Here is a 72,089-nt window from a genome sequence, read left to right as displayed (position 1 = left end):
CACGTCGGGAACACCGCAGAAGCAGGAACTTTGCTCCCTGGACTTAACCTGGGACAGATTTGTGATATAGCTCCATCCGTTATCGTTCTGGAAATAGTTATAGAGAGACACAGCTAAATTTCAAATCTTATTTAAATAGACTTTTGATTAGTGTCTTCGTCAGAACAAAGGGAGATTTAATGATTGTTGCCATCTCAGCTCTGAACTTATTCTGCGCCACTGCGTAAATCACCGTGTTCGTGCACGAGCTCAAAGACTGAAGCATGAATCCGGTTTCACCTAGGATGGTTAAAGGGTCGGTGTAGTCTCCATGAAACAATGTCCCATCGGTTAAATTGAGCAAAATCTTATAGAGTAAATTTACTATCCATAGCACGATGAAACTGCCCGAGATGGTGAGCAACAAAACAATAGATTTCCGTCGGTTCTCCGCTTCTGGGTCACTCTGACATGCGCTCTTTCCGCTCGCCAGGAGCTGTCTCCTGACTCTCGTAGCCCGAGCGATGTGTCGAATGGTCAACACGTTGAGCAGCGAAATCAGCACAAATGGAATAAAAGGCATTATTATCCTCCGAATCCAATAGTAAGTCACCCAAACCGGCGATGAATAGAAGGTGGATTTTATAATACAGAACATTTGTATGTTATCAATTGTTTCTGCGAGTTGAAATATAAAATAAAACCCAGTATTCAGCATAAAGGAGAGCATAATCACAACAATTATAACCATCGCCGCTGTTTTCTCGGTACAATACTTAGCAGCCAGCTTCTGCAAACAAATTGCGATATATCGATCAACAGTGAAGGCGACAGTTAACCACACGGAACAGTCAATGACGTCAAGGATCAGGACGAACTTGAAGATGCAGATTGGAGTGTAGTCCAGGAATGAAACTGGGAAATACATATCCTTGATCCGATTGAAAACGATGTCCATAATCAGGACCGTGAGATCGGCGATAGCCATGGCAAGCAGGTAGCGGGAGATACACCTGGACAGACCGCACTTTCCTCGGGTCAGAGTCACGATTGTCAGCACATTAGCTGCAATGAAAAAATGAAAAATTGAAGAACGCATCTGGCAATGCGATGTTAGATCACGGGAGTAACACCCGGAAGGCAGCATATTAGATCCAGATAGACATGTTTAAATCAGACTTGGGCTGTGGGAGACTTCAAGGCGACCAATTAATTAACTTTTTTAAAAGATGGTATCAGCCTCGCTTCACTGTAGCTGTAAACAATATTGAAAATGTTGCGAGTCGTGCAACGGTTCTCCGTCACCTATTTACACGCCAACATTTGGCGCAGATCTCAGCCCAATGCGGGAAAACGATAATTAAAGAACCTATTGTTGTTAAGGGTGTAAGAAGATAGGTCATCGTAATTATCTTTGAAATTCGTTCGTTAAGGTTGAACTGAATGGCAAATTGATGCGAATAGTAGTGCATCTGCTAACAGGTCTGTCAGAACAAAGCAGATTGCGAATGAATAAGAGCGGAGAAAACTAACATTGCGAGTACCATTATCAATAGATTATTCTAACTCACCGGGAATCCCGAATGTAGCGAGCATGGGATAGTAAACCATTTTAGTACGGCCTAGGATTGTTGCATCCATCTCTCCGAGTAACTCTGTGCTGCTGCAGACTTAGGTTCAAATTCATAAGCAGATAAAGACATTACAATTCAATCTCATATTTATACCTGAAGGAAATCTCCAGTGAGGTGATTAGCTTGTTCAACGTTTACCATTAGTCATGGAACTTTAAACAAACAGATGAGGAAATAGTTGATTATTAAATGAGATGTCTCTGTCCGTAGGATGTAACTTCCCATCAGTGAGATTCTCCGATTAACTTACAAATCTTAGTTTTACAGACATGAGCTCAAACAGTGATGATAAATCAAGTTTACCACGAACACTTCCTCCACCATTATCAGACTGAAGACGTAGAGTAGAATGACATTGTTCTTCTCTACATTTCCAGAGAGTGGATCAAAATTACCAGTGACGTATAGTGCAATGAAATTCTCCCGACATATCCCACACTTCTACACCGCTCATCACTCTTCATTGCACAACATTTTCAGCTGCAGTCCAGTGAAAGAAAGTTTGATTGTTATCTTCCATGCAGAGTATTTCGAAACTACTTTGTGACTCCTTTCTTCTCCATACTCTTAATGAGAATCTATTTTGAACCGATATGTGTCCGAGACGTTTATTTTTGATAGACTCATGAGACAGAGTAGGAAAGGACCATTCAACCGCTATCCTTTTGTTCAACTTCTCCATACGGCCCAGGGTCCAGGTAACAGGTAACTATCAATGCAGCAAATTTTCCTGTTCTTACTGCCCAGGCACCGGGTGGCAGCGACATAGATTCCGAAACACCAGCATGTGTCATGAAATTTGTTAACTTAGCAGCAGCAGTTCATTGCAATATACAATATAGAAGAAAAGGAAATAATAATAATGATGATAATGATATGTAATAATAATAACAACAATGAATTAATCAATTACTGTATACACGCAGTGAATAGATTGGTAAGAATCGTGCAAAAACAGGAATAGTATACATTAAAAAAGTGAGGTAGTGTTCACAGGTTCAATATCCATTAGGAATCGTATGGCAGAGGGGAAGAAGCTGCTCCTGAATCGCTAAGCGTGTGCCTTCAGAATTCTGTACTTCCTACGTGATGGTAACAGTGCAGAAATGGAATGCCCTAGGTAGTGGATGTCCTTAATAATGGATGCTGCCTTTCTGAGATACCACTCCTTGAAAATGTCCTGGGTACTTTGTATGCTATTACACAAGATGGAGCCGAACAAATTTACAACCCTCTACAGCTTCTTTCGATCCTGTGCAGTAGCCCCTCTCCCCATAACTGGCACTGATGCAGCCTGTCAGAATGCCTTCCACAGTACATCTATAGAAGTTTTTGAGTATATTTGTTGACGTACCAAATCTCTTTGTAACCCTCTGGGTCGCCTCAGGCTCGCTCGGCTCGTTCTCGTCTAGCGGGAGCATTCTTCGGCCCCGCCAAACTGGGTAATCAGCTGGTGTGGATGCTGTGTGATGTCCCCGCCTCGCCCAAAACAGACAGTACACCATATGCGATTAAATGAGTACAATTTATAAAGATTATTATGACTAAGTGATTAATAGCGATACAGTATCTTCGTCTCCTCTCTTCGGGGTACCTCCTGGCCTCGGACCCCCGCTTGGGGTCCAGTCCTCGCCCAGTTTACAGCATCACGTCCTCTCTGTCTCTCACCCCCCTCTCGCCGAATCTCCCCAAAATGCCCGCCAACAATAGCTTACAGAAGAAAGAACAACATTAATCCCAATTGGTTTACAAAGGAATACAATTCTCGTTATCAGTAAATTTTAACCCAAACAAGCTTCCAGCACTCTCTCGCAACAAAGAAGCAACCCTACTTTTAACAAACAAAGAAGCCATTTACATTAACATACGCAGTAACAAAGAAAAAGAAGAAACCCCCTTTACATCTTCAAACTCCAAATGAAGTATAGTCACTGTCCTGCCTTCGTTATAACTGCATCGATATGTTAGGACCAGATTAGGCCTCAGAGATCTTGATTCAGGAATTTGACATTTTTCATTCTCTCCACTTCTGATCCCTTTATGAGGATTAGTATGCATTCCTTCGATTTACCCTTCCTGAAGTGCACAATCAGCTCTTTCGTCTTACTCACGTTGAGTGCCAGGTTGTTGCTGCGACACCACTCCACTAGTTGGCATATCTCGCTCCTGTACGCGTTCTCATCTCCATCTGAGATTCTATCGACAATGGGTGTATCATCAGCAAACGTCAGCAAACTGTGCCTCCGGTACAGAGTTCGGCCCTGTAGCTCAGAAAGGTAGGGAAAGGAAGAGGAAGTAATAGGGGACTCGATAGTTAGGTGGTCAGATAGGCGATTCTGTGGACGCAATCAGAAGACCCGGATGGTAGTTTGCTTCCCTGGTGCCAGGGTCCGGGACGTTTCTGATGGCGTCCAAGATATCCTGAAGTGGGAGGGTGAGGAGCCAGAAGTCGTGGTACTTATAGGTACCAATGACATGGGTAGAAAAAGGGAAGAGGTCCTGAAAGGAGAATATAGGGATTTGGGAAGGGAGTTGAGAAGAAGGACCGCAAAGGTAGTAATCTCAGGATTACTTCCTGTGCCACGTGATAGTGAGAGTAGGAATGGAATGAGGTGGAGAATAAATGCGTGGATGAGGGATTGGCGCAGGGGTCAGGGATTCAAGTTTCTGTATCATTGGGACATCTTTTGGGGCAGGTGTGACCTGTACAAAAAGGACCGGTTGTACTTGAATCCCAGGGGGAACAATATCCTGGCGGAGAGATTTGCTAAGGCTACTGGGGAAAATTTAAAGTAGAATGGCTGGGGGTGGGGGTGGAAATCAATTTGAAGAGACTAGGGGAGAGGAGGTTAGTTCACAAATAGAGAAAGCTTGTAGACAGTGTGTGAGGGAGGATAGGCAGGTGATAGAGAAGGGGAGCGCTCAGACCAAAAATGTAGGGGAGGAGAAAGAAAAAAATAATAAAGTTGTTTGCACCGTTAGGGATAAACAGATAGGAAGAGGTGGAGAGTTTCTTAAATGCTTCTATTTTAATGCTAGGAGCATTTTAATAAAGGTAGATGAGCTTAGAGCATGGATTGATACCTGGAAATATGATGTTGTAGCTATTAGTGAAACATTTTGCAGGAGATGTGTGATTGTCAACTAAGTATTCCTGGATTTCGTTGCTTCAGGTGTGATAGAATCGGAGGGGCAAGAGGGGGTGGTGTTGCATTTCTTGGCCGGGAAAATATTACAGCGGTCATTAGGCAGGATAGATTAGAGGTCTCGACTAATTAGGGAGACTAGTTGGGTGGAATTGAGGGATGAAAAGTGTGTTGTAACACTTATAGGGGTGTATTATAGACCACCTAATAGGGAGCGAGAATCGGAGGAGCAAATTTGTAAGGAAGTATTTGTAGTAAGCACAAGTTTGTGATTGTGGGAGATTTTAATTTTCTACGCATAGACTAGAAAACCCATTCTGTAAAAGGGCTGGATGGTTTGGAGTTTGTAAAATGTGTGCAGAATAGTTTTTTGCAGCAGTACATAGAGGTACCAGCTAGAGAAGGGGTAGTGTTGGATCTCCTGTTAGGGAATGAGATAGGTTAGGTGACGTAGGTATGTGTTCGGGAGCACTTGGGATCCAGTGATCACAATGCCATTAGTTTCAATATAATTATGGAGAAGGATAGGGCTGGACCCAGGGTTGGGATTTTTGATTGGAGAAAAGTTAACTTTGAGGAGATGTGAAAGGATTTAAAAGGAGCGGATTGAGACAATTTGTTTTATGGGAAGGATGTAACAGAGAAATGGAGGACATTTAAAGGTGAAATTTTGAGGGTACAGAATCTTTATGTTCCTGTTAGGTTGTAATGAAAGGTTAAAATTTTGAGAGTGCCATAGTTTTCAAGGGATATTGGAAACTTGGCTTGGAAAAAGAGAGAGATCTATAATAAATATAAGTAGCGTAGAGTAAATGAAGTGCTCGAGGAATATAAAGAATGTAAAAAGAATCTTAAGAAAGAAATTAGAAAAGCTAAAAGAAAATATGAGGTTGCTTTGGCAAGTAAAGTGAAAATAAATCCAAAGGGTTTTTAAAATTATATTAATATCAAAAGGATAGTGAGGGATACAATTGGTCCCTTAGAGAATCAGAGTGCACAGCTATGTGTGGAGCCAAAAGAGATGGGGGAGATTTTGAACAATTTCTTTTCATTGGTATTCACGAAGGGGAAGGATATTGAATTGCGTAAGTTAAGGGAAACAAGTAAGGTAGTTATGGAAACTATGATGATTAAAGAAGAGAAAGTACTAGAGCTTTTAAAGAAAATAAAAGTGGATAAGTCTCCGGGTCCTGACAGGATATTCCCTCGGACCTTGAGGGAAGTTAGTGTAAAAATAGCAGGGGCTCTGACAGAAATATTTCAAATGTCATTAGAAACAGGGATGGTGCCGGTGGATAGGCGTATTACTCATGTGGTTCCATTGTTTAAAAGGGTTTCTAAACCTAGCAATTATCAGCCTGTAAGTTTGACGTCAGTGGTGGGTAAATTAATGGAATGTATTCTTAGACATGGTATATATAATTCTCTGGATAGATAGGGTCTGCTTAGGAGCAGTCAACATTGATTTGTTCGTGGAAGGTCATGTTTGACAAAGCTTATTGAATTTTTTGAAGAGGTTACTAGGAATGTTGAAGAGGGTAAAGCAGTGGATGCTGTCTATATGGACTTCCAGTAAGGCCTTTGACAAGGTTCCACACAGAAAGTTAGTTAGGAAGGTTCAATCGTTAGGTATTAATATTGATGTAGTGAAATGGATTCAACAGTGGCTGGATGGGAGATGCCAGAGAGTAGTGGTGGATAACTATTTGTCAGGTTGGAGGCCGGTGACTAGTGGAGTGCCTCAGGGATCTGTACTGGGTCCAATGTTGTTTGTCATATAAATTAATGATCTGGATGATGGCGTGGTAAATTGGATTAGTAAGTGTGCAGATAATACTAAGATAGGTGCCGTTGTGGATAATGAAGTAGGTTTTCAAAGCTTGCAGAGAGATTTAGGCCAGTTAGAAGAGTGAGCTGAAAGAGGGCAGATGGAGATTAATATTGATAAGTGTAACGTGCTACATTTTGGTAGGAATAATCAAAATAGGTCATACATGGTAAATGGTAGGGCATTGAGGAATGCAGTAGAACAAAGCGATCTAGTAATAATGCTGCATAGTTCCCTGAAGGTGGAATCTCATGCAGATAGGGTGGTGAAGAAAGCGTTTGGTATGTTGGCCTTTATAAATCAGAGCATTGAGTATAGGAGTTGGGATGTAATGTTAAAATTGTACAAGGCATTGGTGAGGCTAAATTTGGAGTATTGTGTATAGTTCTGGTCACCGAATTACTGGAAAGATGTCAGCAAAATAGAGAGAGTACAGAGGAGATTTACGAGAATGTTGCCTGGGTTTCAGCACCTAAGTTACAGAGAAAGGATGAACAAGTTAGGTCTTTATTCTTTGGAGAGTAGAAGGTTGGTGGGGGGGGGGGGGGGTGTCTTGATAGAGGTATTTAAAATTATGAGGGGGATAGATAGAGTTGACATGCATAGGCTTTTTCCATTGAGAGTAGGGGAGATTCAAACAAGAGGACATGAGTTGAGAGTTAAGGGGCAAAAGTTTAGGGGTAACACGAGGGGGAACTTTACTCAGAGAGTGGTAGCTGTGTGGAACGAGCTTCCAGTAGAAGTGGTAGAGGCAGGTTAGATTTTGTCGTTTAAAAAAAATTGGATAGCTATATGGACAAGAAAAGAATGAAGGGCTATGGGCTGAGTTCGGGTAGGTGGGACTAGGTGAGAGTAAGCGTTCGGCTCGGACTAGAAGGGCCGTTAAGGACCTGTGACCGTGCAGTAATTTTTATATGGTTATATGACTATGTAGATGACATTTCAGTTGTGCCTAGCCACACAGCCATGGGTATAGAGAGAGTAGAGAGTTGGGCGAAGGGCACATCCCTGAAGTGTTGATCCTCAGGGAGAAGATATTATCACCAATCCGCACAGATCGTGGTCTTCCGATTTGGAAGTCGAGGATCCAATTGCTGAAGGAGGTATAGCGGCTCAGGTTCTGTAACTTCTCAATCAGGATTAAGGGAGTGATGGTGTTAAATGCTGAGCTATAGTCGATTAACAGCATCCTGACACAGGTGTTTGTACTGTCCAGGTGGTCTAAGGCCGTGCGGAGAGCCATTGAGACTGCATCTGCCGTTGACCTATTGTGGCGATAGGCAAATTGCAATGGGTCCAGGTCCTTGCTGAGGCAGGAGTTCAGTCTAGTCATGACCAACCTCTCAAAGCATTTCAACACTGCAGATGTGAGTGCTACCGGACGATAGTCATTAAAGCAACTCACATTATTCTTGTTAGGGACTGGTATAATTCTTGCCTTTTTAAAGTAAGTGGGGACTTCCGCCCGTAGAAGTGAAAGGTTGAAAATGTCCTTGACTGCTCCGTCCTGGTGGTTGGCACAAGTTTTCAGAGCTTACCAGGTACTCCATCGTGACCTTCCGCCTGGCGAGGGTTCACTCTCTTTAAAGAGGGTTTAACATCGGCCTCCGAGACGGAGATCACAGGGTCACCGTGTGCAGCAGGGACCTTCACAGCTGTATTTATACTCTCCCTTTCAAAGCGGGCATAGAAGGCGCTGAGTTCATCTGGTAGTGAAGCATCGATGCCAGTCATGCTATTGGGTTTTGTTTTGTAGGCAGTAATGCCTTGCAAGCGCTGCCAGAGTTGTTGTACATCAAATGTCGCCTTCAACATCGTTTGAAATTGTCTCTTCGCCCTTGAAATAGCCCTCTGCAAATCAGACCTGGTTTTCTGGTGCAGACTTGAGTCGCCAGAATTGAATGCAATACACCTAGCCTTCAGAGGCCGACGTACCTCCTGGTTCATCCACGGATTTTGGGTTGGCAATGTCCAGTAAGTCTTTATAGGCACACACTCATCCATACAGATTTTAATGAAGTCGGTAGCAACTGCAGCATACCCATCCTGAATCGAAAAAGATGAATCCTGACTACAGTCCACTCCACCGATTCAAAGCAGTCCTGTAAGCGCTCCTGTTTATCTCTTGTCCATACCTACCTCGTCCTCACTACTGCTCCTGAATTGTTCAGTCTCTATCTGTACTAAGGGAGTACAAGTACAGCTTATTGAACAGACTTCCCGAAGTGAGGACATGGAATAGCACGTTAGGCAGTCTTTATGGTGGTGTAACAGTGGTCCAGTGTGTTGCTTCCTCCAGTATTGCAAGTGATCTGTTGATGGTAATTGCTTAGTGGTTTTTGCAGATTGGCCTGGTTAAAATCATCAACTCGATGGTGACGACGTCAGGGTGCACTGTTTCGTGCCTGTTGATCCCATTGCTCAGATCATCTAAAGCCTGCTGGACATTGGCCTGAAGTGGAATGTATACCGCAACGAAAATGATCCCGAAAATCGCACGTGGCAATAAAAATGGACGGCACTTACCTGCTAGATATTCCAGGTCTGGTGAGCAGAATTGGAACAGCACTGATAGAATTGTGCACCAAGAAGAGTTGATCTTGAGGCACACTCCTCCACTTCTGCTTGTGAGAGACTGTATAGATCTGTCCGGGCGATGTATAATAAACCTGTTGATCTAAATCCTTGCATCCGGTACTGAAGGGGTTCACCAGGATTCCGTGAAATAAAGGACGCACGCGATCCTAATATCCCTGTGATTCGTCACCCCAACTCTGAGATCATCTATTTTATTCAGCAGAGACTGTATGTTTGCCAGGAAGATAATCGGTATTGGGAGTTTAAAATCCCGTTTCCTTAAACGCACTTGTATCCCTGACCTTCAGCCACGTTTCCTGCGTGAAAACAGAGGAGTTCGTCCAAAACTGGCATTGTTTCGTCAGTCGTAAGCATTGATAGTTAGTTTAAACGCATTAAGACGTCTTTGTTGACTGTACTGACATTGGAAGTAGTTGTGCGTTTCAGCTGTAGCAGGCTGAAACAAGAATATTTAATTATTGTCATTGAGAGTTCTTCTGCCACACGTGTCGCCTCGAGGCGCCCCGGCAGTGCCTGGGGAAGAGTTGATGTAAGCATATACCTGGGCGCGATATCAGTCTATTGCGGTGGATAATATACGTTTTTAGAAAAATAACCACTTCCCTAGCGGTGGTGTGGGATGAATATTGATGAGCGCATAAAGGGGAATTGTGGAGTGCAGAATCGAGTTCTCGACATTTTATTCACAAGCCCCTTTCTCATCTAATACTGGACCATTCCCTTTATTCTGTCTACAATCACTGTACTCTCTTCCGTTGGAACACTACTCCTTTCTTCCTTCCTTCATACCTAATCGGAATCTGTGCAAGATGAGGTTGCATCTGGGTGCGTTCTGTTTTTCACTCTCCGACATCTCTTACTCCTCAGACATGATTTCAGCTGCCAGATCGTCCTATTCTTACCCTCACCGGCACGTGGCACAGGCAATAACCCAGAGATTACTAGCCTGGAGGTCCTGTTTCGCAGCTTCCTATCTAACTCCCTAAAATCGCTCTTCAGAGCATCCTCAACTTGTCTACCTATGTCATTGCTGCCAATATGTATTAAGTCTACTGGCTGCTCACCCTTGCACGTAAGAATGCCATGGATCCGGCCCGACACATCCCTGATCCTGGCACCAGGGAGACAACATACCAGCAGGGTGACTCTATCGCGCCTACAGAACCTGATCTCTATTCCTCTGACTAAGGATTCTCCTGCCAATACTGGCAATTCTCCTGTCCGTCTCTCTGCTTCTCTGAGCCACAGAACGAGACTCAATGCCCGGTCACTGTGCCCCTGAGCCCCTCCCCCCCCACCCGATAGTTCGCACTCAATAGTAAGTTATATACATATTATTGAGGGGAACGGACACAGGTGTACTGTGCACTGTCTGTACATTTCGCCTCTTTTTTCTGGCAGTCCACAGTTCCCTGCCTCCTGCTACCTCCCTGTGGGTTCTGTCTGTCGCTTCCTCATTCTCCCGTGTGAGTCGAAGTTCATCGAGCTGCCGCTACTGTTCTTTATTACGTGTTTTCAAGAGCGGCAACTCGGTGTATTTGGTGCAGGGTGATTATCTGGGATACCGGAACTCTTCCAGACTTCTCACATCGCATACAGAGTACAGAACACTGCTACTGGAGCCATTGTCACTAATCTACTATGATCAAACAGATGAGTAATGAACAAATACACAAAGAAAACTGATCTCATCGAAGCCTGATTGCGCCGAAGTCTGATAAGCCAAAGCCACTCTAAAGACTGTCACACTCAAAAGGATGACCGCTCTGCTTGCACCTGCGTTACTACTACACACCCTTTCTAATCAATCCCTCTTGCTTATTGGTCGCTCTTCTACTCAGTGAAACTACCACGAATCTCTGCCCTTGAAATCGCGGTTGCCCTCCCCATTAAAAAGTAGCACTTTTTACGCAGCTCTGACGTGAATTGTCCAACTCTGAGAAAACTGGCGCGAAGCCCTACTTTTAAATCCTGAACGCGGACCTGCCCTCCTGGTGGACCTGCATAACTGCAGCGACTCGCGTTCAATGCAGACATCATATGTTCTCTTTGTTTCTTCGCATTTTGAAACTACAACCGGTTGGATATGTCCCTTAAGGTCTAGCTCTCTCACACGTCCGAAAAATGAGGCGATTATCATAATAATTGGTGATTGTATATTAGCCCGATTGTGTACGTGAGTTCTATGATCTCGACGGAGTTGAGAGGACGTGGAAAATATTATCATAGGATTTTTGTTTCGACAGAAGTCCTGCTTATGTGAAATGTGATTCCAAGACCCCTAACTATATCAAGTACCTGAAAATCAGATAGTAACGTGGAAACCAGACGTTCTCGCTGCGATATGAGACTAAACGAGACAGGGAAATTCGCTCTGTGCATATATGCGTGTATTTATATATTATCTATCCGTCTATGAATAGCTGAATGTAATTATCTATCTATATGTTTATTTATTTGTCTACTTATCTCTTTATGTGTTTGTTTGTTTGTTTGTTTGTTTGTGTGTGTATCTATGTAATGTATGTATGTATTTATTTCAAGATGCAATGCCATACAAGCCATTCCAGCCCTTGGCGCCGCAGAGCCCAGCCCGGATTTAACCCTAGCCACTGACGGGACAACTTACACTGAGTATTTAACCTACTAACCTTTACAACCCTGGACTGAGGAGGGAAACGGAAGCACGCGTAGAGGAGCCACCATTCTATCTTTAGATTAAATACTTCTTACAGATGACTCTGTGATAGAACTCCAAACTCTGATGCCAAGAGCCGGAATAACATCGCGCTAATGGCTACGCTACTATGGCCCATGGATCTGGAATGATGGTGAAAGGTCGGGATTCAGATGTGTTCTGTTGAAGATCAACCACGGCGGGCGAATTTGAAATGGAAACTTACCTTTCGCATTGCGTGTCAGCGAGGATTGGTGACAGTGCGACAACGGCGGGGTGGAATATCTCCATGAAATATCAGTCACATTCTGCAGATTAGGTAGAACACTCAAGAGACTCAGAACTCTCACCACCATGTTTAAGTACAGTTATTACCCATCGACCAACAGGCTCTTGAACGAAAGGGGATAACTACGCTCATTTACCCATTCACTGAGATGTTCCCACAACCAATGAATTCACTTAAGTGTTGTTTATCTTGTTATTTCATGTTCTCGTTGTTTGGTTCGGTTTGTTTATATTTGCATTTGCACAGATTCTTGTGTTCTGCTCTGCACTATGATTTTTGTTATAATTAGCATCCATAGATTTGCTGAGTATGTCCGCAGGAAAATGAATGTCAGGTTTGTATGCGGTGACAGACATGAACTTTGATAATAAATTTTACGTTGAAATTGTAAACTTTGAACTTCGAAAAAAAAAGGTCGCGGTGTGTGGTTATACAGGATGAGTATCCAAGGCTACAGCAGAATACTGGTTCAATTGGAAAGAGCGTTGTCAGATGGAATTTAATCTCGAAAAGTGGAATTCCATGCGTTCTGCAGATTGAAAGAGGTTTTGGACCAATACAACAAAAGCTATAGCTCTGAAGATTGTTAATCTGCAGAGGGAGTTAGAGTTCAAGTAATAACTTCGATACAGAGTATAGAAGGCTAAACCTTCATGTCACACCATGATAAATCACTGGTTATATCGTTCTTGCATCTTTGCCCGCAACTTCGTACTCCTAACAAGAGGAAGGCTGCCTTCGGGTGAGGAATAAAGAGGGATTTAGTAGCATGCTGCCTACCGTGGAGGACTTAAGTTAAGGGGGGATATTGGATCAGGTGCAGTGATTTCTACTGAGGTGAAAAAGTGTCCGAGATAATCTGACAGAGAATATGCAATCATAAGGGGAGTCAATGGCGCAATCGTGTTCCCATGGTAGCGGTGCTTTTGTAAATAGCTGTTATGGGAGACGTTAGTGTCAGATGTAATCACTATGATATAATTAAGTAGGCACTTAAATATGCGAAATACAGAATGACCCGAAATCCATCTGTTCCTCCACACCACCAAGAATCTTGGGGTTAACCTGAATTCTGCCTTCAAATTCGACCTCCAAAGTAAATCACTTTGTATTTGTTATCCAGATTAAACTCCAACTGCCACTTCTCAGCCCAAATCTCCATCCTATCAATGCCGCTTACAACTCTCAGAGAAAAAATATATACACGATCCATAGCACCTCCAACGTGGTTCGTGACATCTGCAGATTTACTAACCTACTTTTCTACTTGTCCATCTGAGTCATTTACAAATATCGCACAGAGCAGGGGTCCCAGAACAGATCCCTCCAGAATTCAGCGTTTCCAGACATCTACACCACTCGCTATCGTATATGGGCAAGCTGCTATTGAAACAACACTGCGTCGTTTCTGAACAAACGCCTTACGAAAATGGCATACACCACGCCACATCATTACCTTTACCCGTATCATTTGCCGCATCCACAAAGTTTTCAATCAGGCTCGTGGGCGTACACCATTCCCTGCTCAAAATCATGCTGATTATCCCAAATGAAACTATGATTTTCCAAATGCTCATAAATCCTGTCTCTAAGAATATTCTCCAATAATTTGCCCACCTCTGAAGTAAGGCACACTGGTCCATAATTCGCAGGGTTAGCCATAATCTAATCCTTGAACAAAGATGTAACGGTTCTGTTACGTCAATTATTACCGAAGAAAACCGCTGGAGTCTCTTTGCACTATGGTGCACAGATGATTATTAAGTGCATCAAAAAAGAAGCTTTCAGAACCTGTCGGAAAAAACCTAAAGAAAATAGTGACTATTTACAAAAATATATCTACCGTAAAACACAATAACAATTCCACCCTTCGACAGTGAACTCCGCGAAGCTCGGTAACTCTCTGCTTACTACTGAGAGAGACCCGCTCCATGACATAGTATATTTAGTGACCCACAAGGTTAACTTTAGACTACACATGAATCAGAATATAATACAGTAATTGCGGTCATATGACAAAATAAACTGAAGTGTCTGCCTTAAATATAGTATAAACATATTTGCACTGTACATATTCCCATTACTGAAGAAATGGAATATCACGCCGTGTATGGTGGGAAAGGTAACATAAACCTAACAAATTATAAGAATAAGCCGGAGAAAGACACTGAAGTACGCACTCTTAGCGTAACGATTGCAGACGGGGATCTCCGTCCGTAACGGTGTGGAATGCGGGTGGATGTAAACCTGCAGAATTATAAAGCAATGTTTGTGTGTGTGTGTGTCTGTCTGTCTGTCTTTTTAACCGGTCTACTTCACGATTTGCCACCCTCCAATAATCTGGTACAACTCCCATTACCAATGAGGGCGCAGAGATTATCGCCAAAGACATCTCAATCTCTCCCGTACAGCCCCGGGGGATTTACCTATCGTAACGTCTTTTTTTGTCAGATGTTCCAACACTTCCGCTTACTTAACGGCGACATGTTCTAGCATATTCGTTTGTGATCCGCTGACCCTCTCACTTACGAATACGAAGGGAAAGTATCTGCCTTACCTTCTCTGACTCCAAGCAAATGCTTCCTCCTCTATCCCGATCGCTGCTATGCTTACTCTAGTCACTCTCCTGTTCTTCATATTCGTGTAGAAGGCCATGGAGTTTTCCTCAATCCACTTAGGCATGTCAGTCTCATACATGCTCCAACTCCCTAAGCCAGTCCCTGAGCTCCTTCCGGCTACTTTGAAACTCTCCAGAGACATGTCTGATCCTTGCTTACTAAGTCTTCAGTTTTGCTGTAGTTACGCTGAGTCAGCGCACTTCAATGCCTTTCCCAGCTATATTCCTGTAATATGTTGGCGTTCTGGTGCCTTTGCCGCGGTACACGGCGGAATATTCCATTTCTTTTGTAATAGGATGACAAAGAGATAGACGGATATGAGGGAAAAGGAGTTAGATTGATCTAACAGTATGTGAAATAGTTGACACGTCATCGTGAGCCAAATGTGCTGTAATTTTCTACGTTCTACGATATGCGTTCTATGATACGGTCCTAGATCGGGCAAATGGAAAGAGGCTAATATCCAACGTGAACCTAGTGAACAGAGTCCCTGTTCCTGGGCTCCACACCTTCAACAATACGTGGGAAAAAACACAGAAATTGTCAGTTTGAACAACGAATTAATTGCTGGGACATACTGTATTATGAAATGAAAAGCCATAGAAGTAACTAATCTGTAACAAAGTGGGTCAAAATCTAATTATTTTTGCGAGGATCTAATTTCTAGCGGCACTCTGAGGTTCCAAACCGGATTGGTGTCTCTGACGGCGGTGTGGATGGACTGTCTTTAACAGTTACTACGAAATACTTCACCATTCTCATCAAAGTTACTATAGACTTATTCTGGTCTGGATTGCCAACCTTCTTTCTTGAGAAGATAAACTTGTTATTTGCAGCGAATATTGAGAACTATGGCAGTAGTTTCTTCAGTTAGGAAGAATGAGACACGTTCTGAGAATAAGCAAAAAAACAATAAAAATAAATAAAAATAAGCAATAAACAATAAAAATGCCATCACCTTTGTTGTAAATATTGCTCAACTGCAACTCCGCAAGAATGACAAACCGGTAACTACAGCAACCATTTGACAATGTTTATAATTTCTGGTCTTCCTAATCTGCTAAACTTCTCCTATGTACTGGCACAAAACGCATAGGATCTCAGAGAACCAGGCACTCATGAGGGCACTCTTTCCACCAACCCTCTAGCTAATTCAAGACTATTCATCGGTGGGCACACTCGATCAATACTGACTGCTTTTCAGGCTTTTACAAATTTTTCAAATGTAAAGTAGTCCCAGGGATTAGAGGATTAGCTCTATTGGGTAATGCACACTTTCAACATGTTCATACACCCTTGTTTCTCACCCCAAACTAGCATCGATCTCAATCTATGTACTACCCACATACAGGACACACCAGTATATCTATCTGAGCTGGTCCAATTGCTTACATTTCACCCATTGTCATCGGAACCTTTCCGTGCCAGGTACCTGTGCAAATATATGTTAAATAGTTGGACTGTACGCCCCGCTCCACACCTCCGACTTTCTCTGACAGTGCATTCCGTATAACCTGAATGTTCTGTGTCAAAGCGATGCCCGCAACCCTGAACTCTTATATTTTACTCCACTCAAGTTAAATATATGTCCTCTAGTTTTGGCGGACCTGTTAAAACCCATCCATTGTATCTACACCTTTCATTTTACAAACTGCTTCATCCCAGCATCCTACGCTCCAGGGTAAATCTTCCAATGTATCCATCCTCTACTAATACATCAAGCATAGCATTGCTGATAACGTTCTCGCAAAACCTTTTTGCACCGTTTCATATATTCCCAGCCGTGGTATAACTAACACAACATCTGAACTTGCCCCTGCAAAGCCCCAAAAGTTGTTTCTAGCAGTGAACATGTGGAATGCAAAATAGCAAACTACTGTATGTGCCATAAATATTTAAAAATACAAAAAGGAAATATTGATTTTATTTCCACCAAATTGTAGCAGCCTCTGTGAAATCCAAGTCCTCAATATTTCAGGCGAAGGACGTTTTAACGGGAACTGCAAAGGGTCGTGAATCGAGTTTTGGATCGGGAAGAAGGAAGGAACAGCGCGTGCAAGGGGAATGACAGATGACAAATGACAAGAAGGATGATAGAGCAAGACAACATTAATGCACTAAAGTACAAAGATGGGATAGAGGAGGAACAACAGATAGCGAGAGAATCTCAAAGGTGGTCAGAAAAAGATACGGTTATGTTTCAGGTTTATTTCTATAAATAAAATGTGGTCAGAATATTCATCAGAACAATAGGAGATTTAATTAGAATTAACATCTCAGCTCTGAACTTACTCTGTGCAACAGGGTAAATTGTCATAAGACCATAAGACACAGGAGCAGAATTAGACCATTCAGCCCATCGAGTCTGCTCCTCCACTCTATAATACTAATCTCGGATCTCACTCAACTCCAAAGATCTACCTTCTCACCATATCCTCTACTGCCATGACTGATCAGGAAACGATCAAATTCCGCCTTAAAAATACGCACGGACTTGGCCTCCACCGTAGTCTGGCAGAGCATTCCCCAGATTTTCTACTCTGCGGCTGAAAAATTCCTCCTTACCTCTGTTGCAAAGTTCGCCTCTCAATTTTGAGGGTAAGCTTTCTAGTTCTGTATAGCCGCACCACAGGAACTATCCATTCTATCTAGTCTTTTTGACATTCGGTAGGTTTCAAGGTGATTCCCCCTACATTATTCTAACTTTCTGTGAGTACCGGTCCAAAGCTGCCATACGCTTCTCATATGTTAACGCGTTCCTTTCCTGAATCAACCTCGTGAAACCACTCTGGACTGTCTGCTTTCTGAGATATGTTACCCAGAACTGTACGAAGACCCATAATTATCTCTGCACCTCTGGTGTTTTCCACATTTATATAATAATCCGCACTATTGTTCCTTTTACAAAAATGCATTATGAAACATTTCCCAACATTGTTTTCCATCTGTCACTTTTTTTCCTATTCTTCTAATTTGTCTAAGTCCTGCTGCAATCGCATTCCTTTCTCAGCACTATCTATCCGTCCACCTATCATCGTATCATCCACAAAAGCATCACTTCCATTCTCTAAATCGTTGACAAACAAGTCGACGTGTCGGGAAGAGACCCTACATCACCACTGATGTAGCGTTGAGGAGTGATACCGGTGCAGTCTTGAAACATAGACTGTTCCGTGTACCCGACAAAAAAGCAGTCATTGCTGGCGCTCATGCGAGCGCCCATGGATTAATCTTTTTTTTAAAGGAAGTGTGAGGAGTCAAAGTAAAAATCATTGAGAGTGAGGAGCAGTTCCTTCAGAAGGAGAAGAGTGGCAGTTGTGAGGAGCTGGTGATGTCAGGTGTCCAGAAAGAAGCGGAGTTTTTTGATGCCTTCCTGATGGGAGATGGAGGTGTGTAGGGACTGGACATCATATAACCATATAACAATCACAGCATGGAAACAGGCCATTCCGGCCCTCCTAGTCTGTGCCGAAAATGCCGAAAACATCCTTAGAGAAAATGCGACGAACATAGATAGGGCACTTGACGTCTTTGGGAAGAACAAGAGCGTGTGAGGTGTCACGGATGTAGGTAGGAAGCGAATGGTCCATGGAGATAAAAGATAGGGTATGTAGGTTTAAATTCGTTGGACAGGAACAAGTAGAAACAATGGGACTAATTGGAACAGATTTATGGATCTTGGGAAGGAGATAGAAACGGGAGGTACGAGGTAAGGGAACTAAGAGATTGGTGGTATTGGATGGGAGATTCCCAGTGTTAACAAGGTCTGTGATAGTGCAGATCACAATGGCCTGGTTCTCATCAGTGGGGTCCTGTTCAAGGGCTAAGTAAGAGAAGGAGTCTGCGAGCTGTAGCCTGGCTTCAGTAAAGTCGAGGTTAATCCGCCAGATTACTACAGAACCAGCAACCTCCAGTCTGCGCGTTTGATAGTGAGGTTCGGATCAGTGCAGAGAGAGTGGAGAGCAGTGCGTTCGAAAATAGTCACCGTAGAATACGAGAGAGGAGTAGTAAATTCAAGACGGTTGATGTTTCGTTGGCAGTTAGCAATGAAAAGACCTAGAACAGGTAGACGACTAGAGCGGGACGTCCAGGAAGAGGGCGAGGGTTAGAGGTGGGAGAAGTCATCGGTGCGCTGGAGAGTCCTTGACAAATAAGTAAACACGGAGACGGAGACGAATGAAGAGTTCAACGTCACGGCAGGAACGGAACTCCCTGAGGTGTGGGTGCAGGGAGAGAAAGGTGAAGCCCCTCCGGAAGACAGAACGTTCTGTTTCAGAGAGCGAAAGGTCAGATGGGATTCTGAAGACACCACACAGATGAGAGCTGGGATTAGCGGGGGAAAGAGCAATGGTGGTGTCTGGGGATAGGGGAGGGAAGATGCGGTGAGAGGAATATTTATTCTCCGAGGACCCAAGAGCAGGCGGCAGGACCTGAGAGAAACGGGATAACAGAGTGGTGGTGGGGGAAGGGAGACTGGGGTTCCAGCGGCCGCGCGTAAATTACCAGCCTATAGGTGCTGTTCGGCAAGGCCCAGGCTGGAGTCGGAGTGAGAGGTAGTACAATGGGCACTTTAAAGTTGTCCGGTGTTGTTTGCGCCAGCATTGATGGCTGTGGAGTCTGGGTTCGGAATCTGCTCAAGACTGTTGAATACGTTGAGGTCGGCAGCAGGGATCGCGATTTGGAGACGTCCTTGGCTGCCAGTGTTAGGGACAGCAGGTTCTGTGGTCTATGAAAACTGTTAAAGATCCATCCTCATTGCGGGACAGAGACGGGACAAGTGAAGACATTGGCTTCGCTTTTAACGCATCCCACGAGTATAAAGGACAATACGATTCAGCTGTTTAAATTACTTGATGATAAGAAAGTAAATGCATACATTTAATTATGTCAGAATTCTAAGATATCCATAGCAGCTCCTGAACACTCAGACCAGATGCTACATGATTTGTCTCATCGTTTAACCTACGGATTTTCCGGGCACTTCAAGGGAAAATGATATATTGAACAGACGGGCATCTAATCCGCCGACCGTTTCTTGGCAATCTGACGAATCCAGTGACAGGAGATGAGATTATGTTGTAAATAGCTGCGAAAATGGCATCTTCAGGTCAGATTCTGTTATGCCGTTCTCCTCTACACCTGGAAAGAAGGAAGATCACAACAATTTTCGAAGAACAATCGTTTGTCGCCAGGTGTTGTTGAAATTTTACCATTAAGTTTGGAATCTTTGTTGCCTCCTGCCATGTTTCTCTCTCTCTCTCTCTCTCTCTCTCTCTCTCTCTCTCTCTCTCTCTCTCTCTATCTCTCTCTCTCTATCTCTCTCTCTCTCTCTCTATCTCTCTCTCTCTCTCTCTATCTCTCTCTCTCTCTCTCTCTATCTCTCTCTCTCTCTCTCTCCAGTGTGCCGGTCAACATTTCCTATAACTGGATGTTTCTAGGCGCTTTAGTCAATCGAGGGGCAGATAGAGAGATAGTTTCAAGAATGGTGCAATAATAACAGGGGTTGTCTTAATGGGAGATTTTAATTTCCCCAATATTGATTGGCATCTCCATACAGCAAAGTGTTTCGACAGATTGGAGATTGTTAGGTGTGTTCAGGAAGGTTTCCTGACATAGGATGTAGATCAGTTTACAAGAGGAGAGGCTCTACTTAATCTAGTATTGGGAAATGAACCTGGTCAAGTGTCAGATCTCTCAGTGGGAGAGCATTTTGGAGATAATTATCACAATTCTATCTTCTTTACCATAGCATTGGAGAGGGATAGGAGCAGATGTGTCAGGAAAATGTTTAATTGGAGTAAGGGGAAATATGAAGCTATCAGGCAGGAACTTGGAAGCATAAATTGGGAACATATGTTCTCAGGGAAATGGACGGCAGAAATGTGGAAATTTTCAGGGATATTTTCATGGCAGTCTGCATAGGTACATTCCAAAGAGACAGGGAAAGGATGATAGGGTACAAGAACCATGGTGTGCAAAGGCTGTAGAAAATCTAGTCAAAAAGAAAACAAAAGCTTACGCAAGGTTCAGAAAACTAGGTAATAATAGAGATCTAGAAGATTATAAGGCTAACAGGAAGGAGCATAAGAATGAAATTAGGAGAATCAGAAGGGGCCATGAAAAGGTATTGTCGAGTAGAATTAGGGAAATCCCTAAAGGATTCTATAAGTATGTGAAGAACAAGAGGTTAAGATGTGAGAGAATAGGACCAATCAAGTGTGACAGTGAAAGTGTGTGGGACCGGAAGAGGTAGGCAAAGTAATACCTTGCTTCAGTATTCGCAACAGAAAAGAAACGTGGCAATTGTAAGGATGACTTACAGTGGACAGCGGATTGAAAAGCTTGAGCATATAGACATTAAGAAAGAGGATGTTATGGAGCTTTTGAAAGGTTGGATAAGTCACCTGGACAGGCCGAGATGTACCACCAGATACTGTGGCCCCGGCCCAGGTAGGAGATTGCTGAGCCTCTGGCAATGATCGTTGCATTATCAGTGAGGACTGGATAAGTTCTGGAGGATCAGTGGGTTGCAGATGTTGTTTCCTTATTCAAGAAAGGGAGTAGAGATACCCCAGGAAATTGTAGACCACTGAGTCTCACATCAGTGGTTGGTAATTTGATGGAGAAGATCCAGAGAGGAGGTCCTGCAAAGAGTTTAGAGAGTTAGGTACAACGTTGAAGGACAGGACCTCCAGGGTTGCAATCTCACAATTGCTACCCGTGCCACGTGCTAGTGAGACTAGAAATAGGAAGATAATGCAGCTAAATCCGTGGCTAAGGAGATGGTGCAGGAGGGAGGGCAATTGGGCTTTGTTCCAGGAAAGGTGGGACTTGTTCCGATGGGACGGTTTGCACCTGAACTGGAGGGGGACTGACATCCTGGCGAGTAGGTTTGCTAGTGCTGCTCTGGGGGGTTTAAACTGGATTTGCAAGGGGAGTGGAAAAAGAGTGTTAGAACAGACAGCGAGGTGGAAGAGGATAAAGGTCATGCGAGAACGGCATGTATAGACAGAAATCAAAGGTTTGTACGTGATAGAAATGTTCTCAGGTGCATCTATTTCAATGCAAGGAGTACTGCAGGTAAAGCAGATGAGTTTAGGGCGTGGATTGGCACGTGGGATTACGGCATTATTGCTATTAGTGAGACTTGTTTGCAAAGGAGCAGGACTAGCAGCTTAATGTTCCGGGGTTCCTTTGTTTCAGATGTGATAGAGGGGGGGAAGGATGAAATGGGGAGGAGTGGCATTACTAGTCAGGGAAAATATCACAGTTGTGCGTAGACAGGACAGCCCACAGGGCTTGTCTGCAGAGGCCATATGGGCCGAGCTGAGGAACGGGAAAGGTGTGCCCACACTAATAGGGTTGTATTATAGACTGCCCAATAGTCAGAGAGAATTGGAGGAGCACGTCTGTAGAGAGATAGCAGACCGATGTAAGAAACAGAAAGTTGTAATAGTAGGGGACTTTAACTTTCCACATATTGATTGGGCCTCCCACACTGTGATGGGGCTGGATAGCTTGGAGTTTGTCGAATGTGTCCAGTAAAGTTTTCTAAATCTATATATAGAGTTACCAACGAGAGAGGATGCAATATTTGATCTCCTATTAGTGAACCAGACAGGTCAGGTGACAGAAGTATGTGTAGGCGAACATTTTGGGTTCAGTGACCATAATGTCATACGTTTCAAGATAATTGTGGATAAAGCTGCTCCTCGAGTTGAGGTTCTAAATTGGAGAAAGGCCAATATTGTGGAAATGAGAAGGGATCTAGGAAGCGTGGATTGGGATAAGTTGTTTTCTAGCAAGGATGTGTTAAGTAAGTGGAAGGTCTTCCAAAGGGAGATTTTGAGAGTGCAGAGTTTGCATGTTCCTGCCACAATTAAAGGCAAAGTTAACAGGCATAGGGAACCTTGGTTTTTAAGGAATATTGGCAATCTGGTTAAGAAAAAGAGGGAGGTGTATAGCAGGTATAGACAACAAGGAACAAATGAGGTACTTGAAGAGTATATAAAATGTAAGAAAATACTAAAGAAGGAAATCAGGAAGGCAAAAAGAAGACATGCTTGCTTTGGCAGATAATGTGAAGGTAAACCCGAAGGGTTTCTACAAGTATATTAAGAGTAAAAGGATAGTAAGGGACACAAATTGGTCCCCTAGAAGATCAGAGTATTCGTCTATGTGTGGCGCCTCAGGAGATGGGGGAGATCTAAACAGTTTTTTTTGGCATCACTATTTACTCAGGAAACTGGCATAGTGTATGTGGAAGGAAGGGAAACAACCAGTAGTGTCCTGGAACATATAGAGATTAAAGAGGAGGAGGCACTTGCTGCCTTACTGTGAATAAAGTTAGGTAAATCCCCCCGGGCCTGACATGATACTTCGTCAGATCTTGAGAGAGACTAGTGTAGAAATTACAAGGGCCCTGGCTGAAATATTTAAAATGTCCTTAGCCACAGGTGTGGTGCTGGAGGATTGGAGGGTAGCTCATGTTGTTCTGTTGTTTAATAAAGTCTCCAAAAGTAAACCAGGTAATTACAGCCCTGTGAGCCCGACATCAGTGTTAGGTAAATTATTGGAAGGTGTTCTGAGAGATCGGATATATAAATATTTGGACAGCTGAGGGCTGATTAAGGATAGTTTCCATGGCTTTGTGTGTGGTAGATCGTGTAGGCTGTGGATGTTGTCTACATGGACTTCAGTAAGGCCTTTGGTAAGGTCCCATATGGAAGGTTAGTTCAGAAGGTTCAGACACTATGGAGAGTTAAACTGGATTTGAAATTGGCTGTGTGGGAGAAGACAGAGTGGTAGTGGATGATTGCTTCTCAGACTGGCACTAGTGGTATGCTTCAAGAATCAGTGCTGGGACCATTGTTTTGTTGTCTATATATATGATCTAGATGATAATGTGGTGAATTGGATCAGCAAGTTTTTTTATGACACAAAGGATGGAGGCATTGTGGACAGCGAGGAAGGCTTTCAAAGCTTACAGACTGATCTAGTCCGGCTGAAAAAATGGGCCAGAAAATAGCAGATGGAATTTAATGCAGACAAGTGTGAGGTTTTGGATTCTGGAAGGACAAATCAAGGTAGGACATACACAGTAAATGGTAGGGCACTGAGGAGTGTGGAGGAACAAAAGAATCTATAAGTTCAGATACATAATTCCCTGAAAGTGGCGTCACAGGTAGACAGGGTTACAAAGAAGGCTTTTGGCATCCTAGCATTCTTAAATCAAAGTACTGAGTGTAGGAGTTGGGATGTTATGGTGAGGTTGTATAAGACATTGGTGAGGCCAAATTTGGAGTATTGTGTGCAGTTCTGGTAATGTAACAATAGGAAGGATATCAGTAAGATTGAAAGAGTGCAGAGAAGATTTACTAGGATGTTGCTGGGTCTTCAGGAGTTGAGTTATAGGGTAAGATTGAACAGGTTAGGACTTTATTCCTTGGAGCATAGAAGAATGAGGGGAGACAATAGACAATAGGTGCAGAAGTAGACCATTCAGCCCTTCGAGCCTGCACCACCATTTTGAGATCATGGCTGATCATCTACTATCAATACCCGGTTCCTGCCTTGTCCCCATATCCCTTGCTTCCCCTATCCATAAGATACCTACCTAGCTCCTTCTTGAAAGCATCCAGAGAATTGGCCTCCACTGCCTTCCGAGGCAGTGCATTCCAGACCCCCACAACGCTCTGGGAGAAGAAGTTTTTCCTTAACTCTGTCCTAAATGACCTACCCCTTATTCTCAAACCATGCCCTCCGGTACTGGACTCTCCCAGCATCTGGAACATATATCCTGCCTCTATCTTGTCCAATCCCTTAATAATCTTATATGTTGCAATCAGATGCCCTCTCAATCTCCTTAATTCCAGCGTCTGCAAGCCCAGTCTCTCTAACCTCTCTGCGTAAGACAGTCCGGACATCCCAGGAATTAACTTTGTGAATCTATGCTGCACTTCCTCTATAGCCAGGATGTCCTTCCTTAACCCTGGAGACCAAAACTGTACACAATACTCCAGGTGTGGTCTCACCAGGGCCCTGTACAAATGCAAAAGGATTTCCTTGCTCTTGTACTCAATTCCCATGGTAATAAAGGCCAACATTCCATTAGCCTTCTTCACTGCCTGCTGCACTTGCTCATTCACCTTCAGTGACTGATGAACAAGGACTCCTAGATCTCTTTGTATTTCTCCCTTACCTAACTCTACACCATTCAGATAATAATCTGCCTTCCTATTCTTACTCCCAAAGTGGATAACCTCACACTTATTCACATTAAACATCATCTGCCAAGTATCTGCCCACTCACCCAGCCTATCCAAGTCACCCTGAATTCTCCTAACATCCTCATCACATGTCACACTGCCTCCCAGCTTAGTATCATCAGCAACTTGCTGATGTTATTCTCAATGCCTTCATCTAAATCATTGACGTAAATCGTAAACAGCTGTGGTCCCAATACCGAGCCCTGTGGCACCCCACCAGTCACCACCTGCCATTCCGAGAAACACCCATTCACCGTTACCCTTTGCTTTCTATCTGCCAACCAGTTTTCTATCCATGTCAATGCCTTCCCCCCAATGCCATGAGCTCTGATTTTACCCACCAATCTCCTATGTGGGACCTTACCAAATGCCTTCTGAAAATCGAGGTACACTACATCCACTGGATCTCCCTTGTCTAACTTCCTGGTTACATCCTCGAAAAACTCCAATAGATTAGTCAAGCATGATTTGCCCTTGGTAAATCCATGCTGGCTCGGCCCAATCCTATCACTGCTATCTAGATATGCAACTATTTCATCTTTAATAATGGACTCCCCACTACTGATGTTAGGCTGACAGGACGATAGTTCTCTGTTTTCTCCCTCCCTCCTTGCTTAAAAAGTGGGATAACATTAGCCATTCTCCAATCCTCAGGAACTGATCCTGAATCTAAGGAACATTGGAAAATGATTACCAATGCATCCACAATTTCCAGGGCCACCTCCTTTAGTATCCTAGGATGCAGACCATCTGGACCTGTGGATTTGTCAGCCTTCAGTCCCATCATTTTATTCATCACCATTTCCTTCCTAATGTCAATCTGTTTCATTTCCTCTGTTACCCTATGTCCTTGGCCTATCCAAACATCTGGCAGATTGCTTGTGTCTTCCCTAGTGAAGACAGATCTAAAGTACTCATTAAATTCTTCTGCCATTTCTCTGTTTCCCATAACAATTTCACCCAATTCATTCTTCAAGGGCCCAACATTGTTCTTAACTATCTTCTTTCTCTTCACATACCTAAAAAAGCTTTTGCTATCCTCCTTTATATTCCTGACTAGCTTGCGTTCGTACCACATTTTTTCTCCCCGTATTGCCTTTATAGTTAAGTTCTGTTGTTCCTTAAAAATTTCCCAATCATCTGTCCTCCCACTCACCTTAGCTCTGTCATACTTCCTTTTTTTTAATGCTATGCATCCTCTGACTTCCTTTGTCAACCACTGTGGCCCCTTTCCCCCCTTTTGCATCCTTCCTTCTCCGGGGAATGAACTGATTTTGCACCTTGTGCATTATTCCCAAGAATACCTGCCATTGCTGTTCCACTGTCTTTTCTGCTAGGATATCCATCCAGTTAACTTTGGCCAGCTCCTCCCTCATGGCTCCATAGTCTCCTTTGTTCAACTGCAACACTAACACCTCCAATCTGCCCTTATCAAATTGCAGATAAAAACTTATCATATTATGGTCACTACCTCCTAATGGCTCCTTTACTTCAAGATCGCTTATCAAATCCTGTTCATTACATAACACTAAATCCAGAATTGCCTTGTCCCTGGTCGGCTCTCGTACAAGCTGTTCCAAGAATGTATCCTGTAGGTACTCTACAAACTCCCTATCCTGGGGTCCAGCACCAACCTGACTCTCCCAGTTCACCTGCATGTTGAAATCCCCCATAACTACTGCGATATTACCTTTGCCACATGCCAATGATAACTCTCTATTCAACTTGCACCCAATATCCATGCTATTGTTTGGTGGCCTGTAGACAACACCCATTAGGGTCTTTTTGCCCTTACTGTTCCTCAGTTCTATCCACACAGACTCTACTTCTCCTGATCCTATGTCCCCCCCTTGCAAAGGACTGAATCTCATTCCTCACCAACATGGCCACCCCACCCCCTCTGCCCACATTTCTGTCCTCACGATAGCACGTATACCCCTGTACATTCATTTCCCAGGTCTGATCTCCCTGCAGCCATGTCTCCGTTATCCCAACATCATAGTTACCCATTCGCACTTGAGCTTCAAGCTCATCCACCTTATTTCTGACACTTTGTGCATTCAGATATAGAATTTTTAGCCCATTTCTCCTCTCTGTTGGAATCGCTGCCTATTGTGCTTAACCCAGCTCCCCGAACTCCCATCTGGCTATACACCCCTTGAGTTTTGTTGACCTTGCTAAATTTACTTATTCTCTCTGCACATTTAACTCCATGTTCCGTCAGGCCATCCCTCTGTACATGTGTCCTCCTTATCACTTGTTCCGCCTCACCTTTCTCTACTACACACTTAATATTCCAGAACCGTATAGTCCCCACCTGTCCTTTATTCTTCATCTCGCTATCCTCTCTCGCATTCTGGATCCCAGCCCCCTGCAAATTTAGTTTAAACCCGCCCCCCCCCCCCGAAAAGCACTAGCAAACTTTCCACATGATAAAATATTAATAGGTGGAGACTTTAATTTTTGTTTCGATCCAGTTTTGGATAGGTCAACTAAAGTTGCTACAAAATCAAAAGTAATAAAACTAACTTTATCATTAATGAAAGATTTAAACCTGATTGATATATGGAGAAAAATTAATCCAAGAGAAAGAAACTATTCATTTTATTCAAACAGACATAAAACTTACTCAAGGATTGTTTTTTTTATTATCAAAAAATATTCAGGATAGAATGAAAAGTGTGGAATATAAAGCAAGAATACTGTCAGATCATTCCTCCTTGATAATGACAATGATAATGATGGATAAGGAGGAATTGAACTATAGATGGAGATTTAATTCAATTTTATTAAAACGTCAAGATTTTTGTGATTTTATGAAAAAACAGATTCAATTTTTTTGGGATACAAATTTACATTCAGTTGAGGATAAAATTGTATTATGGGAAGCGATGAAAGCATATTTAAGGGGTCAGATTATAAGTTATACATCTAAAATTAAGAAGGAATACATGGCAGAAATAGATCAATTGGAAAAAGATATCATAAAGTTAGAAAAAGAATCTCAAAGATATATGACAGAAGAAAAACAAAGACAACTTGTTAATAAAAAATTACAATATAATACACCCCAGACATATCGTACAGAAAAAGTAATTATAAGAACTAAACAGAAATATTATGAATTAGGTGAAAGATCACATAAGATTCTTGCTTGGCAGTTGAAAACAGAACAGGCTTCTAAAACAATAAATGCAATTAGAACAAGTGTAAATAAGGTTACTTATAAACCTTTACAAATTAATGAAACTTTAAAAAAAAATTATACTGAACTATATCAATCAGAATCACAAAATAAGATTGCTGAGATAGATAAATTTTTATCACAAATAACCCTTCCAAAATTAAATTTGGAAGAACAGAAAGGATTAGATATGCCCTTTACATTAAAAGAGGTTGAAGAAGCTTTAGGATCACTTCAGAGTAATAAATCCCCAGGAGAAGATGGTTTTCCTCCTGAATTTTAAAAAAATTTAAAGATTTATTAATTCCTCCTTTTATGGAATTCATATATCAAGTGGAAAGAATGCATAAACTCCCACAATCTGTTTTTAACAGTGATCATAACTGTATTGCCAAAAAAAGATAGAGATCCTTTAAAACCAACATCATATAGGCCTATTTCTTTGTTGAATACAGATTATAAAATAATAGCAAAAATTTTACCTAATAGAATATCTAAATATTTACCAAATTTAATACATATAGATCAAACAGGTTTTAGTAAAAACAGACAATCAATGGATAATATAACCCATTTACTTAGTATAATTCATTTGGCACAAAAGAGAGGAAATGAGTGTGGCAGTTGCTTTGGATGCAGAAAAAGCATTTGATAGATTGAAATGAGATTTTTTATTTAAGGTATTGGAAAAATATGAGTAGGGAAAATCTTTTATACAATGGATTAAAACCTTAAATACTAATCCTCAAGCTAAAGTAGTTACAAATGGTCAGATTTCAACACCATTTTGCTTAACGAGGTCAACTAGACAAGGCTGCCCATTATCACCTGCTTTATTTGTATTGGCAATAGAACCATTAGCTGAATTAATTAGAACAGATTCAGACATCGGGGGCTTTAGAGTTAATCAAGAAGAATATAAGATTAATTTATTTGCTGATGATGTTTTGTTTTATTTAAGAAACCCATTGCAATCTTTGCAAAGATTTTCCACACATAGATTTGGAAGCTCATTCTGTAAAAGGGCTGGATGGTTTAGAGTTTGTGAAATGTGTGCAGGATAGCTTTTTGCAACAATACATAGAAGTACCGACTAGAGATGGGGCAGTGTTGGATCTCCTGTTAGGGAATGCGATAGGTCAGCTGACAGATGTATGTGTTGGGGAGCACTTCGGGTCCAGTGATCACAATAGCATTAGCTTCAATATAATTATGGAGAAGGACAGGACTGGACCTAGAGTTGAGATTTTTGATTGGAGAAAGGCTAACTTTGAGGAGATGTGCAGGGATTTAGAGAGAGTGGATTGGGTCAAGTTGTTCTATGGGAAGGATGTAATAGAGAAATGGAGGTAATTTAAGGGTGAAATTATGAGGGTACAGAATCTTTATGTTCCTGTTCGGTTGAAAGGAAAGGTTAAAGGTTTGAAAGCGCCATGGTTTTCAAGGGATATTAGAAACTTGGTTCGAAAAAAGAGGGATGTCTACAATAGATATAGGCAGCATGGAGTAAAGGAATTGCTCGAGGAATATAAAGAATGTAAAAGGAAACTTAAGAAAGAGATTAGAAAAGCTAAAAGAAGTTACGAGTTTGGTTTGGCAAATAAGGTGGAAGTAAATCCGAAAGGCTTCTACAGTTATATTAAAAGCAAGAGGATAGTGAGGGATAAAATTGGTCCCTTAGAGAATCAGGGTGGTCAGCTATGTGTGGAGCCGAGGGAGATGGGAGAGATTTTGAACGATTTCTTCTCTTCGGTATTCACTAAGGAGAAGGATATTGAATGGTGTAAGGTGTGGGAAACAGGTAAGGAAGTTATGGAACCTATGACAATTAAAGAGGTGAAAGTACTGGCGCTTTTAAGAAATTTAAAAGTGGATAAATCTCCGGGTCCTGACCGGATATTCCCCAGGACCTTGAGGGAAGTTTGTGTAGAGATAGCAGGAGCTCTGACGGAGATCTTTCAGATGTCTTTAGAAACGGGGATTGTGCCGGAGGATTGGCGTATTGCTCATGTGGTTCCATTGTTTAAAAAGGGTTCTAGAAGTAAGCCTGGCAATTATAGACCTGTCAGTTTGACATCAGTGGTGGGTAAATTAATAGAAAGTATTCTTAGAGATAGTATTTATAATTATCTGGATAGACAGGATCTGATTAGGAGTAGCCAGCATGGATTTGTGCGTGGAAGGTCATGTTTGACAAACCTTATTGAATTTTTTTAAGTAGTTACGAGGAATGTTGACGAGGGTAAGGCAGTGGATGTAGTCTATATGGACTTCAGCAAGGCCTTTGACAAAGTTCCACATGGAAGGTTAGTTAAGAAGGTTCAGTCGTTAGGTATTAATGCTGAAGTAATAAAATGGATTCAACAGTGGCTAGATGGGAGATGCCAGAGAGTAGTGGTGGATAATTGTTTATCGGGATGGAGGCCGGTGACTAGCGGGGTGCCTCAGGGATCTGTTTTGGGCCCAATGTTGTTTGTAATATACATAAATGATCTGGATGATGGGGTGGTAAATTGGATTAGTAAGTATGCTGATGATACTAAGGTAGGAGGTGTTGTGGATAATGAGGTGGGTTTTCAAAGCTTGCAGGGAGATTTATGCCGGTTAGAAGAATGGGCTGAACGTTGGCAGATGGAGTTTAATGCTGAGAAGTGTGAGGTTCTACATTTTGGCAGGAATAATCCAAATAGAACATACAGGGTAAATGGTAGGGCATTGAGGAATGCAGTGGAACAGAGAGATCTAGGAATAACAGTGCATAGTTCCCTGAAGGTGGAGTCTCATGTAGGTAGGGTGGTGAAGAAGGCTTTTGGAACGCTGGCCTTTATAAATCAGAGCATTGAGTACAGAAGTTGGGATGTAATGTTAAAATTGTACAAGGCATTGGTAAGGCCAAATTTGGAATATTGTGTACAGTTCTGGTCACCGAATTATAGGAAAGATATCAATAAATTAGAGAGTGCAGAGACGATTTACTAGGAAGTAACCTGGGTTTCAGCACTTAAGTTACAGAGAAAGGTTGAACAAGTTAGGTCTCTATTCATTGGAGCGTAAAAGGTTGAGGGGGGATTTAATCGAGGTATTTAAAATGTTGAGAGGGATAGATAGAGTTGACGTGAATAGGCTGTTTCCATTGAGAGTAGGGGAAATTCAAACGAGAGGACATGATTTGAGAGTTAGGGGGCAAAAGTTTAAGGGAAACACGAGGGGGTATTTCTTTACTCAGAGAGTGATAGCTGTGTGGAATGAGCTTCCTATAGAAGTAGTAGAGGCCAGTTCAGTTGTGTCACTTAAGGTAAAATTGGATAGGTATATGGACAGGAAAGGAGTGGAGGGTTATGGGCTGAGTGCGGGTAGGTGGGACTAGGTGAGATTAAGAGTTCGGCATGGACTAGGAGGGCCGGAATGGCCTGTTTCCATGCTGTGATTGTTATATGGTTATATGTTATATGTTATATGGTTATATTATCTTTTAGATTGGAAGAATATGGGAAAGTATCAGGGTATAAAGTAAATTGGGATAAAAGTGAAATTTTACCCCTTACCAAAGGAAATTATAATCAATGTCAATTAATAACTCAATTTCGATAGTCTATAAATGGGATAAAATATTTAGGTATTAGAGTTGATAATGATGTAAAAAAATTATATAAACAAAATTATTTGCCATTATTAAAAAAAAGAGGATGTTGATAAATGGATGATATTACCAATAACATTAATAGGTAGAGTTAATGCTGTAAAAATGAATATATTTCCTAGATTGCAATATTTATTCCAAACTTTACCAATACAATTACCTCAGAAGTTTTTTTCAAGAACTGAATAAATATGTAAGGAAATTTCTTTGGAAAGGAAAGATGTCAAGAATATCATTGGAAAAATTGACATGTAAATTTGTTTTAGGAGGGTTACAACTTCCAAATTTTAAGAATTATTATAAAGCAAATCAACTTAGATTTATTGTGTCTTTTTTGACGAAGAAAAACCGGCATGGATTAGAATAGAATTAGATAAGATAGGAGAAAACATACCAGAAGATTTTATATATAAATGGGAATCCAAACGGATACGTGAAAAAAAAGAATCTCCTATATTAAGACACTTGATTCATTTATTGAATAAGGTAAATATGGACGATGAGATAAAGAAATCTTTATTAGCAAAAAGAAATTTACCGTAGATTCCGGATTTTAAGCCGCTACTTTTTTCCCACATTTTGAACAGCTTTGAACACTGCGGCCTTTAAAACGGAGCGGCTAATACATGATTTTTTTCATGCCGCCTCGTAAACATTTTGCCTCATAACAGTAGACCAATAAAATTGTTGAGTAGTTCACAGAGGTGCAATGAAATTGTACGATAAATCAAGCGCACTTTCACAATTAAATTATTGTAAATCAGTCAATTGTACTCACCCTCATCAACATGGAAAACACTCGAAGAAAAGCATTGTGCTGCCTTTATGGCAGTTACTTAGTTTATAATATTTTCGCTTAGTAATTCATTTTCTAGTTAAAGTTAGAAGAGTTTTAACTATATTTGTTTTCTGTACTACATCGCGGGATGCTATGACGTCACACACGGTTTCGCCGCGTCTTGTGGGAAAAATGCCGTTTGCGATAAAACGGGACGGAGGGAGGGAGCGCATTACGCGAGCGGCTTTGGATCTGAGCGAACGCTGCTTTTAAGTTAAAGGCGATCAATAACTTTTCCTGGTAGGCTGCAGTATATATATTTTTTACCAGTCGTTAGGAGATATTGGAATGTTGTTCAGTAAAGAAGTATACGCAACGTATATTTAAAAGTAGCCGCGTTACGGGCACGGTTCGAAAAAAAGCATTTGCAATATGTATTTGTTTTTGTTACCATATGGATTTAATTAAAAGTTAAAAAATCCTCACGTGTAATATCTTTCTGTGTAAATATCTCATATTACAACGTGGGACACCTGCGGCCGAAAATCCGGTGCGGCCTTTACAATTAAAAAATTGATTTTATTTCTAAAATTAGAGCCAGCGGCTTTTAATCAGGTGCGCTCTGTAGTCCGGAATCTACGGTAATTCAAAATAGGCTTATTCCTTTTACAATGGATAATAAACTTTTACATAATTGGTTCCAAAAGGGGATTAAATATATAGGTGATTGTTTTGAAGGAGGTATATTGATGTAGTTTGATCAATTAAAAAATAAATATAAAATATCAAACAACACTCTTTCCTGTTATTTTCAATTAAAGGCTTATTTATGAGAAAAGCTGGGTCAAACAATGTTGATGCCAAAACCTAGTGAAATAGAAATATTAATTCAAAAAGGAAAAATTAAAAAACGTACATCTTGTATGTACAATTTGATTCAAAAACAGACAATTAAATCAGGAATTCATAAATCAAGACAAAAATGGGAATCTGATTTGAATATTAAAATTGATGGAAAAAGCTGCTCAAGATTATGTTCTGATAGTATGATAAATACAATAAATGTTCGACTTAGATTAGTACAATATAATTTTTACATCAATTATATATAACACCACAGAAAATAAATAGATTAAATTCAAATATGTCTGACAATTTTTTCGATGTAATCAAAAAATTGGTACTTTTTTACATTCTACTTGGTCTTGTTTTAAAATTCAATCATTTTGGATAAATCTAAGACTTTTATTGGAACAAATTACTGGAGTACAACTCCCACATAGTCCAAGATTATTTTTGTTAGGAGACATTGAAGGGACAATACCGAAGCTAAAATTGAATCAGAAAAAATTTATAAAAATTGCATTGGCAGAAGCCAAAAAAGTTATCGCAGTTACCTGGAAATCTGATTTATATTTAACTATGGATCATTGGAATAATGAAATATATAGTTGTATTCCACTTGAAAAAATTACATACAATCTAAGAAATTAATATGATACATTTTTGAAAATTTGGCTCCCATACCTACAAAAGATAGGATTAAATACATAGGTCCTCTGAAGATAAAATTATAAAGTAATTGGGGAAAGTAAAAATAAATATTAAAATTATTTTGAACTCCATGGAGCATGTGGGGATCCTCTGATATCCAGGCAATCTTTCTCTTCTTTCTTTCTTTGTTTTTCTTTCTTTAGACAAGGGTTAGGGGGGAGGGTTAATATTATTTTTCTCTTTCTTACTATTTTATCATTACATTTATTCTTTATAATTTTCTAAAAATTAATAAATAAATAAATAAAAAGAATGTTAGTACCGCTCCAGTTCAGGTGTAAACGGTCCCTTCGGAACAGATCCCACCTTCCCTGGAACAAAGCCCAATTATCTAAAAACCTGAAGCCCTCCCTCCTGCACCATATTCTCAGCCACTTATTAATCTGCATATTCTTTCTGTTCCTTGCCTCACTCGCACGTGGCACAGGTAGCAAACCTGAGATTGTTACCCTGGTGGTCCTGCTCTTCAGCTTCGCACCTAACTCCCTGAACTCACTACGAAGGACCCCCTCACTCATCCTACCCACGTCGTTGGTCCCTACATGGACCACAACATCTGGGTTCTTGCCCTCCCTCTTGAGAATAACCTGCACCCGATCTGAGATATCTCGGACCAGGGCACCAGGGAAGCAACATACCATCGAGACTCCCGATCTTCCCCACAAAATCTCCTATCCGCCCCCCTGACTATAGAATCCCCTATCACTACCGCTCTCTTCTCTTCCCTCCGCCCCTTCCTAGTCGAGGGTCCAACCTCAGTGCCAGAGACAGGGCCACTGTAACTTGTTCCTGGTAGGTCATCCGCACCAACAGTATCCAAACCGGTATACTTATTGTTGATGGGAACGGACACAGGGGTGCTCTGCTCTCCCTGTCTGCTCCCCCTGCCTCTCTTGACTCTCACCCATTTGCCTACCTCCTGTCTTTTCGGTGTGACTACCTCCCGATAACTCTTATCTATCTCAGCCTCTGCTTCCCGAATGATCCGTAGTTCATCCAGCTCCTGCTCCAATTCCCTAACTCGGTCTGATAGGAGCTGCAGCTGGATGCACCTTTTGAAGGTGTGGTCATCAGGGACAGCTGTGTTGACCCTGACCTCCCACATACTGCATACGGAGCACACCACTGCTCTAACTGTCTCCCCCATTACCTGATCCCAGATTAGTCAGAATAAATGAAAAAGTACCTACTGACCTTACCTGTTTTACCTCAGCATGCACGTACTGAGGCTCACTGATTTCCTCTCACCTAAGTCCCCTTGCTCCAAAGCCCAGCACCCCGCTCCCACGCACTCCGCTGCCCGCTCCTAAAAGTGGGCCTCTTTTTAAACCCCGCGCTCGCCGCTGGCGTCACCCGCGCCTGCGCAGTATTACCTTCCTCCTCAGGTACTGTCCAGGTAGGTCCGACGGTCTCGGCCTACCTACAAAGGCTGATCCTCCGATCTCCAGTCGTCTATCGACCTCGAGCACTCCTTGCTCCCGCTCCGCTGCCCGCTCCTAAAAGTGGACCCTTTTTAAACCCCGCGCTCGCCGCTGGCGTCACCCGCGCCTGCGCAGTTTTACCTTCCTCCTCAGGTACTGTCGAGGTAGGTCCGACGGTCTCGGTCTACCTACAGCGGCTGATCCTCCGATCTCCAGCCGTCTGTCGACCTCGAGCACTACTTGCTCCCGCTCCGCTGCCCGCACCGACATAGATTTGATAAAGGTTTACAAAATGATGAGGGGTTTATACAGAGTAAATGCGAGTAGACTCTTTCTACTTAGAGTAAGAGAGATAAAAACGAGAGGCTTTAGTATGAAAGCAGAAAGATTCTGGGAGAACATTAGGGGAAACTTCTTCACTCCGAGAGTGTGGGAGTATTGAAAGAGCTGCCATCTGACGTGGTAAATACGAGCTCACTCGTAAGTTTTAAAAATAAATTGGATAGATACATGGATGGCAGAGGTCTGTAGGGTTATGGACTGGGGCTGGTCAATGGGACTAGCGGCATAAAGTATCGGCACAGACTAGAAGGGTCGAATGGCCTGTTTTCTGTGCTGTAGTGTTCTATGGTTCTAGGTAGGATTTATGAAGATTTGGAGAGGCATAATATGATTAGAAACAGTCAGCATGGCTTTGTCAAAGGCAGGTCGTGTCTTAGGAGCCTGATTGAATTTTTTGAGGATGTAACTAAACAGACTGATGAAGGTAGATCAGTAGATGTAGTGTACTTTATATGGATTTCAGCAAGGCATTTAATGAGGTACCCATGGAAGGATTTTCAAGAAAGTAAGGAGGCATGGGATCCAAGGGGACCTTGCTTTGTAGATCAAGACTCGGCTTGCCCACAGAAAGCAAAGAGTGGTTGTAGACAACTCCCGCAAGACGAGCATTCCACTATCACTTTATATGCCAATATACAGTATCTTTGGTCTAATCCACTTTATTGTTTCTCATGCACCTTATTGCACTGACCGTTTCCTGTCTCTAGTGTAACTTCTGCTCAGAGAGAAACTGAGTTAATATCAACTAAGCATCATCCATTCTGCGTTCTATTATTGTATTACCCTGCACCATCTTAATTCACTTTGTAATGATTGATCTGTATGAAAGGTGTGCAAGACAAGCCTTTCTCTCTATTTTGGAACTTGCAAAAACAATTAAAAATCCATTTCCAATATACCTGTGATGGCACTGTGAACCCTGATGATACTTAGTTGATATTAACTTGGTTTCTCCCTGAACAGAAGGTGTCTTGCTCAATGTGTATTTCCAGAACTTCCCTTTTATTTCATATTTGGCTTCTCATTTTGGAGTCCAGAAGACATGGACTGGGCACCTGCAGAGAATGGAGGAGAGGGGAAATAGTGACAGGGGACAGAGACAGAGAAAAGACAACTGCAGGAGGTTGGTATAACCTCTGTCCATTCAAACAGTTGTCCTTCGGCCCATTGGTTTATGCTGATTGTCAAATACATTTTTACACTCAATGGCTGCCTTGTAGGTAGATCAGCTTGTAATCAGCCAATGGTCTCCCAGCAACTGAATGCAGAAGAGTATGCATATATGGTCAAGAGGTTCTATTGTCTTCAAACATCAAAATAGGTAAGAAATGGGGAAACAAGTGTGTGTGTTTGTCTCCTGCTCTACTTGCTTTATACGTATGTCTGTGAGGCTAAGCATAGCTCCAAAACTATATTTAAGTTTGCAGACGGCACCACTGTCCTTGGTCAAATTGAGGGTGGGAACATATCAGCATTTAGGAGGGAGACTGAAATTTTAGCAGAGCTCTGTCACAACAACCACTCTCTCAAGTTCAGAAGGACAATTAAAGTATTACTAACTTCAGGAGGTGTAAAGCAGAGGTGCATGAACCAGTCCTCATTGGGGGATAGGAGGAGGAAAGGGTAAACAACTTTAAATCCTTAGTATTATAATTTCACAGGATCTGTGCTGGCTCCAGCACTTGTCTTTACGAAGGAAACATGCCAGCGTCTCTACCTTCTTAAAAGTTTGCGAAGATTCGGTATGTTATCAAAAACACTTCCAAATTTCGATAGGTGTGTGGTGGAGAGTATTTTAACTAGTTGCATCTCGGCTCGTATAGAAACATCAACGTCCTTCAACGCAAAAGCCTACAAAAAGTAGCGGATATGGTCGGGGCCATTATGAGTAATGTCCTTCCAATATAATTGAGAATATATACATGCAACAGCTATCATTAAGGATCTCCACTATCCACGCCATGTTGTTTTGACGCTACTGCCATCAGGAAGAAGGAATAGGAGCCTCAGTACCCACACCATCAAGTTCAAGATCAGTTATTACCCTTGAACCATCAGTTTCTTGGACTACACGGGATAACTTCACTCAACCACTCATGCCCCATTACTGAACTACTCCCACAACTTACAGACTCTCAAGGACATTTGATCTCAGGTTCTTGATAGTCATTGCTTATTGAGTTATTTTTATTATGTATTTTCCATCTTATTGTATTTACACAGTTTGCTGTCTTTTGTATGTTGCTTGTGTGTCCATGCGTGCAGTGCAGTTTTCATTGTTGCTTGTACTTACTATAACTACCTGGAAGAAAATGAATTTCAGAGTTGTATATGGTGTGATATATATCAAAGTGTGTGTGTGTGTGTGTGTGTGTGTATATATATATCAAAGTGTATGTATATATAATATATATATATATATACACACTTTGATAATAAATGTGTTTTGAACTTTAGAGTGTCAAAATGTGATCTAAGTGAATTTGACTGTGGAACGTTTATTGTTCTCAGATGGGGTGGTCTGTGCATTTCATCAAGTCAAGTCGTCAAGTCATGTTTATTGTCATTTAACTATATAGAGCACATGTATTTATGTATATAACGATATAATGTATGTGGAAACATTATAAGAATGAAAGGGTTACCATACAAGGAACGTTTGATGGCTCTGGGTCTGTACTTGCCAGAATTCCGAAGGATGAGGGGGATCATGGTGGGAGAATCTAGGACAAGAGGGCATAGCCTTAAGATAGAGGGGCACCCTTTCAAAACAGAGAAGCGGGGAATACTCTTTAGCCAAAGGGTGGTGAATTTGTGGAATTTATTGCCACATGCAGATACGGAGGCCAGGTCGTTGGGTGTACGTAACGCAGAGATTGTTAGGTTCTTGATTGGACATAGCATCAAAAGTTAAAAGGTGAGGGCCGGTAAATGGGGTTGAGGAGGAGATTTTAAAAAAAGAATCAGCCAGGATTGAATGGCGGAGCTGACTCACTGGGCTAATTCTGCTCCTACCTCTTATGGTTTTAGGAATGTTGCCTGATCGTCAGAGTTCCTCCAACATCTCCAGCATCTGCAGGATATCCTGCCACACGGTTCAAATATGGCCCAAGTGTGGAGTGAGAGACACTGAAACATAGAAACATAGAAAATAGGTGCAGGAGTAGGCCATTTGGCCCTTTGAGCCTGCACCTCCATTCAGTATGATCATGGTTGATCATCCAACTCAGGACCCTGTACCTGGTTTCTCTCCATACCTCCTGATCCCTTTAGCCATAAGGGCCATATCTGACTCACCCTTAAATATAGCCAATGAACTGGCCTCAACTGTTTCCTGTGGCAGAGAATTCCACAGATTCACCACTCTCTGTGTGAAGAAGTTTTTCCTCATCTCGGTCCTAAAAGGCTTCCCCTTTATCCTTATACTGTGACCCCTATTTCTGGACTTCCCCAACATCGGGAACAATCTTCCTGCATCTAGCCTGTCCAATCCCTTTAGAATTTTATACGTTTCAATAAGATCCCCCCTCAATCTTCTAAATTCCAGTGAGTATAAGCCTAGTCGATCCAGTCTTTCTTCATATGAAAGTCCTACCATCCCAGGAATCAATCTGGTGAACCTTCTTTGTACTCACTCTATGGCAAGAATGTCTTTCCTCAGATTAGGGGACCAAAACTGCACACAATGCTCCAGGTGTGGTCTCACCAAGGCAGTAGAACTGCACAACTGCAGTAGAACCTCGCTGCTCCTGTACTCGAATCCTCTTGCTATGAATGCCAACATACTAATCGCCTTTTTCACCGCCTGCTGTACCTGCATGCCCACTTTCGATGACTGGTGTACAATGACACCCAGGTCTCATTGCACCTCCCCTTTTCCTAATCAGCCACCATTCAGATAATAATCTTTTTTTAACAAATCTGAAGCAGATCAATAGTTCACAGCCTTTAATACAAATGGTGTTAATGGAAAAAGAAAACAGTAAACAACAGGCCAAACTGGATCGCTAACTAAAACTCTGAAATGGAGAACAAAGCCCAAACTGTGGCTAAAAAGAACAACTAAGAGTAAAATGAATACCACTAGTCTTCAGAGTCAGTTGACTCGACAATCCAATTTCTCGGGCAAGTCGGAATGCAAGCAGGCAGCGAAGTGTTTCTGTATCCAAGTCTCGAAAAATACAATCACATTGAAATAATAATTAGCTGACACGTGCATATTCACGAACTCAAATGCAGTATCTGCTGCATGGCCGAATCCGTGGTTGTGACATAGCCTACCTTCTGATTCCATCTGCATTCACCTTTCCTCAAATTCTTCCCATTCTTCCATCCTTTACCTAACATATTTTAGTCCTTGTATGCCTCCTGAACTTTTTCCAGCCTTTGTCTCCAACTTTCACCCTTCTCTTCCCTCACCTTTCTCCATTTGCCTCTCATCTTTCTCCCCCTTCTCTTTCTCTTTCTTTCACTCTCTCATTCTCTCAGTATTTCTCTCTTTGGCTGCTCCCAGTTCCCTTACCAACGACTCCCAATTCCTACCCAACAAGCCCCTCCCAAACTGCTTGTTATCACACACCCCACCTCAGTGCAACAAACTTTTCAGACATTGCCTGGCATATGTTGAACTTGGCTCCATTTTGTACACCGAGGTTCAGACCTTTATCACTTATATCCATGACACTTCAAGCACACACTGTCAGTTTAAATTACCCTGTGTGATTGCCTCAGTTTCAGTCTGGATGTCCATTCCTTATGGCCTTCTATCCCCAATCAGGAAGGCCTTAAAGCTCTCTACTTCTATATAGACAGCAGGTGAAGACAGTTCCCCTCCACTACCCACCGATTTCCTCCATCTGGCAGAACTGGTTCTCACTCTCAACAATTTCTCTTTTGGGTCCTTCCACGTTTCCAAATCCAAGGCATAGCTATGGGCACACAAAAGGGCTCAGTAGGGCCCATCATTTCATCGGCTATATGAAACAGTTCATATTCCAAACCTATACCGGTAATTCTCCGTAACTTTGTCTATGTTTAATCAACAGCTGCTTTGGTGTTAGTTCCTGCCTCCAATTTCCACAATGCCCTCAAGTTCACTTTGCGCATTTCTGACACCTGACTCCCTTATCCCGGTCTCTCTATCGCGATCACTGGGGACAGACTGCTCACTGATCTTTTATAAACCTGCTGTCTCTCACAGCTAACTTGTCCATACCTCTTCCTAACCCGTCATTTGTAAAATTACTGTTCCCTTTTCTTAGCTTCTCCATCTCCACCGTATCTGAAATGAATATGAGGCTTTCCATTCCAGAGAACCTAAAATGTCCTTCATCCTCAAAGAGTGGCCTTCCCTTCCTCCACAATTGATGCTACCCTAAACTCACATCTCCTCCATTTCCTAAACAGTCATCTTCCTGCAGCCATTACAGGGATATTGTTCCTCTTGGCCTTAGCTACCACCCACGAGCTTCTCTATCCAGCATATTATTCTTCAGTTATTCTGCCATCTAAAAGGAGATTCCAAGACTAACCACACTTGCCTCTGTCCCCATTCTCCATTCTTTGCAGGGATCACTCCTTATGTAACTCCCTTGTCCACTCGTCTCTATCCATTGATCTCTCTCCTATCACTAAACCCTGTAAGCAGACCTGCTACACCTACCCAACACCTACAGCTTCTCCCTCCCCAGCATTAAGGGCACCAAATGGGTGTGAAGACCATTCACCTGCTAGTCCGGTTCATCTACTATATTTAGTGTTTCCAGTGTAGCCTCACTTTCATCGATGAGACCAGATGTAGATTGGTGGACCGCTTTGTCCTGCACCTTCGCACTGACTACCACAAAAGTCAGGCTTTCCACTTGGCCACTCATTTCTATTCGATTTTCCATTCCCATTCTGACATGTCAGTCCATCGCCTCTGCTTCTGCCAGGATGAGGTTACACTCAGGTTGCTGGAGCGACACCTCATATTCCATTTGGCTAGCCTCCAAACTGATGTCTTGAAACATTAATTTCTCTGACTTCCGGAAATTATTCAACTCTCCACATCTCTCTTTTTTCAATTCCCCATTCTGACTCGCCTCTTGCCCCTTTTCTTATATCCTGCATATCACCTCACTTTGTAGCCCGTCATACGTCCTCTTTTCCCGTGTTCAACTATCCTTTCCCATCATATTCTTTCACTTTCAGCCTTTTACCTCTTCCACCTATCACGACTTCTACTTCTTACCACTCATGCCCACCAGCTACCTTACCCTACTCCAAGTTTCAACTACCTTCTGCCAGTTTGTACTCCTTACTCTACCGCACCTTCTAATTCTGTCTTCTTCCACCTTCTTTCCCAGTCCTGAAACGTCGACTGTTTGTTCCTCTCCATAGATGTGGGGCTTCGACCTGTACAGACAATTCCCCTCCCTCCGACTCAGTTTCCAGCTCAGAGGCTCCTCGATCCGCTGAATGCCTCCAGCAGTGTACTTGTTCAATGACGTGTATTGTTTTCTTCACGATGATTCTCTATGCGAACTTGGTTCGCTGCCAGCCGGTTCATAGTTCAGTGGTGACTCAGAGGAAACATGCAAACACTTTAGATTTTTTTTGAACCTCGGGATGATTTGTAAAAGAACAAATGTTTCCGGAATCAAAACTGAAATCAGAAGAGCAGATAATGAACAAGCTGGACGATGGCGTCCGGAAAACTGATCGCGGGACTATGCCAGGAGCTAATATGTCCCCTCTGTTTTGAGTTGTTCACCGATCCGGTATCTCTAGAGTGTGACCACTGCTTCTGTGGATCCTGCATCTCTCAGGTTTGGGAGAACGTCCTGGGAGATGTCTCCTGCCCGCAGTGTCAGCAGGTATTCACCCAGCGGAATACAAGACCCTCCCGAACCTTGGGCAACGTCGCAGAGCAGCTCCGGCGTTTGAGCGTGAGGGTGAAGCAGCGGGAACTGGAACTGTTCTGCCGCGAACATGACGAGAAGCTGAAACTGTTCTGCGAAGAGGAGCTGGAGTTGATCTGTGCGGACTGCTGGAACTCTCAGCACCAGACCCACAGCGTGATCACTGTCAAGGCTGCAGCCAAGAAGTACAAGGTAAACGTATCGCAGAGGAGAATGGGAGGGGGAAATGGGGACCGAGAGGCAAGATAAGCGAATGATGAAAAAAGTCAAGAGGTGAAGAAGCTGGTGAGAGAAACAGGACATTACATTTGCCTTCCTCACCACAGACCAACCTGCAAATTAACCTTTAGGGAATCCTGATCAAATACACCCGTCCCTTTGAACCTCAGTAGTTCTTTGTATTTTCTCTTCATTTAGAAAGTAGTCAACCCTTCCATTTCTTCTACCAAACTGCAAGACTATACACTTCCTGAACACTGTATTCCATCTGCCATTTTTTTTGCGCATTCTCCTAATCAATGTCTTTCTGTTGCCTCTCTACTTTCTCAAAACTATCTGCCACTACACGTCTTCACATTGTCTGTAAACTTTGCAACAAAGCCATCAATGCCATCATCCAAATCATTGACATATAACATTGAAAGAATCAACCCCGATGCAGAATTCTGTGGCACCATCAGCCAGCTATAAGAGGCTCCCTTTATTCCCACCATTTTCCAATTCACCACTGCTTTATTCATGTTAGATCCTCTCCTGTGATTCCATTGGCTCATAGCTTGTTAAGCAGCCACATGTGAGGTACTTTGACAAAGGCCTTCTGAAAAGTCCACAACATCAGTTGAGTCTCCTTTGTCTATCGTGCTTGTTATTTCTTCAAAGAATTCTAACAGATTTTGTCAGGCAAGATTTTCCCTTGAGGAAACCAGACAGAACATGGACTATTTTATCATGCACCCTCAAGTACCCTGAGAGCTCATCATTAATAATCGACTCCAACACCTTCCCAACCACTGAGACCAGACGAACTGGCCTATAGTTTCCTTTCTTCTACGCCTCTCACTTCTTGAAGAGTGGAGTGACATTTGTACATTTCCAGTCTTCCAGAACCATTCCAGAATCTAGCGATTCTTCAAAGGTTATTACTCATAACCCCAGGATCACTTCAGCCACCTCCTTCAGAATTCTTGGGTGTGCACCATCTGGTCCAGGTAACTTATTTACCTTCAGACCTCTCAGCTTCCCAAAAACCTTCTCTCTAGTTATGGTAGCTTCAAACACTTCATGACACCTTATATCTGGAACTTCCATTAAACTGCTGGTGTCTTCCACCGGGAATGCAAAGTACTTATTCAGTTCATCTACCATTTCGTTGAATCCCATTACTACCTCAGCAGCATCAATTTCCACCAGTCCAATATTCAGTCTCATCTTTCTTTTTCACTTTTTCGCTCTGAAGAAACTTTTGGTATCTATTTTAATATTATTGGTTAGCTTAGTCTTGTGATCCATCTACAACTTGTTAGTGACTTTTTAGTTATTTCCTCTTGGTTTTTAAAATCCTCTAACTGACCGCTAATTTTTGCTCTATTATTTTCCCTCTCTTTGGCTTTTATGTTGGCTTTGACTTCTCTTGGTAACTCCAGTTGGGTCATTTTTCCTGTTGAACATTCTCCCTCTTTGGGATGTATATATCCTGTGCCTTCCTAATTGTTTCCAGAACAAAGATGAACAAAGGGAACTTGAGGTTCAAATCCATACATCCCTCAATGACATTGCACAGGTTGATAGGGTAGTTAAGAAGGCCTATGGGATGCTAGGCTTCATTAACAGGGGGATTGAGTTCAAGAGTAGAAAAGTCATGTTGCAACTCTACAAATCTCTGGTGAGATTGCACTTAGAGTATTGTGTTCAGTTCTGGTCACCTCATTATAGGAAGGATGTGAACGCTATCGAGAGGGTGCAGAGGAGATTTACCAGGATGTTGCCTGGTTTAGAGAACAAGTCATATGAAGTAAGGTTAGCAGAGCTGGGACTTTTCTCTTTGGAACGTAGAAGAATAAGAGGGGACTTGATAGAGGTCTACAAGATTGTGAGAGGCATAGATAGGGTGGATAGTCAGTACCTGTTTCACAGGGCACCAATAGCAAACACCAGAGGACATGTATAAAAATTTAAGGGTGGGAAGTTTAGGGGAGATATCAGGGTTAAGTTTATATATATATACACACAGAGGGCTCTGAGTGCCTGGAATGACTTGCCAGGGATGGTGGTGGAGGCTAAAACATTAGGGGTATTTAAGAGCCTCATGGACAGGCACATGGATGAAAGAAAAATGGAGGGTTATGGGGTAGTGTGGGTTTAGTACATTTTTAAGGATTATATGGGTCGGCACAACATGGAGGGCTGAAGGGCCTGTACTGTGCTGTAGTGTTCTATGGTTCTATGGTTAACTTCCAGATTTTGCTGCTCAGCTATCATCCCCGCCAATGTTCCTTTCCCAATCAATTCTGGCCAAATGTTCTCTCATGCCTCTGTAATTCCTTTTACTCAACTGTAGTACTGATACATTTGATTTTAGCTTCACCTTCCCAAATTTCTGAGTAAATTCCATCATATGAGTCCTGCCGAAGGGTTTCGGCCTGAAACATCGACTGTACATTTTTTCATAGATGCTGCTTGGCCTGATGAGTTCCTCCAGCATTTTGTGTGTGTTGCTCAGGTTTCCAGATTTTTTTTCTTGTTTGCGATTCAATCATATTATAATCACTTTTCCCTTAAGCACTCTACTCAATTCTGTTCATTGCACCTAATCCAGAATAGGTGATCCCCTAATGGAAACAACTATGAGCTGCACTAACAAGCCATCTCATAGGCATTCTACAAATTCCCTCTCCTAGAATCCATCACCAACCAGGTTTTCCCAATAAAAGTACCCCATGACTATTGTAGCATTGCCTTTTTAGCATGCATTTTTTATCTTCCTTTGTAATTGTTAGACCACATCGTTACTACTGTTTGGGGGTCTGTATACAACTCTCATCAGGGTCTTTTAATCCTTACAGATCATTAGCTCTATTCATAATCATTGATTCCCCCTTCCCCCTCCTGTGACCCACTTGTCCATCTCCCATGGCCCTGGTGTGACCACCTGCCTATAACTCTTCTCTATCACCTCCTCGCTCTCCCTGACCAGGTGAAGGTCGTCGAGCTGCATTTCCGTTTCCCTAACTCGGTCCCTCAGGAGCTGCAGCTCGACACATCTGGTGCAGATATGGCTGTCCAGGAGGCTGAGACACTCCAGGACCCCCCACATCTGACACTGAGCACAGAAAACTGGCCTCACACACATACTTCCTACAAATTCTCGTCCCATTACCGCTTAATTATTCATAATTCACTGATGAAGGAAGAGCAGTGGATGTGGTGTATATGGATTTCAGCAAGGCATTTGATAAGGTACCTCATGCAAGGCTTATTGAGAAAGTGAGGAGGCATGGGATCCAAGGGGTCATTGCTTTGTGGATCCAGAACTGGCTTGCCCACAGAAGGCAAAGTGTGGTTGTAGACGGGTCATGTTCTGCATGGAGGTCGATCACCAGTGGAGTGCCTCCGGGATCTGTTCTGGGACCCTTACTCTTTGTGATTTTTATAAATGACCTGAATGAGGAAGTGGAGGGATGGGTTAGTAAGTTAGCTGATGACACGTGGTTCGAAGTGTTGTGGATAGTATGGAAGGCTGTCTGAGGTTACAGTGGGACACTGATAGGATGCAAAACTGGGCTGAGAAGTGGCTGATGAAGTTCAGCCCAGATGAGTGTGAAGTGGTTAATTTCAGTAGGTCAAATATGATGGCAGAATATAGTATTAATGGTAAGTCTCTTGGCAGTGTGGAGGATCAAAGTGATCTTGGGGTCCGAGGGCATTGGACAGTCAAAGCAGCTACCCAGGTTGACTCTGTGGTTAAGAAGGCGTATGGTGTATTGGCCTTCATCTAATTGTGGAATTGAATTTAGGATCCAAGAGGTAATGTTATAGCTATACAGGACCCTGGTCAGACCCCACTTTGAGTACTGTGCTCAGTTCTGGTCGCCTCACTACAGGAAGGATGTAGAAACCATAGAAAAGGTGCAGAGGAGGTTTACATGGATGTTGCCTGGATTGGGGAGCATGCTTTATGAGAATAGGTTGAGTGAACTCAGCCTTTTCTCCTTGGAGCGAAGGAGGACAAGAGGTGACGTGGAGAGGTGTACAAGATGATGAGAGGCATTGATCGTGTGGATAGTCAGAGGCTTTATCTCAGGGCTGAAACGATTGCCACAAGAGAACACAGGTTTAAGGTGCTGGGGAGTAGGTACAGAGGAGATGTCAGGAGTAAATTTTTTACTCAGAGAGCGGAGAGTGCATGGAATGGGCTGCTGGTAAAGGTGTTGGAGGTGGATTCAATAGGGTCTTTTAAGAGGCTTTAGGTAGGTACACAGAGCTTAGTAAAATAGAGGGCTATAGGTAAGCCTAGTAATCTCTAAGGTAAGGACATGTTCGGCACAACTTTGTGGGCTGAAGGGCCTGCATTGTGCTGTAGGTTTTCTATGTTTCTATGGAGCAGGCCTTCTGGACCACAGTGTTACTTGACAAATAGTTACTTTCTCCCAAGCTGTCAGGCTGATCAAAACCTCCACCCTATGACACCACTCAGCACCACTAACTTATCATTTCCTGTCAGAGTTACTTCATGTAGAGATATTCCTGTACTTAGCGTCACTTTATTTACATACCCTATGTAGATAAGTTAATCTTATGTATTTATTCTTTGAACAATATGTTCTTTGTGCTTATTGTGTTTTATCCTGTATCGGATCTGGAATATAATTTGTTTCATTTTCCTTTACACTGGTGTGCAGATGAATGACAGTAAACAAGCTTGAGTCTTGAATCTTGAAACTTGAGACTAATTAAATTAGTACTTGTGCACCTAATGAAACTAAATTGTGTTCATGTTCCTCCATTCTCTGCACATCCATATCCCTATCCAAGAGTTTTTTAAAATCCTCTATCAGACTTACAACTTCTGGCAGAGCATTCCAGGCACCCACCACTCTCGAAAATAAATCTTGCCGGCACATCTTCTTTGAATTTACACTCTCTCATATTAAATTCATGCCCTCTTGCATTAAACATTAGCTATTAATTCTATCCGTTTCTTGACGGGCTCAAAAGGACATCATTTTGCTGTGCATTCAATGCATTGGGTTATTTGGTGGCAATGACATACAGACCAAAGGCATTTTGGAAATTTAAATGGTAAAATAAGTGAAAGTGGTCGAGGAGGTTCAATTGTGATATTAGAATCATAGAGTACACCAGCATGGGAACTGGCCCTTCAGCCCCTCTTCTCCTTGCCAAACTATTATTCCAGCTCGTCCTAGTGATCTGTACTGGGAACATAGCCCTCAATACCCCTCTTGTCCATACACTTACCCAGCATCTCTTAAATGTTAAAATCAAACTCACATCCTTGATTTCGAATGGTAGCTCGTTCCACACTTCAATGTCTGAGTGAAGAAATTATCCCTCATGTTCCTCCTAGAAAGGGTTTTGAGGTCTGGGTACAAATGGATGGGCTTAGTTAGATGATTGGGTCACCATTGGGCCTGTTTCTGTGTTGTAGTTCTCAGTGACTCAAAGTATTTAGACATTAGAATGTGGAACTAAGCTACTTCCTTAATCTGCTACTGTTCTTCTTGTGAATGTGCTGTTGGGGAGGGCGTTTCTGGATTTAGATCCACTGACAATGAAGGATCGACAAAGTTGTTTCAAATTAGGTGGGTGTACAACAGAGATGGGGAATCCTGAGGAATAGGACAGTGGGGAGACGGGGGAACTGAGGGAAGAGGAGGTGGATTGCAAGTTAACAAGGAGACCACAGAGAGTCTGATTTACTTTTCCACCAAGTTGAAAACACAGAATTAAAAACTTTCCTCATTCTGTTCACACTCTTCCTGGTTGTGCAATGCACCGGCTGGGTCTACAGCCTTACACAACCTCTGGTCTTGGCCTTCTTTCATATGCACACTGCATAATGACAATGGAATAATATGATGAAGCATTTTTACTGAAGATTTATGTCCAACCCCTCTCTCCCTTACCTGAATGGGGAAGATGACTTAACTCTCCTGCCTTCCAAAATTCTTCGAGATCATCACCCCTGTTTCTTAGGGATATTCCTTTAAACTCACCTCTGATCTAGTATTTGGTGCCCCATTCTAATGCCTTCTTCCCTGCCTTAAGACTGGGTTTGACCTGATTACTCAGCTTTAAAATTCCTTGGATGCTTATATTATTTTGCAAATCACATCTCTGCCATATCTCAGTGTTTAACCAACTATTATATAAACAAAGAGCAAATTCAGAAATCAGAGTTGCGCAAGGATTTAGGATGTCAAGAGCAGAATTCCCTAAGTGGTTACCTTGCAGACTGAGCCAGTTGTAAGGTGGGCAAATGCAATATTCACATTTATTTCCTGAAGAACAGAAGATAAAGGCAAGAATGTAAAGCTGAGACTTTGTGATGTGCAGGCCAGACCACATTTAGCGTATTGTGAACCACTATCTAAATAAAAAGCTTGCATTGGAGAGCATCAGAAAAGGTTTATGAGAATAATTCTGGGAAAGAAGGGGATAACATATGAGGAGCATTTGATAGCTCTGGGCCTGTACTTCCTTGAGTTTAGCAGAATTTGTGTGGGGGTGGGATCTAATTGCAACTCACCGAATATTGCCGAAAATCTAAAAGCCTAGATAGAGTAGACATGGGGAGGACATTTCCAATAGTGGGAGAGTCTGGGACAAAAGGGCTCAGCCTCAGAATACAAGGACACCCCTTTAAAACAAAGATGAAGATAAACTTCTTCAGCCAGAGGGTGGTGAATGAATGCATAAGCAGACTTGATCAGCGGAATGTCTTAATTTTCCCCTGTGTCTTAATACCTTTGGAATGTATGAAGTACCTATTTTAGTGTCTTTGTATAAATAGAATGTCCAATTATTCATGTATTTTGTGTTTTCAATATCTGTCCATAAATTTTTCTATTTTCTTACATCAGGAACAAAGGTCATTTGGCCTTTTGTTCAAGTTCAATTTTAAATGCCATTGAACCATTCACATGAATACAGCCAAGCAAAAGAGTGTTCCTTTGTGGCCAACGTACAGAACACAGTACCAACAGTAATGCCCAGCACACATATAATTATGATACAGAAAAAAAACATAGAGTGACACAATACAATAATATGAATAATAATAATATAGCCCAAGTCTTTGCCATGGCCTGTAGACTGATGGTGCATGGAAGTTGTCCTGGAGCCACATTTCTGCAAACCCTTAGCAGTTACTCATCTCGCACAAGCATAGCTGCAGATAAATAAAATCCCCAGTGCCTTTCAGCTGCCATCAATTCCCCCACTTATTTTTAATCACATACCAATGATAGTCCCAGTGTTTATTGGTCTGTTTTGAGTGCCAATGTAGTTGCCCGTGTATGTCAGCCAGCCTGGTGTTTGTTCATATATATGGGGTGACCCAGTATTTGTGTGGATAGTTTGAGGTTGTGTGTGTTTTTGTACATCTATTGGGTACACCAGTACATGTAAATGTGCTTGCTAGTGTTTATCTATAATTATGATATTGGACATCCCAATACTTATAAAAATATTTTTGGATTGCTGGTGTTATTCTATTATATCTCCCTTAAATATTTAAAGGGTACTGTATATTAGTGACGCAAATATCCAGATATCAATTGAGCATATTTCACTGGTGGGCTATAGCTGTATCCTTAATCCTGGTATCAAGGTAAGTTTAGTGGAAAATTAAGTGTACCTGTACAAGATTGTATCTTTCGCTGCTGACTACCATAACAAAGACTGAATTGATTATATTTTGACCGGTACACTGACCATGTAACAAACCATAATCATTTACACATCTTGAAAACACCAAATGTTTCAGGGCAGACTAGAAGCTGTTTCGGATTTACTGAAAAGGAAAATGGAGAGCCTTACTAAAAGAAAAATGAAAGAGGAAGCAATGCTGGGAGAGCCAAAGGTAAATCCAATCCACTTTTAATGATCTTACTGTGAATTAATTCAAAGAATTTAGCCATCAGTAGAAGGGCTAGATTTGCTGCCAATGTCTGGTGCTCTAACTGGTATTACTATCCATGCTGAGATCCAGGGTAATGTCCACATCCAGTTATTTAATTGCTCAAGAGCACCAGGGTGTGATTCCTAATGTGGGCCTTTCTGAATTTTAAAATAGTCTTTAGACATAACGAAGATATATGTTGTATGAAATCAAAGAAATCCTGCCAAAAAAATATTAAACATTGTTTTACATTCATAGCATTATTGCCTCTCATGTCGTTCCCTGAATTGATATCACTTTCAATATTCAAGGGTCTCCACATCAAGATCAACCCCTCCATGTGAGGCAGTGCAAGAACCCAAGATTGTGTTCTGTCCCACAGCTTCTTAACATTAGCTTCACCAAGCTTCAGTGCATCCATCAGCATGTACTCCAGTAGCCTGGAATATGCCAAAATGAGTCACAATATGTAAGTGGGTGTTTGAAGAGTTACTGGATCTGGATTTGCAAAAGGATCCCCCTGCTCTTCTGTAGCATCACCTTCAGAGTCACTGAGAGCTTTGAGAGCTAAGTTGCTTCGCCATTCTATAGTCTGACAGCGGGAACACTGCACCAACACCAAAACAATATACCGGTTAACGGAGGCAAGTCAAGCACTGCTGTGTCCATGTATTCTGAGATATCAGGAGGAAGAAATCGCTGCAAATCAACAAAATGCTTGGATCTTACCAAAGAAACAAAATATATTATGAGGAAGAAAAATGTCATAGAATCATACAGCACAAACAAGCCCTTCACTCCAACTCATCCTTGCCAACCATCACCTACCTCAGCTGGTCTTATTTGTCTGTGTTTGCCCCAAATCCATATAAAACCTCCTATCCATGTACCTGTCTGAATGTCTTTTAAATGTTACTGGGTTCAGCTTACTTCAGACTCCGCAAAAGAGTTCATGGAAGCTGCAGCTCATCTTCTGTTGAAACTGTGGTTTCCCAGGTCATAATAACATGTGACAGAACTTCTTCAAGTTAGTCGATCTTTGCTGTTGCTTGTGCTTTTCCTCCTCATTCTCTGCAGGTGTGGGTGGAGCAAGTGACAGATGAAATTGGAGCAGAATTCGAGAGGATGCACAATTTCCTGAAAGAGCAGGAAGAGATCTTGAGACATCAAATAAAAGAGGATGAGAAAAAAATGTTGAAGAAACTGGAGGAGAGAGTGAAGGAAATCGAGGATGAAATGTCATCTACTGAGATCAAAATCTCTGAGATACAAGCACACCTAGAGACTAGTGATGACACCAATATGATGAAGGTAGCTAGTAATATGGAACTAAGTTCGGCTGATTTCAGAACTACGTCTGCTTGATTCTAATCACTGTCCTTTGTCTTTCTCTGTTTAGGACATTAAAGACATTCTATGCAGGTGCGTCCATCTCATTGTCTGTTCTTGCCATGTACTTATTCTGTTGTTGTTTCCTATGTAGAATCCCACCTCTGCCCCCGTAAATTTCTATAGATGTACATTTGGAGAGCATTCTGATTGGGTGCATCATCATGTGGTATGGAGGGCCCAATGCGCAGGACTGAAAGAGACTGCAAAGTGTTGACCCAGGTAGCTCCATCACAGGCACAACCCTGTCCACCACTGAGGGCATTTTGAAGAGAAGGTGCCTCAAAAATGGGAAAGAAATATCACTAAGGATCCTCACCATCTGCAACATGCTCTCTTCTAATGACTGCCATCAAGGAGAAGGAGCCTGATGACACATACTCAATGTTTTGTAGCAGTTTTTCCCTTCTACAGTCAAATGTCTGAGCAGCCCAGGAACCTATGAATACTACCTCACTATACCTCTTTTGGACTTTTTAATTATTCTAACACATTAAATGTTATGTCTTGCACTGTACTGCTGCCACAAAACAACATATTTCACAGCATATGTCAATCATAATAAACCTAATTCTGATTCTGGTGTATGCACCATGTCGTGTCTTTCCCAAGATGTACTGTTGACCAAGTAAGAGTAGGTGAAGAGGAGTTGAGCAGAGAAACCTTCACCGAACCCTTCCATTCTTTCAGAGTGTGGAAAGCCATGAGGAGAATAATTGAACCAGGTAAAACTGACTGGACTCTCCTATTCTCTGTTTGCCATGAGAATGAGTGTGTTATTTGTGTTAAATACTCAATCTTTCAACTGAATATTTAATCTGCCAGCCAGGACATTGAGTATAGTAGCAGGGACGCCATGTTACTACTGTCCAAGACATTCGTGAGACTGTGTTAGGAATGCAGTGTGCAGATTTGGTTGACTGGGTGAAGATGGATGTCATTAAGCTGGAAAGGATGTAGAAAATATTCAGAAGGATATTACTGGGACTGGAGTGTTTGTGTTAAAAGGTAAGACAGGATAGCCTGTAGCTGTTTTCTCTGGGGTGAAAGAGACTGAGGGATGACATTATGGAGGTTTGTAAAATCATGAGGTTGTAGGGGGCTCTGGATAGAGGTAGTACACTTGATGTTTGGCAGCTGCACCCTACCTAATAGGGTGGACAGGCATCGCTGGTCTTCATCCACCTCCAGAAGTTTTCATGTTTACCTCCATGTGGCACATTGTGGTAATCCATTTCAGCTGGCAGGCTAAATGACATGAGGACATGGTGTTAGCACGGCACCACTGTTTAAAGGACCTCTTCGACAAAAACACCAGCCAGGGCATATGAGTACCCCAAAGATCTACAATGGCCATGTGGCCAAGACCAGGGTGAGCCTCCGAATTGGAGAACATTGGCTGTTGTCTGATCTGGAGAGGTCCAGGTCTCACAAGCCCAAGACACATGAAAGTGCCCCTACAACAGATAGGCAGCTTGTGGGATTTGAATGGAACCAAAAAATCATAAGGGGCATGGATAAGTTAAATGGACTCATGGTAGGGATATATACAGCTCTAAAGTTAGGGTAATATAAAGAGTTTAAATGGGAAGGTAAAGATTTAAATGAGGTTCTGACATCTTTTTCAGACATAGGGTGGTGGATGTCCCATGCATAAAAAGAATGGCATTGGTTTGGGAATGTCCATTGATGATCACAGTGATGGAAATTGAATAGTTGCCTCTTCATTTTAAACAGGCAGTCAAGCTGATTGTTCTCTTTGATCAATAAGTCACTCAGTTAATGGATGGAGGTTGATATCAGAATCAGAATCAGACTTTAATCACCAAGTACCTATGCACATACAAGGAATTTACTTCCGGCAGATGTTGTCTCTCTGCTCATAACAATAATAATGATAAATATAAATGAAAATATAGATTATACATACAGGTAGTGCAATCCAAGTAATAGTTAGCCGACAGTTAACCGGCAGTTAACTGTTCAGCAAAGTGACCGCAGTAGGGAAAAAACTTCTCCAGTGCCTATTAGTCTTAGTCTGGAGGGATCTGAAGCGCCTGCCAGACGGAAGCAGATATAAGAGTATAAGCTAGTGGAGGGAGCTGGAAGTTTAAAAAAAAAACTACAAATGCTGTAAAGCTGGTGGGGGTGGTAGGGGTCAGGGTTGGGGCCAGGGTCCATTCTGTCGGAAAGAATGAATAGTCTTGTAGTGTCACTCAGTCATTCCTCAGAGGCCATGAAGGTAATTTGATGTCTAACGTCTTGTTTCTTTCTCTCCCTGGGGATCCAGCCATTCCTCTGCACCTGTCCCCAGTCCTTCGTGAGTGTAACATGACAGACAAATTGTGGCATGTCATTCTAAACAAGACAATATTTAGGCTACACTTGGAGTATTGTGTTTAATCCTGATTGCCCTAGTTATAGGAAGGATGTGAGTGTTTTGGAAAAGGTGTTGTAGAGGTTCACCTGAAATAGAGGCTATAAAATATAATGAGAGGTTAGACAAATTCTTCTTGCAGTTTACCTTTATGGGTGGTCAGAGTGAACAGGAAATCATGCTGCTGCTTTATGGAAGCTCATATTTTGGCTCTTACCCTTATCTTCTCCTCATCTGCCTATCGCCTGCCTCTAGTGCCTCCTCCTTCCCTTTCTCCCATAGACCACTACCACTCCTATCATATTCCTTCTTCTTCAGCTGTTTCTATCTATCACCTTCACAGAAATATTTTACATAGTGTGGTAGAGTCTAGTAAAGGATTCCAAGGTTGTTGGTGGAAACAAACATACTGCAGCTGTTAGATGCATGAAAATACAGAGTATGGAAGGATTTTGGACCAAGCAGGAGCAGAAAAGATTTACTTTAAGTTGGCACTGAGTTCAGCACAGAAATCATGGGATAAATGTAAATTGGCAACTTTGTTTATTATTGCTACATGTGCTGATGAAAAACCTGTCTGTATGCTATATATATAAATAACCTCTGCATGATAGAAGCTTGTTAGATGTTTGATGCTAAGGCCTGTTGTCATACTGCACTGCTCCTTTCCCTATGTTAATTGGTAGAGAATCTCAATGAGCAATTGGCCTAATTTAGATCCTTTGCCTAATAATGACTGAGGGATCATGAGACACTTTCCTTCTGCACTTGTCCTCCTCGCCTACCCATACCAGATGGTGTTTTGTGATTGTAACGTGTTCTTCTCCTGATTTATTCCAGTCCCAGAGCATCTCACTCTGGACCCAGAGACTGCAAACAGGCAGCTCCTACTGTCCCAGGACCTGGTTAGTGTGAAGCAAAGTGAGGAAGAGCAGGATGAGGAGGAAGACGTGCTCGATTCACCGGCCCGGTTCGATGTCTACCTGTGTGTTCTGAGCTCTCAGGGATTTACGTCTGGGCGACACTTCTGGGAGGTGGATCTTGGTCACAAAGTCCAGTGGGTTATTGGTGTCTGCAGAGAGTCTGCCAACAGGAAGGGTGACATTATAACCATTCCTTCACATGGTTACTGGGTCATAGGTTTGTTTGGCGAAAATGACTACAGAGCATCTACCTGCCAGGATGCTGTCATTCCAGTTGATAGAAAACTTTGCAAGCTGGGGGTTTACTTAGACTATGAAGGGGGTCGAGTGTCCTTTTACAATGCTGACAAGATGTCTCACCTGTACACTTTCAATGACACCTTCAATGAGAAACTTTACCCCATCTTCAACCCTTGCAATAACCTGACTGGCCGAAACTATGAACCGCTAATATTGTGCAGTCATTTGACAGCACTCAGTCATCATGTACAACACTGTGCATAAAAGGAAGACAGTGAATGTTCCATCCCCTCTCTAAATCACAGTTCAACATTTAGTCCCATGATGTTCAGCAGATCAAAGTCCTACAGCAGTGAAACAGATCTTTCACCAACTCAGTACATATTCCAATTTAATCAAATCAATAATCTTGAAAAAATTGCAGGGAAAATTTACAAGTATATTTCCTGAAATTGAGAAACTCAGTGATAGGAAATGGTTGAATGGGTTAGGACTTTATTACCTGGCATGCAGGAGAATGAGAAATATCGTATAGTGGTTTACACATTTATGAGGGGTATAGAGAGTGAATGAGTGCAGACTCTTTCCCCTCAGTTTTATTGAGTCAAACTAGAGGTCATAGTTTTAGGGTGAAAAGTGAAATATTTAAGGGAAATCTGAGGGAAAAAAATACTTCTATTAGAGGGAAAATGAGCGAAAATATGCAGATGCTGGAAATCCAAGCCACACACACAAAATGCTGGAGGAACTCAGCAGGCCTGGCAGCATCTATGAAACAAAGTACACTTGACGTTTTGGGCCGAGACCCTTCAGCCAGAGGTTAACTGTACCTTTTTCCATGGATGCCGCCTGGCCTGCTAAGTTCCTCAAGCATTTTGTGTGTTGCTTCTCTCAGAGGGAGGCGTAAGTGCAGAATTGGCTGCTAGTGGAAGTGATGGATGCAGGTTTATTTGAAACATTTAAGAGAAGTTTCCAAGAAGACTCCATGATGCTATAATACCAGATTCTTCCCCCATATTCCCATGTATTTTCCCATCTTTATACACAGTAGAAGCAATTTTCAGTGGTCAATTAAACTAATTGTGGGAATGAAACAGGAGCACTCAGAGGAAAGCCACAAATAGACAGGGAAAACCTGCAAATTCCACATACAGGAAGTGCTGGGGTTTGACATTGAACCAGCATTGCAGAGGCTGGGAAGTTGTGGCTTTGCTCACTGTGCCACCATGCCTCTCTACATTATACAACATTAAAAATGGTAGAGTTATTAAGTCAGACAACTCAGACAAAGGGCCTGTACTCATCTGAGTCTGAGAAAAATATCGAGTGTCTTATCTGTATTAATCCTATTTACCATGTATCTGGTCAGTAACCTTGAATTAATTACAGAGTATCAAGGCTCAGTGAGGTGAAGGTTTTTCCTTATCCCATGTCAATGTGAGATCTGAATATTTTCCACAGCTCTGTCTCTGAGTGTGCGAACATCCAATTGGATCTGTCAGGCTTCAGCACAATTTCCAGAATGGACATCAGCCAGGAGGAGATGGAGAAAAGGCAGCATCTATTTTCCTTACTACAAGTAGGAAGTGGTACGTTGATAGAGGAAGGTGCCAGATGACACTTTTTGATTTTCATCATCGTACTATTAAAAAATCGGTCTCAGTATATTAGTCAAGGGCATCCACCAGAGGTCATTCACCGACTCACCTGCACAACAGTGCAAAGCATCTTGTGGTGGTTCAGTCCGAAGTCCATGGTCTGGTCCGTGGACTCCGAACTCCGGGTTTTCCAGCGGTCTCTTGCTGCGGTTTGACTTAACCAGAAACATCTGAGGCTCATATTGGAACTGGGAATATAAGTGGCCCTGGAATTGAGTGTGGTTGGGGGTTGTCTTGTCAGAGGCTCATGGCACAAATGGCTAGAATAGGCTATTGCCATCCTTGGGGCTGTGTTGAAGAACCATGGCTTCTGGGAGCCTTGCTGGTAGTAGTTGGAGCTGTCATTGCAGTAGGGATTCAGCAGTTTCCTGGGCCAGCTGGATGGCTGTCAGCCACTCTGAGCTAGGTGGGAATCTGGTTGCTTCTGTAGCCAGCCAAGGCTGCTGGCTGTAATGGCTACTTGGAGCTACCCTGGTGCAAAGTGGAACTGTCTGTTGTTCTTTGGTGTTTGTCTCTTCCTGTCCTTGCCTCTGTGGGGTAAGTCAGACTGTTCTGCCGTTGCCCTGTGGGGGGAATCTGTCTTGTCTTGTCCTCACCTTGGGGTAAGTCAGGCTGTTCTGCTGTTGCCCTGCAGATGTTCCTGCCCTACCTTGGTGCAGAGTTACAGATAAGTCCTGGCTTGTTGGTGGATAAATCCTGGCTCTATGTCTGTGTACTGTCTGTCTCATGTCAGTGTCCTGTCAAAGATGAGACCTGGCTTGTTGGAGGGTAAGTCCCAGCTCTAGGTCTCTGTACTGTCGGTCTCATGTCAGTGTCCTGTCAAAGATGAGACCTGGCTTGTTGGAGGGTAAGTCCCAACTCTAGGTCTGTGTACTGTCGGTCTCATGTCAGTGTCCTGTCAAAGATGAGTCCTGGCTTGTCGGAGGGTAAGTCCCGGCTCTAGGTCTGTGTACTGTCTGTCTCATGTCAGTGTCCTGTCAAAGATGAGTCCTGGCTTGTTGGAGGATAAGTCCCAGCTCCATGTTGATGTGTAGTTCCTAGTCTTCCCCTAGCTCTAGCCTCCGAGTTCCCCAAACTCCAGGACCGCAGCCTCCAGCCAAGCCTCAGGACCCCAAGTCTCCACCTAAGCCTCGTCACGTCCTTGCCTGGGTTTGGGGGTCTGAGCCCGAGGCAAGACCCAGGTTCTGGGTCCTTGTCCAGTCTCGGGCTCGGAGTCCACCCCAGGCTCCTTGTTCCCAGTACCTCGTTCTGGTCCTGCTTCCTTTGCTTTGGCTGCATCCCATCCCATCCTTGGGTTCCGTTTAGTCCTGTTTCTGGGACTCCAATGTCTGTCCTGCAGTTGGGTCCCGATTCAACACCTGACTTATGACACATCTGACACCCAGGAAACACCATCTCAAAGGGATGGTGTGTTTGTTAGCAAGTAAACACCAATGCAAAAAAGAATCACTACAGCAGCACTCATGTAGCACTTCCAAGCTAATAACTTTTTAAAATGTAGCCAGAATTATAAAATAACTCTGACTAGCACTTGCACTGCAAGTTTACAGAAATGAATGTTGCTTTGCGGACTATACATTCAGAATAGCAGCAGGAGACCACAGACGTACACTTAGTGGCCATTTTAGGTAATCCTTAGGTAGCCCTTAAATTAGTCACCCATCCACTTTGGTTCAATGTGTTTTTTGTTCAGAGATGCACTTCTGCACACCACTGTTGCAATGTGTGTTTATTTGAATTGCCTTCGTCTTCCCATCAGTTTAACTATTTTCCTCTGGCTTCTCTCTTTAACAAGGCATTTTCACTGACAAAACTGCTGCTCAGTAGATTGTTTTTGTTTTTCACACCTTTTTTGGTAAACGATACAGAGTGTTGTGTGTGAAAATCTGTGGAGATCAGTGAGATACTCTAAACACACCGTCTGGCACAACAACCATTCCACAGTCAATTACTTAGATCACATTTCTTCTTCATTCTAATGTTTATTCTGATTTGAACAGCAAATGAAGATCTTGATCATTGCCTTCATGATCTTATGCATTGAATTGCTGTCACATGATTTGACATTTGTGTTAACGGACAGATGTACATAATAAAGTGGCCCCTGAATATAAGCATCAGCCCAGAGTGGTATTTTTGGATGGCCAATTCTTTGCTATAACTCTAATTATAATAAATACTAAATCTTTGTATACATGTGTTCTACCTTTCTTCTGATACAGAAAGCCTTAATAAAATAAATTCACTGAGACATCTATTTTCTTACATTATAAACAGACAATCACTCCTGCGTATTTCCTATTTATTTACTCCTACCATCTAGCTGAAGAATTAGTCACATCATTCCAAGTTATGATTGTGTGGCAGTTACCGAGGCACTATTACAGCCCAGGGCATCAGAGTTTGGAGTTCAGTTCCAAGGAGTTTATATGTTCTCCCCATGACTGCATGTGTTTCCTCTGGCAGGTCTGGTTTCCTTCCACAGTCCAAATGTGTACCCAGTAAGTTAATTGGTCATAAATGATGGTCCTGTGATTAGGTTGACTGTTAAATAGGTGAATTTCTGGGAGGTGTGGCTCATTGAGTTGGAAGGGCTTGCTCTACATGTTATCTCCAAAAAAACAATAATAGCAGTTAGATCATGGGTGCTGATTAAGTAACTATTTGTTTCTACAGACTTTGGTGATTAATGCCAGGTTTAAAAAAAAGGTTAGCGAATTGTGACTGGCAGAATGAATTTGGATCTATGTTATTAATTTGCAGTAACCAAAGCAGTGATCCCAGCATGGATGCCAGTAAATGCCAAGTCTACCTTCCACCAATTTGAATACAAACATTGAGTACCATTCTCTCCTCTTTGAAGTCTATTTTCTATCCACATTACTATTAATATTTTAATTCCAAGGTAATCCATTTACCAAACCAGCTTTTGAATGAGGTTTAAATGCAACCCTGTTGTATTTGTCTTTGTGAATTGGTAACTATCATTTAACAGTACCGTTTACATAAATCAGCCTTTACTACATCAGACTATCCAGTCTGGTTTGTCATACATGAATTGTCTTTAACAAAGATTTCAGATTACTTGAATTCAGATTTCCAGCATCTTCCAATTTCTTTCTTCATTTATTGCCTTATATAGATCACTCTGGCCTCTACTTTATCAATCCGGACTTTTCCAAGCACCTGTTAATATTTTCCCTGATTATCATTTCTAAAACATTCCACACAATGTAGACTTTACTCTCTGGCATCCAGTTCACTGGCATGAACTGTTCCTAAAACATTTACCCAGCTCCACTTTTTGCAAATGCTGCCTAACCTGAATACCCTCACAGTTTGTTTTAATTGCAAGTTCTGCGGCATCTGCAGGTAATTGCCTTTTTAATTCATGAGAGGTGATTGCATGCTTTAGAACCTGGCTCAGCCAGCTCATAACTGAAGCACATCACAGGCTGCCGTGTTTATGTGTTAATAGAGCATAGAAATCTACAGCACTTTGCAGGCGCTGTGGCCACAATGTTGTGCTAACCAAATAACCTAGTTTAGAAGCAACACGAGTGAATCTGCAGATGCTGGAAATAAATAAAAAACACAAAATGCTGGCAGAATTCAGCAGGCCAGATAGCATCTATGGGAGGAGGTAGTGACGACATTTCGGCCCGAAACGTTGTTACTACCTCCTCCCATAGATGCTGTCTGTCCTGCTGAGTTCTGCCAGCATTTTGTGTTTTTTATTAACTTAGTCTAGAAACTGCATAGAATTTCCCTAGCGCATAACACTCTATCTTTCTAAGCTCCATGTACCTATCTAAGAGGCTCTTAAAAGACCCTATTGTATCCACTTCCACCGGCAGTACATTCCATGCACCCACCACTCTCTGTGTGAAAACTTACCCCTGACATCCCCTCAGTACCTGCTTTTAAGCGTCTTAAAACTATGCCCCCTTGTGGTAGTCATTTCAGCCTTGGGAGAAAGCTCTAGCTATCCACATGACCTCATAATCTTATACACCTTTATTAAGTCACCTGTCATGCTTTGTTATTCCAAGGAGAAAAGGCCAAGGTCACTCAAGCTATTCTCATCGGCATGCTCTCCAATCCAGGCAACATCTTTTTAAATCTCCTTTGCACTTTTTCTATAGTATCCACATCCTTCCTGTAAGAGGTGACTAGAACTCACACAGCTTTTGAGCTCAGTCACATGATTGATGAAGGCAAACATAACATACGCCTTCTTAACAACACTGTCAACCAGCACAGCAGCTTTGAGTGTCCTATGGGCATGGACCCCAAGATCTTGCTGATCCTCCACACTGCCAAGAGTCTTGCCATTAACATTATATTCTGCCCTCAAGTTTGACTTCCCAAAATGAACCACTTCATACTTGTCTGCATTGAACTCCATCTGCCACTTCTCAGCCTAATTCTTCATCCTATCTATGTTGTGCTGTAACATCCGACAACCCTCCAGACTGTCCACAACGCTCCCAACTGTTGTGTCAGCAGCAAACTCACTAACCTTCTACTTCCTCATCCAGGGCAGCCATGAAAATCACAAAGAGGAGCGGTCCCAGAACAGATCCCTTAGGAACATCACTGAACGCTGTCCTCCATGCAGCAGATGAACCATCCACAACTACCTTTGCCTTCTGTGTTCAAGCCAATTCTGGATCCACAAAGTAAGGTCTCCTTGGATCCCCTTAGATCCCATGACTCATTACTTCCAGAATGAGTCTCGCATGGGGAACCTTATTGAAATCCATACACACTACATTTAGTGCTCTACCTTCAACAGTGTGCTTTGTTGCATCCTCAAAGAATTCAATTGAACTTGATTAAGTTCATAAGGCATGACCTGATCTTGACAAAGTCATGTTGACTATTCCTACACAGATGATGTCTCTCCAAATGCTCATGAATCCTGCTTCTCAGGATCTTCTCCCAACAACTTGCCTACCAATGAAGAAAAATTCACTGGTCTATAATTTCTTGTGTTATCTCTACTCCATTTCTTGAACAAGGGAACAATGTTTGCAACCTTCCAATCCACTAGTACTTCTCCTGTCCCTATTGATGATGCAAGGATTATCAGCAGAGGCTTAGAAATCCAATTTATACCCGACATCCTAGCATCTATTCAGAGCCCTATACAGAACTCCCATCAGGGCCTTATTATCCCTGCAGTTTCTTTAAGTCTGCCCAAGAGAATTCCCAATTTTCTGGCCCCATTTCCCTAAGGATTTGATTTCATTTTTTACCAACAGAGCCCACTCACCCCCTTTGTCTCCCTGCCTATTCAGAGTCTTTGAAAAGTACAGCACAGAAACAGGCTCTTTGGCAACCTAGTCCTTGCAGAAACCATTTAATCTGCCCACTCCATGCATCAGGTCCATAGTCCTCCACACTCCTACTATCCATGTGCCTATCCAAACTTCTCTTAAACACCGAAATTGAGCTTGCATGCACCTCCACTGCAGCCAGTACATTCCATATTTTCACTACCCTCTGAATGAAAAAGTTTCCCTCATATTCCCCTTAAACTTTTCAGCTTTCACCCTTGACCCATGACCTCTGGTTGTAGTCCCACCCAAACTCAGTGGAAAGAGCATGCTTGCATTAACCCTATTTCTAACATTCAAAATTTTGTATACTTCTGTCAGATCTCCTGTCAGTCGTCTATGTTCTTAGGAATATAGTCCTATTCAATTTTTCTTACAACTCAGGTCCTTGCAAATTTTCTCAGTACTCCTTCAAACTTGTTTACACATTTCCTGTAGGTAGGTCACCAAAACTACACACAATACTCCTAATCAGGCCTCATCAATGTCTTATACAAATTCAACATAGCATGGAATCTCCTGTACTCAATACATTGATATTTGAAGGCAAATGTGCTAAAAGCTTTCTTTACAATTGTATCTACCCGTGATGCCACTCTCTTTTAATTATGGACCTGCATTCGCAGATCCCTTTGTTCATTCACTCTCCTTGGTGCCCTATCATTCACTGTGTAAGAACTACCCTGGTTGCAACAGCTTGCAATTTTCTGCATTATAGTCCATATGAAATTTTACAGACTATTTTTCCAGCTTGTGCAGAGCCCACTGCAGACCATGATAGCCTTCCTTGCTGCCCATGACACCCCAGATCTTGGTGACATCTGCAAATTTGCTGATTGAGTTAACCACACTATCATCTAGATCATTAATATATTTGACAAACAACAAAGGATCCAGCATCGATCCCTGCTGCACTCCTCTAGTCACAGGGCTCCAGTCAGACAGGCAACTGCATACAACCACTCACTAGCTCTCTCACAAAGCCAATGTCCAATTCAATTTACTACCTCATCTTGAATGCTAAATGACTGAACCTTCTTGACCAGCCTGTCATACGGGACTTTGTCAAATGCCTTGCTGAAGTCCAGCTAGAAAACATCTACTGCCTTTCCTTCATCAATTTTCCAGGTAAAATCCTTAAAAAACTTTATAAGATTGGCTGAACATGATCTGCCACACATGAAGCCACACTTAACCAGTCCATGTCTATCCAAATCTTTATCCAGCCCTTTAGAATAACTTCCAATAACTTTCTCACTACTGATGTCAGGTTCACTAGCCTATAAGTTCCTGGTTTATTTATAGGGCCTTTCTTAAACAGCAGAACAACATTAGCTATCCATAAATAATCTTCAGTCTTCTGGTACCACAACTGTCACCAGAGATGATTTAACTATCTCTGCTAGGGGCCCTGTTCTCTCAAAATGATATGTATTCTTGGGTGTTTAGATCCCAGCTGTGATCTTTTTCAACCAGTGCTCTATCTGGCCAATATGTTATACCTACTATTTCTAGCTGTGCTCATAAGCTCATCTATCTTAGTTCATATATTGTAGGCATTCACACGTAACATGTTCAGCTCTATATTCACCACCCTATTTCTCAGGTTTTTCTCCATGTTGACTGGAGTTAAATTCTTATTCCTTTCTAATCTCTGGCATTCTTTACTCTACAGACTTCAGTAACCTCTGTTGTGCTCTTACTTTATCCATACTTTTCCAAACTGTTGAACCAAAATCTTCCTATTTTTTAGTTCCTTTCTCCCTAATGTAGACAACTTTGATAGATAGATAGATAGATAGATAGATACTTTATTCATCCCCATGGGGAAATTCAACTTTTTTTCCAATGTCCCATACACTTGTTGTAGCAAAACTAATTACATAGTTTGATGCAGTTTGTCCAAATAGTCCACACACTAACCACTCTTCAGGCTGCTACGTTATGTCTCTATTAAATTGCTGGATAATTATATCGTATTATTGCTCTCTCATCCTGTGCAAATATCTCTATGCTCACAATTTCATAATCGACTTCTTGTTGACGTCTTAAGTATTCCCTCTGATGGAGAAAAATATCTTGGTCTAATAAGATATTGCTGATGGTAAAAATCTCTCTGTCCTTCCTCAAACCTGTTTTTTCCATCATCTTCATTTGCTCATTATCCCTGCAGTAATAGGGAGACCAGCAATGTTTCTGACACTCTGATTGTGTTCAGCCCAAGTTTCTGCATTTGATGTGAAATAGGATATAATCTCAGGTGACAGTGTTTTGTTTGACATCTCAGTGTGTTTCAATACCCTGACAGAGAGTGAAGTCAGAATAACTACTTCAACATGTCATCACAGTACTTTTGATATAGATTTTTCTGGTTCCCTGCTCAACTCATTGAGAGTGGCTGACTGGGCAGGAATAAGTCTGTTCACTTCTATGGGCACTTTAACCAAAATATCACACTGTGGGGAAAGTCTGTTGCTTAGCACCCAGATATTGTGCTATTAGATAGGATTGTGGAGACCTGTGTGCCATCTCCATGAGCTCATAAACATAATGGCTTTCGGGCACATATTAAGTATCTATCTGTCTCTACATGATTTCCTGTTGTCCTTTAATATTGTACATTAACCACCATCCTAATAGAGTTAACTTTACAAATATGGGGAAGAAATGGCAGATGAAGGTTAATTCAGACAAGTGTGGGGTGTTGCCAAAATGCAAGAATGCGCACAGTGAATGACCAGACAGTTAACAGTGTTGATGTACAGAGGGATCTTGGAGTCCAAGTCCATTACTCCCCGGAAGGGTCAACATAAGCATACAGTATGGTAAAGAGCAAAATAGGTGCATTGGGAGAACTGTGTGCAGTTCTAATCACCAATTACAGGAAGAATGTGGAAGGTTTAGTGAGGGTGCAGGGGTTTACCAGGATGCTGCCTGAATGATATTAGCTATAGGTTAGTCAGGCTTTGATCATTTTCTCTGGACTGGCGGCAGCTGGCAGATAGGATTACTTCAAACTACCTTTATGGTGGACACAGACATGGTGGAGTAATTTGTCTGTTCCTGATCTCTGCTGTACTGATCTATGTTCAATGTAATATCTCAATGCTGGGTGAGGAATTGTCTGAACTTTGCCACCCTCTGAATGTAGAAGAGTTTCCCAGTTGATAGAGATTGTTGTTACTTTTAATACTCTCACTCCACACTAACAGCAGGTTGGCAAGGAGATGTGTATAGGGAGATGGGGTGGAGAATTGAGAGAGATAGTTAGGCAGGATGGGGAGATTTGGAAAAGTATATAGCAGAGGGAGTTGGGGAGGGATGAGGTGGAGACTTTTGTGGGGTGGATGGTGTCGATTTGAAGAGAGGAGTGGAGAAGTGGAAGAGGAAGTTGGAGGATGTGGAGTGGAGGAGAGATATGGAGATGGAGGTGAGAGTCGGACGGAGATGGGGGGAGGGGTGAGCAAAGCAGAGGACGCAAGATCAGTGCGGGTGTTTGATGGACCCAGAAAGCAAATGGTGGGACAAAGATAAAGATCCAGCTGCTGGTAATGGTGTATAGCTAAACACAAGGACTTGACAGAGAACAGAATTATGGCAATATGTGACTTATAGGAGGGCAGGACTGGGTTTTGTCCCAACATCCGGCATTGTCAATGTGAAGTTCTCCCTGCATGGGTCCTCCCATATCTGAAAGAATTGCGTGTCCGTCGATTAATTACCCTCGGGTGTGAGTAAGTGGTGCAACTTGAGAAAATGAGGACTGATGAGAATATAGAGAACAAACTGTGTTGGAACAACATTAGTGGAAGATTAGAATCCAGACTTTCAGGTCTTAACGTAAAACATCGACTGGCCCTTACCCTCCATAGATGCTGCCTGGCCCGTCAAGTTCCTCCGGCATCTGCAGTTTCCCGGGTCACTATTACTGTAAAAATGAAGTGATTGCTGGGGGCTGAAGGAAATGTTTTGTTTTCTGATTTTTGTGACTCTATCATTGGAAATGTTGGATTTCAGGATGTTTAATATTGCACGCATCTTGTCTTTATAACCTTTGGACTGGGAAGTGCTCAGAGGGTTCAGACTGCACCTTATACAATAGCTGGTTGTACTTATACATTTATCCATCGCCAATGCACATTTCCACCAGTCAACATCAAGTGGGCTGGAAATTGTATAAGGCAACACTCAGCTTAGATGTCCATCTTGATCGGCATGGACGAGTTGGGTCAAAAAGCCTGTTCCTGCTTGGTATGACTTATCACTCTGCCAGTCTATTTCTGGATTGTTATTGTGCATGAGTTACCGTTATATTCGCATGGGAAGGTGGTGACTTCTGGTCACCTGAGCCTGAACCTGTGGTCATGAACAGAGCAGATCTACCTGGTTTGCTCAAGCTAGTAATCTCTCTTTGGTTATAGTCTGCTAACCACATGGTTTTGTTTATGCGTTCCTCACACCATCCATCACCAGAATACCAGAATCTGATTCTGGGGATATTGTAACAGTGCAAATGAACGGGGCACGTGAATGTGGATTTACAACGGGGGAAGTCATAGCTTAGAAATCTACCAGAATTTTTTGAGGGGACTATAACTAGCAGAATAGATAGTAAATAAGGAGGTGTGGTGTATTCAGATTTTCGAATCCTTTCAATACTGGCACTCGAGAAGTTAGGACATGCCGGGCTGAGGGATGCATGCCAGTGTGGTTTGCGCATCGGCGAGCAGATAGAGAACAGTGGAGAAATAAGTGGGTCATTTCAGTTTTATATATTGGGGAGCCACTGTCATGGGCACTGGGACTCCAGAGTTTCACAGTCATTATCACAGGTTCACAAACTCACTTGCCTCCCCCTCCCCCAGTTAATGGTAGGAAGTCAATGGCTAAACAAGATTGGGAACCCTTGATCTATATTAATGAGCTGGACTGTGGTTCATGGAGCCCAGAGTAAGTTTATCATCAAAGTACATATATGTCACCATATATAACCCTGTGATTCAATTTCAATAAATCCTTCATGAATCCTTAAAATATTATCCACTACATTTTTTAAGGATTTTAAGATGTCATTGATATCGGAGAGGGTTGTGTCTGAGATGGAGCTGCTTGAGTGTAATTAAGCTGCCCATACCCCCCACTGGGCTTTATGGACATTTGGCTCTCTGCAGCCCCGCTAACAACCATGAGACTCAATGGTGAGGAGGGCACTTTTCATAAATGTGTCTTGGGTCAATATGATTTTGGGTAAACAGGAATGTGTGATGTTCTGGTTAAAGAAACCTCAGCTTGAGCTAATGTTACATAAATACTGCCCATACACAATTGCCGGTCAGCACAATATAGCAGATCATACACCCATAAAATTATAAAGAAAATATATTTACAAATTTCAGCTTTATCGAACTGTTAGTAGGAAAATGAAAAGGGGAAACAATAAAAGGGCCACTTTCAGTTAATCCAGTCCAAATGTTTACATCAAGTTGAAGCTCATACTGCAGTCATCTTTAAATTGTGTGCTGAATTCACCGTCTGTGAGAAAGCCCACACCACTTCCCAAACATTGCTTGAAAATCCATCTCGGACAAACGGGCACTTTCTCTGGAGTGTTTGCCCCTCCTTCTTGGAGCCATCCATCTGCACAAAGCACCTTGTGCAACGGGGATGCTCCTTCCCATGGTATCCTCAAGCATCTTCCCTATGGTCCTCTTTGCAGCTCCTGCCAAAAAGAGCCTGTACCCCACCAGTGACCATCACAAATCTCTCTCCACACACCTTTCTCGAGAACCTTCTTCCAATTCCACTATCCTGATTGGCTGACACAACATTTCTTAGTTGAACATCACAGTCCCTCATTCTTGCCCGAAACCCAAACATACTGTCAGCAAGACAGACTGCTTCTACAGGAAGCTACTAAATGCATACCCTATAGTATTAGCAGCAGAAACCTTGCCCAGGGCATTACAGTAATGGTAAAGATGGTAGAGAGTTCACAGCCCCCCAGTGCTTTTGGCTAAGTTCTTGCCAGACCATAGTGCATCAATAAAAATTGGTGGGCGGGGGTCAAAGGGGTTTCTTTAGCTTCCTGAGGAAGTAGATTTGATGGAGTGTTTTTTGTTTAGGCCATGAGGTCTGCATTGCTGGATCAGGACAGACTGTTGGTAATGTTTATGGTTTGCAAAGTGCACATAAAACTTAGGACATGGATCATGGATCAGTACAGCAGAGTATAGGCCCTGTTTTGCAGACCCATGTAATCCTACTTGACAATAGCTCTGATACTTCACTCCGACACAGCACATAGCCTTCCATTTCCCTTACATCCAAGTACCTGTTTAAGATGTTCCTATTGTATTAGTCTCTACCAGGACCCCAACAGTAGGGTCCAGACACCCACCACACTCTGTAAAAAAAACTACCTCTGACATCTCTGCTACAGTATCCTCTGGTATTGCCCAGTGCCACCTTGGAAAGAAGATCTTGGATCTCCAGTCTACCGGTGCCTCTTATCATCCTGTACACCTTCAACAAGTCACCTCTCATCCTCCCTCACTCCAAAGAGAAAGGCCCGAGTTCATACAACCTTTGCTCAAGTTCTCTAATAAAGGCAGATTTCTAGCAAATCTCTTCTGCACTCTCTAAATCTTCCATATCCTTCCTGTAATGAGGCAAACAAAAATGAGAACAATACTCTAAATCTGGTCTAACTGGAGGTTTGTGGAGCAGCATCATTATGACTTTGGATCATGGCTTTTGAACTCAACCCTGACTAGTGGTGTGCTAATTTTTATATGGCTTTTTCCCCACCCAATTGCCTTGTGCAGTGACTTTGACACATCTATGGATGTGTACACCAAAATTGCTCTGCTGCTCCACATTGCTAAGAATTCTGAAATAAACCCTGTACTCCATACTCAAGTTCAATCTTCCAATGTGTATCACTTCATACTTCCCGGATTGTACTCCATCTGCTACTTCTCCACCCAATCCTGTGTCTTGTGTATATTCCACTCTAACCTACAGCAACCTTTTATACTATCCACAGTAGAACTAACTTTTGTGTCATCTGCAAACCTACTAACCTACCCCACCAACTCCTCAGTTTAGTAATTTTGACTCCCCTATGTTGTATGCCCCTCATGATTGTATAAAGCTCTCAAAGATTAACTCATGGCCTCTTAAACTCGAAGAAAAATTGTCCAAGCCTTTCCAGTTTCTCCATATAATTCAAGCCTTCCAGAACCAGCAGTGCACTCGGGAAAATTTTTTGGGCCCAATCTAGAAATGTGATAGGTCTCCTACAACAGCGTGACCAGAAATGCACACAATACTCCAATGATTTGTACAAACAGTGTAATTATGGTTCATCAGAATGATTCCTGGGTTGGCAGATGTGTCATGGGAGGACATAGAGTATCAAAACAAAACTGGGCCTTCCTAGGGTTTAAAAGAAAAAGCCTCATCACTTTGAAACATGACAAATATTAATGGGGTGACAGAATATTGTGGGAATAATGTTTTGCCTGGATGCATGTTCAGAATGACAGGTCACAGTGTAAAACAAAGAGTTAGGAAATTATAGGTCTAGAACATAGGAACAGGCCTTTGAGCCCACCTTGTCTGTGCTGTTAATTATGCCAATTTTAACTAATCTCACCTGCCTGCCTATGATCCATATCCCTCCTTTCCTGACTGGTCATGTGCCTGTCTAAATGCCTCTTAAACATTACTGTTACCACCACCTCCCGCAGCAAGCCACCACTTCCTGTGTAAAATACTTACCTGGCAATGTCCTTGAATGTTCCTCCTCTCAACGTAAAACTACGCTCTCTACTATTTCACATTTCTACCTGTCTGGATAAAGTAAGAAGAAATCTCATCTACAGTACTGTGCAAAATTCTTGGGAAGATGCAAAATAAAAATCTGCAAAGTGCAGATGCTTTCAAAAGTAATGAATTTAATATAAAGGTGTTCCGAAGATGAAATAATTGGTTACTTGGGGAAAGAAATAAATACATACACTAAAGTTATTACGAACTCCGTGCGGCATGTGGGGACCCTCCAATATCCAGGCATTCCTTTTTTTTTTCTCTTTCTTTTTTTTAATAGGGATGTTAGGGGGGAGGGGTTAAGGGGAGGGGGGCTGGGTAACACATTTTTTTTCTCATACACATTTATTCTGTAACTATTTGAAAACAATAAAAAAAGTTTTTTAAAAAAAGTAATGAATTGAGAAGTTTTTAAGTATCAAAAATTGCAATAAAAAGCAGCAAACAGTAAAAGATAAATCAGGTCAATATTTGTTATGACCACACTTGCCTTAAAAATTTTCTTATGTAAACTGTCATACGGTTTTATAAGAAAACAAGCTTGTAGGTTGTTCCAAGCATCTTGGAGAACTTTCCACAGTTCTTCTGTAGATTTTGGCTGTCTCAATTGCTTTTGTCTCTCCAGGTAATCCCAGACAGCCTTGATGAAGTTGAAATCAGGGCTTGGTGTAGGTAGATCATCTGAAACTATACAACAAATCTCTTGTGCCTAAGAATTTTGCTCAGTGCTATAGATGATGGAACAGACATTGTTTTGTTATTGTTGTATGTACCAAGACACACTGGAAAGCTTGTGTTGCATACTGTACAAGCAGATCAGATCATTACAGTGCATTCAGGTAAAAAAAATAGCAAAGCAGAATAAAGTGTAACAGCTGTAGAGGAATTCCAGTGCAGGTGAACATAAAGGAGCAAAACAGATAATGAGGGAGATTCTGAGGTCAAGGGTCCAACTTATCATACCAGGGAGCTATTCAGTTGTCTAAAAACAGAGGGGTAGACATTGTCCTAGAGGCTGGTGTTACATGCTTTCAGTTTTATTTAATCTTCTGACTGATGGAAGAGTGGAGCAGAGAGAATGCTTGCAGTGGGTAGGTTCTTTGATTATACTAACTGATTATTGATGCAGTGAAAAGTATAGACGGAATCCATAGATGGGAGGCTGGTTGCTGTTCAGTCACTGAGTTCAGGGCAAAGGTGGATTTCAGAGGGGCCGATAGATGTGGGGTTAGAGCAGGAAAACAGTGCTGAAGTAGGAGATCAGACATGACCTTATTGAAAGAGAGAAGAGGCACAACAAACACCACTGTGACTGGGCTTTGAATGGAATGC

The 72,089-nt window shown here is 42.2% G+C and overlaps 2 protein-coding genes across 2 annotated transcripts; one reads left to right on the top strand and one right to left on the bottom strand.

Moving 5' to 3' along the window:
• Positions 1-127: 127 nt before the first annotated feature.
• Positions 128-1,620, bottom strand: LOC140721152 (probable G-protein coupled receptor 139). Its single transcript, XM_073036036.1, has 2 exons — positions 1,551-1,620; positions 128-1,044 (listed from the first exon to the last, which is right to left on the bottom strand). Exons 1-2 carry the CDS (start codon positions 1,618-1,620, stop codon positions 128-130), a joined length of 987 nt encoding a protein of 328 aa, XP_072892137.1.
• Positions 1,621-42,627: 41,007 nt separating this feature from the next.
• On the top strand, positions 42,628-59,699 carry LOC140717134 (E3 ubiquitin-protein ligase TRIM39-like). Its single transcript, XM_073030390.1, has 6 exons — positions 42,628-43,050; positions 50,864-50,959; positions 52,076-52,309; positions 52,398-52,420; positions 53,000-53,112; positions 55,605-59,699. The coding sequence occupies exons 1-6, from the start codon at positions 42,640-42,642 to the stop codon at positions 56,189-56,191; spliced, it is 1,464 nt and encodes a 487-aa protein (XP_072886491.1). The 5' UTR covers positions 42,628-42,639; the 3' UTR covers positions 56,192-59,699.
• The last annotated feature ends 12,390 nt before the right edge of the window (positions 59,700-72,089 follow it).

This window comes from Hemitrygon akajei, chromosome 2 (assembly GCF_048418815.1).
Source record: "Hemitrygon akajei chromosome 2, sHemAka1.3, whole genome shotgun sequence".
Lineage (NCBI taxonomy): Eukaryota > Metazoa > Chordata > Chondrichthyes > Myliobatiformes > Dasyatidae > Hemitrygon > Hemitrygon akajei.
The sequence above is the reverse complement of the archived record's forward strand: the minus strand, read 5'-3'. Positions and strand labels throughout refer to the sequence as shown.

Bases quoted from the DNA above. Each gene is read 5' to 3' on its own strand.
- LOC140721152 (XM_073036036.1), bottom strand. From the start codon at position 1,620: ATGGATGCAACAATCCTAGGCCGTACTAAAATGGTTTACTATCCCATG. The intron at 1,045-1,550 runs GTGAGTTAGAAT...TTTTCATTGCAG, and splicing joins CGCTACATTCGGGATTCCCG to CTAATGTGCTGACAATCGTG.
- LOC140717134 (XM_073030390.1), top strand. From the start codon at position 42,640: ATGGCGTCCGGAAAACTGATCGCGGGACTATGCCAGGAGCTAATATGT. The intron at 52,310-52,397 runs GTAGCTAGTAAT...TTCTCTGTTTAG, and splicing joins ATGACACCAATATGATGAAG to GACATTAAAGACATTCTATG. The intron at 53,113-55,604 runs GTAAAACTGACT...GATTTATTCCAG, and splicing joins GAGGAGAATAATTGAACCAG to TCCCAGAGCATCTCACTCTG.